The sequence below is a fragment of the Hyla sarda genome, chromosome 8 (assembly GCF_029499605.1).
Source record: "Hyla sarda isolate aHylSar1 chromosome 8, aHylSar1.hap1, whole genome shotgun sequence".
In the NCBI taxonomy this organism is placed as follows: Eukaryota; Metazoa; Chordata; class Amphibia; order Anura; family Hylidae; genus Hyla; species Hyla sarda.
In genome coordinates this window covers 12,204,554-12,276,642 of record NC_079196.1, presented here as the reverse complement: position 1 = coordinate 12,276,642, position 72,089 = coordinate 12,204,554, and the positions used below count along the sequence as shown (strand labels likewise).

At 43.7% G+C, this 72,089-nt stretch overlaps 1 protein-coding gene across 2 annotated transcripts; it reads left to right on the top strand.

The window, feature by feature from the left end:
* Window positions 1–21,221: 21,221 nt before the first annotated feature.
* Window positions 21,222–58,780, top strand: MUC13 (mucin 13, cell surface associated). Of its 2 annotated transcripts, XM_056536939.1 has the most exons (12): window positions 21,222–21,305; window positions 36,248–36,691; window positions 38,615–38,740; window positions 44,827–44,927; window positions 45,466–45,524; window positions 49,277–49,425; window positions 51,344–51,478; window positions 53,512–53,626; window positions 54,404–54,441; window positions 55,280–55,367; window positions 55,457–55,661; window positions 58,132–58,780. In XM_056536939.1, exons 1-12 carry the CDS (start codon window positions 21,251–21,253, stop codon window positions 58,171–58,173), a joined length of 1,557 nt encoding a protein of 518 aa, XP_056392914.1. In that variant the 5' UTR covers window positions 21,222–21,250; the 3' UTR covers window positions 58,174–58,780. The 2 variants fall into 2 exon arrangements, with proteins under 2 accessions (XP_056392914.1, XP_056392915.1); XM_056536940.1 differs by lacking the exons at window positions 55,280–55,367; window positions 58,132–58,780 and having other exon boundaries at window positions 55,457–55,627.
* Window positions 58,781–72,089: the final 13,309 nt, after the last annotated feature.

The following is a 72,089-nucleotide window of genomic DNA, read 5'->3' as shown; positions in this document are numbered from 1 at the left end:
AATTCCATTAGCCCCAATAACTCAATAACTTCAATAAGCCCCATTAACTCAAAAAATCCCATTAGCCCCAATAACTTAAATAATAACGTTAGACCCAATAACGCAAAAAATCCCATTAGCCCCAATAACTTAAATAATAACGTTAGACCCAATAACGCAAAAAATCCCATTAGCCCCAATAACTTAAATAATAACATTAACCCCAATAACTCAGAAAATCCCACTAGTGAGACTATATGTGTAAAACTTAATGGAAATGTAAAGTGTATGTTCACAAATGCCAGAAGCCTAGAAAATAAAATGGGGGAGCTTGGGGCCTTGATACTGGAGGAACATATTGATATAGTTGGGGTCACTGAGACATGGCTGGTGATATAGTTGGGGTCACTGAGACATGGCTGGTGATATAGTTGGGGTCACTGAGACATGGCTGGTGATATAGTTGGGGTCACTGAGACATGGCTGGTGATATAGTTGGGGTCACTGAGACATGGGCTGGTGATATAGTTGGGGTCACTGAGACATGGCTGGTGATATAGTTGGGGTCACTGAGACATGGCTGGTGATATAGTTGGGGGTCACTGAGACATGGCTGGTGATATAGTTGGGGTCACTGAGACATGGCTGGTGATATAGTTGGGGTCACTGAGACATGGCTGGTGATATAGTTGAGGTCACTGAGACATGGCTGGTGATATAGTTGGGGTCACTGAGACATGGCTGGTGATATAGTTGGGGTCACTGAGACATGGCTGGTGATATAGTTGGGGTCACTGAGACATGGCTGGTGATATAGTTGGGGGTCACTGAGACATGGCTGGACTCCTCGCATGACTGGGCTGTTAATCTGCAGGGTTTACATTGTTTCACAAGGATAGAATGAACAGAAAAGGTGGTGGAGTCTGTCTGTATGTAAGAAGTGGTATGAAAGTCAATGTGAACGATGCCATAGTGTGTGATGATTCTGAGGAGGTGGAATCACTGTGGGTAGAATTACAAAAGGAGGGAAATACTGAAAAAATAATATTTGGGGTAATCTACAGACCCCCTAATATCACTGAATAGATAGAAGGTCGGCTGTATAAACAAATAGAGAGGGCCGCCCGGGCAGGTACAGTGGTAATAATGGGAGATTTTAACTATCCAGATATAGATTGGGGTCCGGGGTTGGCTAAAACTACAAAGGGGAGAAAATTCCTAAATTTATTGCAGGATAATTTTATGGGCCAGTTTGTGGAGGACCCAACAAGAAGTGATGCCTTGTTGGATCTGATCATTTCCAACAACGCAGAGCTGGTTGGTAATGTAACTGTGCGGGAAAACCTTGGGAATAGCGACCACAATATAGTTACTTTTGACTTAAAATGTAGAAAACAAAGACAGACGGGGAAAGCAAAAACATATAACTTTAACCCCTTAAGGACCAGGCCATTTTACACCTTAAGGACCAGAGCGTTTTTTGCAATTCTGACCACTGTCACTTTAAACATTAATAACTCTGGAATGCTTTTAGTTATCATTCTGATTCTGAGATTGTTTTTTCGTGACATATTCTACTTTAACTTAGTGGTAAAATTTTATGGTAACTTGTATCCTTTCTTGGTGAAAAATCACAAAATTTGATGAAAAAAATGAAAATTTTGCATTTTTCTAACTTTGAAGCTCTCTGCTTGTAAGGAAAATGGATATTCAAAATAAAACATTTTTGGGTTCACATATACAATAGGTCTACTTTATGTTTGCATCATAAAATGTATTAGTTTTTACTTTTGAAAGACACCAGAGGGCTTCAAAGTTCAGCAGCAATTTGGAAATTTTTCACAAAATTTTCAAACTCGCTATTTTTCATGGACCAGTTCAGGTTTGAAGTGGATTTGAAGGGTCTTCATCTTAGAAATACCCCATAAAAGACCCCATTATAAAAACTACACCCCCAAAGTATTCAAAATGACATTCAATAAGTGTATTAACCCTTTAGGTGTTTCACAGGAATAGCAGAAAAGTGAAGGAGAAAATTCACAATCTTCATTTCTTACACTCGCATGTTCTTGTAGACCCAATTTTTGAATTTTTGCAAGGGGTAAAAAGGAGCAAATTTTTACTTGTATTTGAAACCCAATTTCTCTCGAGTAAGCACATACCTCATATGTCTATGTTAATTGTTCGGCGGGCGCAGTAGAGGGCTCAGAAGGGAAGGAGCGTCAAATGGTTTTTGGGGGGCATGTCACCTTTAGGAAGCCCCTATGGTGCCAGGACAGCAAAAAAAAACCACATGGCATACCATTTTGGAAACTAGACCCCTCGGGGAACATAACAAGGGGTAAAGTGAACCTTAATACCCCACAGGTGATTCACGACTTTTGCATATGTAAAAAAAAAAAAAATGTTTTACCTAAAATGCTTGGTTTCCCAAAAATTTAACATTTTTAAAAAGGATAATAGCAGAAAATACCCCCCAAAATTTGAAGCCCAATTTCTCCCGATTCAGAAAACACCCCATATGGGGGATGAGAAGTGCTCTGCTGGCGCACTACAGGTCTCAGAAGAGAAGGAGTCACATTTGGCTTTTTGAAAGCAAATTTTGCTCTGGGGGCATGCCGCATTTAGGAAGCCCCTATGGTGCCAGAACCGCAAAAAAAAAACACATGGCATACCATTTTGGAAACCAGACCCCTCGGGGAACGTAAAAAGGGGTAAAGTGAACCTTAATACCCTACAGGTTTATCACGACTTTTGCATATGTTAAAAATTTTTTTTTTTACCTAAAATGCTTGGTTTCCCAAAATTTTTACATTTTTAAAAAGGGTAATAGCAGAAAATACCCCCCAAAATTTGAAGCCCAATTTCTCCCGATTCAGAAAACACCCCATATGGTGGTGAGAAGTGCTCTGCTGGCGCACTACAGGTCTCAGAAGAGAAGGAGTCACATTTGGCTTTTTGAAAGCAAATTTTGCTCTGGGGGCATGCCGCATTTAGGAAGCCCCTATGGTGCCAGAACAGCAAAAAAAAAAACACATGGCATACCATTTTGGAAACTAGACCCCTCGTGGAACGTAACAAGGGGTAATGTGAACCTTAATACCCCACAGGTGTTTCACAACTTTTTTACCTAAAATGTTGGTTTCCCAAAAATTTTTGATTTTTAAAAAGGGTAATAGCAGAAAATACCCCCATAATTTGTAACACAATTTCTCCCGAGTACGGGGATACCCCATATGTGACCCTAAACTGTTGCCTTGAAATACGACAGGGCTCCAAAGTGAGAGCGCCATGCGCATTTGAGGCCTGAATTAGGGACTTGCATAGGGGTGGACATAGGGGTATTCTACGCCAGTGATTCCCAAATAGGGTGCCTCCAGCTGTTGTAAAAGTCCCAGCATGCCTGGACAGTCAGTGGCTGTCTGGTAATACTGGGAGTAGTTGTTTTGCAACAGCTGGAGACTCCGTTTTGGAAACAGTGGCGTACCAGACGTTTTTCATTTTTATTGGGGAGGGGAGGGGGGCTGTGTAGGGGTATGTGTATATGTAGTGTTTTTTACTTTTTATTTTATTTTGTGTTAGTGTAGTGTAGTGTTTTTAGGGTACAGTCGCACGGGCGGGGGTTCACAGTAGTTTCTCGCTGGCAGTTTGAGCAGCGGCAGAAAATTTGCCTCAGCTCAAACTTGCAGCCGGATACTTACTGTAATCCTCCGCCCATGTGAGTGTACCCTGTACGTTCACATTGGGGGGGGGGGGGAGGGAGAAACATCCAGCTGTTGCAAAACTACAACTCCCAGCATGTAGGGTCTATAAGTGCATGCTGGGAGTTGTAGTTTTGCAACAGCTGGAGGCTCCGTTTTGGAGGTACGGTGGCGTACCAGACGTTTTTCATTTTTATTGTAGGGGTATGTGTATATGTAGTGTTTTTTTACTTTTTATTTTATTTTGTGTTAGTGTAGTGTAGTGTTTTTAGGGTACAGTCACATGGGCGGGGGTTCACAGTAGTTTCTCGCTGGCAGCTTGAGGCATCGGGCACCGGCTCCCCTCCGGCTAGCGGCGGGGGGCCGGGAAAGGACAGGACGTACTCCTACGTCCTCGGTCCTTAAGGACTCGGAAACGGGGGCGTAGGAGTACGTCCATTGTCCTTAAGGGGTTAAAAAGGCAAATTTCCCTGGGCTGAGATCTGCACTACAGGACATAGACTGGGGGGAGGTGTTGTCAAATACGGATACAGAAGGTAAATGGGACATCTTTAAATCAACTCTAAATAACTATACATCTAAATATATACCAAAGGGGAACAAATATAAACGATTAAAACTAAATCCTACATGGCTGACAAATGATGTTAAAAGAGCAATAAACAACAAAAAAATAGCCTTCAAAAAATACAAATCTGATGGGTCAGCGATAACATTTAAACAGTACAAGGAGCTTAATAAAATCTGTAAAAATGTAATAAAAACAGCGAAAATTCAAAATGAGAGACAGGTGGCCAAAGATCCAAAATCCTAAATATTTTTTTAGATATATAAATGCAAAAAAACCAAGGACAGAGCATGTAGGACCCTTAATAATGATAATGGGGAGGTTGTCACAGGCGATCAAGAGAAGGCGGAGCTACTGAATGGGTTCTTTAGTTCTGTATACACTATGGAAAAAGGAGCTGACATTGGCCAGGTCAGTGCTGGTAACACATCATGTACAGATCAGTGCTGGTAACACATCATGTACAGGTCAGTGCTGGTAACACATCATGTACAGGTCAGTGCTGGTAACACATCATGTACAGGTCAGTGCTGGTAACACATCATGTACAGGTCAGTGCTGGTAACACATCATGTACAGGTCAGTGCTGGTAACACATCATGTACAGGTCAGTGCTGGTAACACATCATGTACAGGTCAGTGCTGGTAACACATCATGTACAGGTCAGTGCTGGTAACACATCATGTACAGGTCAGTGCTGGTAACACATCATGTAATGTACTGAACTGGCTTAATGTAGAGATGGTACAAGGTAAGTTAAGTAAAGTAAATGTAAGCAAATCTCCAGGGCCGGATGGACCGGATGGAGAACTGTGAACTTATGGAACAGTCTATCTCAGGAACTGGTCACAGCAGGAAAAATTAATAGCTTTAAAACAGGATTAGATACATTCCTGGAACAAAATAACATTAATGCTTATGAAGAAATATAAAATCCCATCCCTTCCCCTTATCCCCTTACATCCTTCCCTTCAATTCCCTGGTTGGACTTGATGGACGTCTGTCTTTTTTCAACTATACTAACTATGTAACTATGTAACTCTGACTTTGGGGCCCACTATACAAGGTATACTATACGGTACCGGGACACCACATAATGACTAGACTTACGACTATAAATTAGACATTTGATACATGACTAGACTTAATACTTTATACTAGACCAGTGGTTCTTAACCTTGTTGGAGGTCCTGAACCCCACCAGTTTCATATGCGCATTCACCGAACACCTCTTAATTGGAAAAATAAAATGTGATTTTTATTGTTTTTATTGTGATGTTCCCCCACATTAGGCTGGCAGTGTTCCCCCACATTAGGCAGGCAGAGTTCCCCCACATTAGGCTGGCAGTATTCCCCCACAATAGGCAGACAGAATTTCCCCACATTAGGCAGGCAGCGTTCCCCCACATTAGGCAGGCAGTGTCCCCCCACATTAGGTTGGCAGTGTTCCCCCAGAATAGGCAGGCAGTGTTCCCCCACATTAGTCAGGCAGTGTTCCCCCACATTAAGCTGGCAGTATGTTCCCCCACATTAGGTAGGCAGTGTTCCCCCACATTAGGCTGGCAGTATGTTCCCCCACATTAGGTGCAGTATAGTTCCCCCACATTAGGCTGGCAGTATGTTCCCCCACATTAGGTGCAGTATAGTTCCCCCACATTAGGTGCAATATAGTCCCCCACATTAGGCTGGCAGTATGTTCCCCCACATTAGGTGCAGTATAGTCTTCCACATTAGGCTGGCAGTATGTTCCCCCACATTAGGTGCAGTATAGTCCCCCACATTAGGCTGGCAGTATGTTCCCCCACATTAGGTGCAGTATAGTCTTCCACATTAGGCTGGCAGTATAGTCCCCCACATTAGGTGCAATATAGTCTTCCACATTAGGCTGGCAGTATGTTCCCCCAGATTAGGTGCAATATAGTCCCCCACATTAGGTTGGCAGTATGTTCCCCCACATTAGGTGCAATATAGCCCCCCACATGTGGCTGGCAGTATGTTCCCCCACATTAGGTGCAATATAGTCCCTCCACATTAGGTTGGCAGTATGTTCCCCCACATTAGGTGCAATATAGTCCCCCACATTAGGCTGGCAGTATGTTCCCCCACATTAGGTGCAATATAGTCCCCCACATTAGGCTGGCAGTATGTTCCTCCCACATAAGGTGAAATATAGTCTGCCACATTAGGCTGGCAGTATAGTCCCCCCACATTAGGTGCAATATAGTCCCCCACATTAGGCTGTTAGCATGTTCCCCCACATTAGGTTGGCAGTATAGTCCCCCCACATTAGGTGCCATATAGTCCCCCACATTAGGCTGGCAGTATGTTCCCCCACATTAGGTTGGCAGTATAGTCCCCCACCTTAGGTGCAATATAGTCCCCCACATTACGTTGGCAGTATAGTTCCCCCCACATTAGGTGCAGTATGTTCCCCAACAGATATCCAGCCTTCAGCCATACAGTATGGCTGGAGGCTGTATGCCTGTGTACTGCCCCACTTCAGTGCTCCGACCACCGCTCCTCAGGTCCGGCCATAGCAGGACTGGAGGATAACTGGTCGGAACACCAAAGCTGATGCGCCGCTGGTAAACACTTATTATTAGTTCTGCATAGGCACAAACAAGTCAGGTGGGTCCCCCTCCTGACTTGTTTGTGCCTATGCAGAACTAATAATGAATTTCCTACACCCAGGAGTCTCTCGGCAACATACTATGTTTATCCTTGAACCAATAAATATTGTAACCTGAGGGACCACTGTATATGTCACATGGCAGAGTGGTGAACCCAATGTTCCTCTGTGATAATTATCTTATTGTCAGTGAAGTTGTTCCCGTATGAAAAGTTCAGGAATTAGACCTGTGGACACTTGGATTCCATGAAACAACTTGTAAACTCTACTGGATTCTTTGTGCAAATCCAATGTAATACATAAGATTTAATACAGCTCGGTATATTACAGCTTGGGAGTTAGAAGGAATATTTGGTCACTTTCCCTTTATTTCATGCTTGTACAGCAGCTTTACCGTATTTAGCAAACTTTAAATGCAGTGCATATATATATATATATATATATATATATATATATATATCTGTATATCTGTATATATATATCTGTTCCCTGGTTCTCAGTCCAATATTATTGAAACTACTGCTGGGAATCTTCACTGGTTTGTTCATTTTGGTGCGAGGTGCATAATGTATACTTCACTTTACTCATTATGGAGATTTGAAGAGACTAGTGTAATTCAGAGAGGCCCTTTTCCAGCATTCTCCTCTCTTGCAAAGGCAAAGTTCACCATCTTGGAGACAGGAATCTTGTAGAACAATATCCTCAAAGTGTGGACAGACATAGGAGTAGGAATAATGACTTGATTGTAGACAGAATAATCCTAGGCTAAATATATGTGGTCTAGATGAAGTATGCCTAACAAGAACAAAGCCAAGGCCACATCTAGTTCTAACTAGATAAGGGGTCGGGGGACCTACCTACCTGCCAAATTAATTACCTATCAGCCAAACTATCTAGCTACCAAACAAACAAGTATTCCAAGGAAGATACAGTGGCACTTAAATGATGAAAAAAGTGAATTATTTATTCATCTAGAATGTGCAAAAGGGCGACGTTTCGATGGTCTCACACCATCATTATCAAGCCATGATGGCCTGATAATGATGGTGTGAGACCATCGAAAACGTCGCCCTTTTGCACATTCGAGATGAATAAATAATTCACTTTTTTCATCATTTGAGTGCCACTGTATCTTCCTTGGAATACTTGTGAAGGATCCTGGACCGGGACCCTAGCCAGTAGGCACCTATCCATACCCATCAGGAGTGCTGCTTTCTTCTTTGGCTTACCAAACAAACAAACTAATTACCTAGCAACCAAGCTACCTACTAAACTATTTACTTACAAACCAAACTACCTACCTACAAAACTTCCTACCGTACTTACTTAACATACTTACTTTATTGGAAAACACTTCCTTCCATTCTTCCCCATCTATCTGACCCACTTCTTGCTTCCATTTATCCCTACTTTTTGGAGGAGATTTTTCCAGGGAGGATCTAACCAGTCCTTTATATACATTACCTAGTACCAACTACCAGCGTGCGTCCTTCTTGCTTCTTCTCCGCTCCTCCGCGCTCCGTTGCCATGGGCGCATGCAATGGACGTGAGTGACGTCCCTGCGTGCGCTAGTTTCCGGCGGTCCCCGCGTTTTTACAGTAAACGTGAGGCTGCAGGGTTCTTAACAGAGGCATCCCTGTGTTCCGAAAGCAAAAACACAGGGATGTGCCAAGGCAAAAACACCCGGCGGGCCTTCCCGCTGAACCCCCGAGACTGACTCACCGAACCCCTGGGATTCGATCGAACCCAGGTTAAGAACCACTGTACTAGACATTTGCGGATTGGGTTGCCTGAGGCTCTCTGCCCAATGCCTTGGCTACTGGGGTCCATATGCATTTAAAACACTTCTCCCCAGAACACTATATTTCAGTTTATTCTAGATATTTTTATGCTAGACAACTGATATAGATAACATTTCGACATTTCTGTTACCTCATATTTACTACGTGCATTACGTAGTATCAGGAGTACCTTCTGGCTAGTAAAGCACCCTGTGCACGAACACAAGAACACGTGACATTAGACATATGACATTAAAGTAGACTGTGTAATTTTGAGTGATACAGTACTACTGTATGTGACTTGAGGTGTACATTACTTGTACGTGTACATTGTGTGCACATGACTATGTGTACTTTTAGGTGTACATTATGGGGGAGATTTATCAAAACCTGTGCAGAGGAAGAGTGGTGCAGTTGCCCATAGCAACCAATCAGATTGCTTCTTTCATTTTCCACAGGCCTCTAAAGAGGCCTGTGGAAAATGAAAGATGCAATCTGATTGGTTGCTATGGGCAACTGCACCACTCTTCCTCTGCACAGGTTTTGATAAATCTCCCCCTATGTGTACATTAGTGTACTACACATACTGTTTATTATACATGATGCTGGTAGTCGTATGACGTGTTGCTTTTCCCGAGTGGCTCAGGACAAACCCCTGTAGAGATACAACCAGTCATCAGAAAAGACTGTACATGGTGACTTTTGGTGTACAATTACTTATATACATTTTACTAGACCTTAGCAAACATAATACAGGACCATAACATTTTAGTGTATCTCCGTAACCATTTTTTATAGAACAGAATATATTACTTTGAGTATTTACACAACAGTTAATGTACAGCTCAGTAGTCCATGTACATAAGAGAGTTCGTAGATGTGGTCCCCCTCCTGACTTGTTTGTGCCTATGCAGAACTAATAATGAATTTCCTACACCCAGGAGTCTCTCGGCCGAAGCCGGGCACAATACTTACAAATCTTGGTTGCAAAAAAGAAGAAAACTTTTCTTGATGAGTCTGTCAGGCTCAATCCTTGAACGTTGCAGGAACCAAGAGAAACAAAACAAGTAACAACTACTTGTACTGCAGCGGCTTGTGCCACTGAGGGATTACTTGTTGGTGCCTGCTGATCCGGCCAAACCTCCACAACTGCAGGAGTAGGCCGAGGCACTTTCGTCGGTACCCGCTGGTCAGGCCAAACCTCTGTTACAGCTGGAGTGGGCCTGGGAACGCTGACATAGGTACTTGGGATCCATCGCTGGTGGATCAGGATACTCCTCTTGGATTATTGCTCCCTTGACACTGGGAGGTAGAAGACCAAAGGGATCTGCGTTCCAATCTTCAGAGAGGAAATAGGTGAACGGGATCTGGGTAGGATTCCTGGGTCTGGTGACAGCAGCTGCCCATTCCCCTCACAAGCTTTGCACTGGAGTATATTCCAAAATCTCCCGCTCTTTAGAGAATGCTTTTCTGGGGGGGAGATAGTCCCTCTGTACGGCCCTCCTGTTGACCAGGAGGACAGTGGCATCTCCAGCATTCATATTTAGGGGGGCACATGGGGGGCCAGTGAAAATATATATATATATATATATATATATATATATATACAAACACTGTGCAGAACATGTTTAATTAAAATTTGTTAAAACATTTTATTTAAAATCTTCATACATTCTTGTTGCGCAATGATTTTTTTGCTGTTTCTGCCGTAGATTTTTGGGTAAAATGACTGATGTCATTACAAAGTAGAATTGGTGACGCAAAAAATAAGCCATAATATGGATTTTTTTTGGTGCAAAATTGAAAGGGTTATGATTTTTAAAAGGTGAGGAAAAAACAAAAGTGCAAAAACAGAAAAACGCTCGGTCCTTAAGGCGTTAAAACTTTTGGACACTACCATCAACTTTGATAGCGGCATCTAAAGTGTTAATGTCAAACATCAGCCTGATTGGTGATGTCTGGCATTAGCCGAGGGTTCTAGCTAATGATTTATACAACACAGTGGGAGCCGGCACTGTGCGTACACATACGCCTTGTGTCCTTAGGTCTCATTTACACGGATGGATCCCCAATGGACAATGGACCCTACAGTGCTGCCTCCATCTGCGCCTGCTCATAATGGCAATCCGCTGCTACGAGCAGACACGCTTTGATGTGTATACTCGCACACATCGCGGCTGCTCTCGGCCTAGCTCAGAGAGCAGGAGGAGTGGCCATGATGTGCGCGAGTATACACATCAAAGCGTGAGCAGGCACAGATGGAGGCAGCACTGTAGGGTCCATTGTTGGTGGATCTGCAGCATAAAATACACTGTGGATCCATCCCTGAATGAGCCCTTAGGGTACGTTCAGATGTGCAGGGTCTGCTGTATATTTTCTGCAGCTGATACTGCCACACACTGTACCCCTGAATATAATACTGCCACACACTGTACCCCTGAATATAATACTGCCACACACTGTACCAACTGAATATAATACTACCACACACTGTACACTCTAAATATCCCTCTGAATACAATACCGTGATGTATTGTGGCTAATGAAATTCCTTATACTCTGTGCCCCCCATATATAGTAATAATGCCCCATCCTGTGCCCCCACATATAACTATGACCTGTCCTGTTCCCCCTCATAATAATAATAATAATGCCCTCTGTCCTGTGCCCCTACCATATAATTCCCCCCTGTGCTGTGCCCCTCACTTATAATGCCCCCGTCCTGCTCCCTCAGGGGGCATTTTAAGTAACTTACAATATTATTAAATGTATCCAGTATAATAATCAAATACACCAATTGCCACAGAATGGCAAAGTGCTAAAGAAGTTTTTACAATTTAAAACTACAGCTCCCAGTATGACCTAAGTAGTGGTGAGGGGATGCTGGGAGTTGTTGTTTCACCCATCATTACCGCAAAACTTACAAGTGACTACAGCTCTGATGGGACAGTCAGGACAATAAACAATGATATCAGTGACTACAGGTGACGTCTTCTCTATAGTCTTTCCTTATTTAATTCAGATGGTACATACCGCCGGGTCCAGCTAAATGTTCTCGCTGAAGAACTTGATGCTTAGACGGCTCCTCACTATGTCAACGGATTCTGATCCTCTATATGAAAAAAGTATTATTATAATACTGCCAAACACCATATCCTTTGAATATAATACCACCACACTGTACCCTCCGAATATACTACAACTCACTTTACCCTTTGAATATAATACTGCTACACACTGTACCCTCTGAATATAATACTGCCACACATTGTACCCACTGAATATAATACTGCCACACATTGTACCCACTGAATATAATACTGCCACACATTGTACCCACTGAATACTGCCACACAATGTACCCACTGAATATAATACTGCCACACACTGTACCCACTGAATAATACTGCCACACATTGTACCCACTGAATATAATACTGCCAAACACTGTACCCACTGAATATAATACTGCCACACACTGTACCCACTGAATATAATACTGCCACACATTGTACCCACTGAATATAATACTGCTACACATTGTACCCTCTGAATATAATACTGGCACACACTGTACCCACTGAATATAATACTGCCACACATTGTACCCACTGAATACTGCCACACATTGTACCCACTGAATATAATACTGCCACACACTGTACCCACTGAATATAATACTGTCACACACTGTACCCTCTGAATATAATACTGCCACACACTGTACCCACTGAATATAATACTGCCACACACTGTACCCACTGAATATAATACTGCCTACACACTGTACCCAATGAATATAATACTGCCACACATTGTACCCACTGAATAATACTGCCACACATTGTACCCACTGAATACTGCCACACAATGTAACCACTGGATGTAATACTGCCACACATTGTACCCACTGAATATAATACTGCCACACACTGTACCCACTGAATATAATACTGCCCCTCACACTGTACCCAATGAATATAATACTGCCACACATTGTACCCACTGAATACTGCCACACAATGTACCCACTGAATGTAATACTGTCACACATTGTACCCACTGAATATAATACTGCCACACACTGTACCCACTGAATATAATACTGCCCACACACTGTACCCAATGAATATAATACTGCCACACATTGTACCCACTGAATAATACTGCCACACACTGTACACACTGAATATAATACTGCCACACACTGTATCCCTGAATATAATACTGCCACACACTGTAACCCTGTATATAATACTGCCACACACTGTACCCCTAAATATAATACTGCCACACACTGTAACCCTGAATATAAAACTGCCACACACTGTACCCCTAAATATAATACTGCCACACACTGTAACCCTGAATATAATACTGCTACACACTGTACCCTGAATATAATCCTGCCACACACTGTACCCCTGAATATAATACTGCCACACACTGTGCCAACTGAATATAATACTGCCCACACACTGTCATGTGCCCCTCACTTATAATGCCCCCCTGTCTTGGGCCGCTAACATATAATGTGCTTCGACTTATAATGCCCCGTTATGTTCCCCTCACATATAATGCCCCCTGTCCTGCACCCTCAGGGGGCATTTTAAGTAAGGGGCACATAAAAGGGGGCATTATAAATCAGAGCACATTATTTGTTAGCAGCACAAGACGGGGGGGGGGGGGGCATTATAAGTGAGAGGCACATGACAGGGGGGCATTATAAGTGAGGGGCACATGACAGGGGGGCATTATAAGTGAGGGGCACATGACAGGGGGGCATTATAAGTGAGGGGCACATAACGGGGCCCTGTCAGTCTGCCGGAAGTGGCCATTCCAATGTCCCTCGCAGGAAGCCGCGGCCAACACATGGGATACATGGAGGGGGCATGTCGGCCGGCACTCCGTGCAGGGTTCAGCTCACCCCCTTACAGCAGACTGCAGGGGCCCTGTTCAGGAGATTGTAGGGGGTCCTAGCGCTCGGATCCCCCACAAGGGGGGCATTGGGTGGGTGTCCGAGCCTGTGGTGGAGGGGCAGGAAACTCAGCCCGGCCTGCAGGAAATACAGAGGGGTGAGAGGGGGAGGAGATTATCTCTTCCCAGCCCCTGCACAGTGTAATGCCTGCAGACTGAATGATGCTGAGACCGAAGCATCCTCAGTACTGACAGGCAGCCTGCAGAGGATGGTGTCCCCGAGGTTCACACGCTGCAAATGCTGCAGGTGAGGGGACAGTGGAGCCGGGGCTGACAGCTCCCACTCATCAATACTATAGTATCGGGAGGGGCAGCAATCTCGGGGGGGGGGGGGCAATTGCCCCGTTGCCCCCCCCTGGATCCGCCACTGATCGGGACAGCCCTATTTATATTAAATTGGGGGGGCACAAGGGGTGGGGGCACGGCCTGATTTATGGGGGGCCATGGCCCCCTCTGGCCCCCCCCTAGCGACGCCACTGCAGGAGGATGCCTCCATGATGGCAGTCCATGAGGGTGCCAACCCACCGTACACGGTCAAATTTCACTACGGTGGCGTGTCGGTGCTCCAGGGGTGGCTCACCCTCTCGGGGAAGCTCTAGTCTGCGGCTGTACAAGGCCTTTAGTTGTTTAGTGTCCTTTTGTTGCTTCCTCACTTCAAAGGGCAACTGCTTAGGCCCATATCGTTGTAGCCTTTGGGCCCTCAGTTCCTCCATGATGGCGGCCACCTCTGCATTCCTTTTAGCCCTTTCGGACTGGGCCAGAGGAACTGGGGGAAGGGGCTTCCCGGGCAAGGTAAGTAGGTGCTCCCGCATATATTAAATCAGCTCCAGCTCATCGCCAAACAGCCACTTAGGGAGCGGTGGGGACTGGGGACATATTGGGGGTTGTTGGGCCTTGGGCACTGGTTCAGGGCTGGAGGTAGAGGAAGGAGTAGGGAAAGCAGCCTCAGCCGGGGTACTCACATCGGACTCCTCCGCCGGGATCTCGGCCCAGGAACCCCAACTGCGATGGTGAACAGACAGCTTGACGGGCGACGGCCCTCTCGATGCTTCCAGTGCACCCTCCACCGGCCCACTCTCGGTCATCCTCCAGGCAGGCATCGTCGGCCGCAATGGACAGTCGGTGCAGGCGTTCTGACAGCTCGTGGAACATCTTCACCGCGGCCACAGCAATCAGTCGATCCTCCGGCTCCATCTTGGGAATCTTGATGCACGCTGTGACTCCGCCATCTTACTGTTCTCTGCCAGCGCTTCCTGTAGACTGAAGAGGTTGGGCTCCGCGTCGCCTTTTATATCGGTCTCCAACAAGATGGCCACCTGCCGGAAGGACGTCATCAGTGGGGCCTGGGACCGGAGGCGACTCAGCGGTGCATCCTCTTCATACGCCCCCCTGGCAACAAGGGGCGGACCTTTCAAGTTCCACTTCGGACTGGACATAACGACCTGATCTCCACGCCCGGGGGTGGGACGCTGGCACTGGCAGGACGCGCGCTTCTCGACCATCCGATTAACCCTTGCAGGTACAACAAACATTTTGGTGCGCAACATGGCCTCCGGCCTAACTTTGCACATAGTTGGTTTAACTCTTGCAGACTTTTTCACACTAAACGACACAGTTCTCTTCACCTCCCCCCTACTTTTTTAGCGCCATTACAACAACAGTTTTCAGTGACAAAGTCCTGTACACTTTTCTGGCGCACACTTTTTCACAACTGCATGCAATTCCTCTCTTGGACACAATTCAGACTGGGGGGAAGGACTGGTGGCATATTCCTTATGGCACACACCCATAACTTAATAACGGTGACTTGACTTGGTGGTTAAGTGGTTATGGCACACTCCCGTATCCTGTTCGTGACACCAAGATTGTGGTGACCCATGGTGATGGCGGGACCATGGGGTGTAGTGGTGTAGGTGGAGGGGGCAAGATGGTGTTAACCCAAGGGGAAAGGTGTTATTAACCCCTAATGTTTGTGACGCCAGAGTGGTTTTTGGGTACCGCAACCACACGAACGGTATCTCCGCTATTCCAATGGCTAGGCAGGGAAAGGAGAGTCCACAACCAGTTATGGTTTAACGGAGGCTTTACTGAGGTCAGGTAGGTGTTATTATTTTCACAGTTAGGCCAGAATCCCAGAGAGGTGGCCAGGAACACAGAAGGACCTCGCAGCTTGCTGGGACCAATTATACTTGTAATAGAATTGACTTGAGGCTTGACTAGACTGTAGAAAGTGACAGCAGACATAGACATAGACTTACTGGAAGTGACTGTAGATATGAGGCCTTCCAGGTACTGGACACTAGCACTGAGATCTCTGATCTTGACTGTTCCTCAGCAGGGAGCATAAGAGAGAAATAATTGTAATGGCCGCCCCCTTATATAGAGGGGGGCTGAGCCAAAGCCCATTGGTCAAGCTGCGGGTCATGTGTTAAACTGGTGCCCTCTGGGTAACATCATGTGACATCTCACAGGTCCTTTAAATGACATCTCACAGGTCATTTATACTGTCTATACATTAAGACACTGACTATCCATAAAATAGAATAGATAACATCACAGTAACAGAAGAGGAGACACTGCAGCAGAGCCCCCAGGGTCACTGAGGGACTCAACCTGACAGGGCCTAAGTGTAGTGCAGGACCATGTCCTGTACTGGGATGTTACAGATTTCCATAGGTTTATGGTCTCAAGTACAACATACAATGTTTGTCCTTGAACCAATAAATATTGTAACCTGAGGGACCACTGTATATGTCACATGGCAGAGTGGTGAACCCAATGTTCCTCTGTGATAATTATCTTATTGTCAGTGAAGCTGTTCCCATATGAAAAGTTCAGGAATTAGACCTGTGGACACTTGGATTCCATGAAACAACTTGTAAATTCTACTGGATTCTTTGTGCAAATCCAATGTAATACATAAGATTTAATACAGCTCGGTATATTACAGCTTGGGAGTTAGAAGAAGGAATATTTGGTCACTTTCCCTTTATTTCTTGCTTGTACAGCAGCTTTACCGTATTTAGCAAACTTTAAATGCAGTGCAGATTATATATATAGATCTGTATATATATATATATATATATATATATATATATATATATATATATATATATATATATATATCTGTTCTCAGTCCAATATTATTGAAACTACTGCTGGGAATCTTCACTGGTTTGTTCATTTTGGTGCGAGGTGCATAATGTATACTTCACTTTACTCACTATGGAGATTAGACGAGATTAGTGTCATTCAGAGAGGCCCTTTTCCAGCATTCTCCTCTCTTGCAAAGGCAAAGTTCACCATCTTGGAGACAGGAATCTTGTAGAACAATGTCCTCAAAGTGTGGACAGACATAGGAGTAGGAATAATGACTTGATTGTAGACAGAATAATCCTAAGCTAAATATATGTGGTCTAGATGAAGTATGCCTAACAAGAACAAAGCCAAGGCCACAACTAGTTCTAACTAGATAAGGGGTCGGGGGACCTACCTACCTGCCAAATTAATTACCTATCAGCCAAACTATCTAGCTACCAAACAAACAAACTACTACCTAGCAACCAATCTACCTACTAAACTATCTACCGTACTTACAAACCAAACTACCTACCTACAAAACTTCCTACCTACTTAACATACTTACAACCTACCTACCACACTTACTACGTACTAACTTAACAAACGTATTAGCTACTTCGGGGGTCCTACCTACCTACTTGGGACAAACCTCCTACAAGGGGCAATCTACCTACAGGACAGTCCTATCAATAAGGGAGGAAGGGGGACTACTTACAAGGATGTCCTAAATAGAGGGAAAAGGGCAAACTTCCTACAGCGGGCCGTGATGTCACGAGGGGGCGGAGCCGTGACTTCACGATGCTCCGACCCCTGTATTGCCTGTCATTTCGCACAGAGAGTTTGCTCTGTGCAGTAATGACAGCGGGGTGCTGCAGGCGGCGGGGGTTGTAACATCACTTCCACGCTCCTTGTGACATCACATCACGCCCCCTCAATGCAAGTCTATGGGAGGGGGCGTGGTAGCCACCACGCCCCCTCCCATAGACTTGCATTGAAGGGGTGTGGCGTGACAGTGACTTCACGACCCCCGCTGCCTGCTCCAAGCGTTCGGAACAAAATGTTCCGAAAGCTGGGGCAGCGAAGTACCCCTTTAAAGGGAATTTGTCACCTAGAGTTAATTTTATTTATTTTTTTACTAATTGGAGCCAGATTCAGAAACGTGTTCTGTTTATTTTTTCTGGTTGTCATTTTAGTACATTATTATGGGGTGCTGCCATCTTGCCTGAGCGTTTTTTGGAAGTATTTAGTGAAATGCTTTACAGCAAGCCCCATGACTTCACGACCGCCCGAATGTCAGGTATTGCACAGGGATCGTGGGGGTCCCAGCAGCGGAACCGCCGCGATCAGACATCTTATCCCCTATCCTTTGAATAGGGGATAACTTGTCTAGGGACGGAGTATCCCTTTAACCTTTTAAGGACCCAGGGCGTACCTGTACGTCCTGAGTCCGCTCCCGTTTTATAACGGGGGGCCACGGCGCAGCCGGGACCCATGGCTAATAGCGCGTGGCATTGATCGCCGCGTCTAAAATGAAAGTGAAACCATGTCGGTTGTTTCAAGGAGCTGTTCGGCATCCCGAACAGCTTACAAGACAGCTGGAGGATCCCTACCTGCCTCCTCGCTGTCCGATCGCCGAATGACTGCTCAGTGCCTGAGATCCAGGCATGAGCAGTCAAGCGGCAGAATCATCGATCAGTGGTTTCTTATGAGAAACCACTGATCAATGTAAAAGATCAGTGTGTGCAGTGTTATAGGTCCCTATGGGAGCTATAACACTGTCACGGATCGGCAGGCTGGAGGTGGATCCTCTGTGTCAGAGAGGGTTTGGCGTGGACCGTGTTGGTGGACCGGTTCTAAGTAGCTACTGGTTTTCACCAGAGCCCGCCGCAAAGCGGGATGGTCTTGCAGCGGCGGTAGCAACCAGGTCGTATCCACCGGCAACGGCTCAACCTCTCTGACTGCTGAGATAGGCATGGTACAAGGGATAAGGCAAGAGCAAGGTCGGACGTAGCAGAAGGTCAGGGCAGGCAGCAAGGATCGTAGTCAGGGGCAACGGCAGGAGGTCTGGAACACAGGCTAGGAACACACAAGGGAACGCTTTCACTAGGCACAAGGGCAACAAGATCCGGCAAGGGAGTGCAGGGGAAGTGAGGTATAAGTAGGGAGTGCACAGGTGGAAACTAATTAGGAAGATTGGGCCAGGCACCATCATTGGTGCACTGGCCCTTTAAATCTCAGAGAGCTGGCGCGCGCGCGCCCTAGAGAGCGGAGCCGCGCGCGCCAGAGCATGACAGCCGGGGAGCGGGACAGGTAAGAGACTTGGGACGCGATTCGCAATAAACATATGTGGTATCACCGCGTGCGGAAATGTCTGAAATATAAAAATATATCGTTAATTAAACCGCTCGGTCAATGGCGTGCGCGCAAAAAAATTCCAAAGTCCAAAATAGTGCATTTTTGGTCACTTTTTATATCATCAAAAAATGAATAAATGCGATCAATAAGTCCTATCAATGCAAAAATGATACCGCTAAAAACTTCAGATCACGGCGCAAAAAATTAGCCCTCATACCTTCCCATATGCGGAAAAAAAAAAAAGTTATAGGGGTCAGAAGATGACAATTTTAAACGCATACATTTTCCTGCATGTAGTTATGATTTTTTCCAGAAGTGCGACAAAATCAAACCTATATAAGTAGGGGATCATTTTAATCGTATGGACCTACAGAATAAAGAAAAGGTGTCATTTCTACCAAAAAATGTACTGCATAGAAACGGAAGCCCCCAAAATTTACAAAATAGCTTCTTTTTTTTCACTTTTGTCTCACAATGATTTTATTTTCCGTTTTGCCGTAGATTTTTGGGTGAAATGACTGACGTCATTACAAAGTAGAATTGGTGATGCGAGAAAAAAGCCATCATATGGATTTTTAGGTGAAAAATTGAAAGAGTTATGATTTTTTTAAAGGTAAGGAGGAAAAAATGAAAATGCAAAAACGGAAAAACCCCTGGTCCTTAAGGGGTTAAGTCTTGAACATGTCATGTGATCGGTGCGCGTGCGGTCATATAACCCTGGACAAGACGACTCATTGTTTCCTTGACTGGAGGGGGTTACAACATATTCATGTTCCTCCTCAGGAATGTGCAAATATGGCGATCGGTGACGTTCAGCTGATAACATTATGTAGCTGTAAATTTACAATGAAGTCATTTGGTTTATAATGCGTCATAAAATGAACCACAACCCCCATCATGCTGCTGAGGAGATGCCAGAACGTGAGGTCCCAGCCAGAGGCGCAGCTTGTAGCTTCTGGGCCCCAATGCAAGATCTGCAACAGGGCCCCAAATGGCAATAATAATACTGATCTCTTATGGGGCATATGTGCTTTGGGGCCCCCTTAGGCATCAGGGCCCCGGTGTGACTGCTCCCTCTATAGCTTCGCCCCCTGGTCCCAGCGTTAGCTCCTTTAAAGGGTACCTTTCATCAAAAAAACTTTTCATATATTATAGTTTAATGTATTCAGAATAACTTTACAATTGCATGTTATTAAAAAATATGCTTCTTTCTATTTAATTTTCCACTTTGAAAAAATGACCACTAGGGGTCTCCCTACCAGTCCTTTTTATAGATTTCAGACTCATGCAGGAGTCCTAAATCTCAGACTGCAGCCGGGACACAGGCAAACTCCCTGGCAGTGAGCAGTGCTGAGTTTGTCTGTGTCCCGGCTGCAGTCTGAGATTTAGGACTCCTTCATGAGTCTGAAATCTATTTAAAAAAAAGGACTGGTAGGGAGACCCCTAGTGGTCATTTTTTCAAAGTGGAAAATGAAATAGAAAGAAGCATATTTTTTTTTAATAACATGCAATTGTAAAGTTATTCTGCATACATTAATCTATAATATATCAAAAGTTTTTTTTTGATGAAAGGTCCCCTTTAACATGATATAAATAGTTCACGTTTCCTGCACTTTAATGGCAGCTATAAAGATAGTTATCAGAGTTATGGGGCGGCGCGAGGAACAAAGTCCGCTAGCTTATACCATCATAGTGCCGCAACCGCCAATATTAACCCTGTAATACCATAAATGTATGAGGAAATGTAATGGTAACTTGTGGGTGGGGGGGGGGGGGGGGGGGTGACAGAGCGCAGTGTATAAGGGTCATGTATAAGGCCCAGAAACGCCGTTCATTGTGATTTTTTTTTTTGCGTCCGTTTCCTGACAATTTCTTTACTGTTTCAGTTCCCAATACAACGGGTTAATAACAGAAGTTGGAATAATTATATATAACTATTATTATCACTATTATTATTTCTCTAAAAACAGCGGAAACTCGCAAAATGTGACTGCGTTCAGTGCTTCGGCCGCAGTCAGCCACTTGTCACATCTCTGGTGCCTCACGTATCCATCCCACCATTAATTATCAACCGGAGCATAATTAACGCTTGACGTCAGGTGTGAACTCTGGACCTATAAAGAAGCAGCGGCGCCTCCTCTGGGCAGTCAGTTCTCGGTGGCATCGCAGGTGGCAGACATGAGGGGAGTTATTGGTTTTTGTCTGATTATTCTGGTCATTCCAGGACTAGAAGGTAAGAAAAGTAGAGTTTGACATGTTTTGGGTGGTCTTATGGGGAAGGAGTCACATTGGGGGGGGGGGGGGGGGCACATTCTTTATCACCTGCCTCTTGGGACCTTTCTGGGGAATCAGCACCGGAACATGTAGATTAGTGGTCTCCAAAATGTAGACACCCAGATGTTGCAAAACTACAACTCCCAGCATGCCCGGAGAGCCAAGCTGTCAGGGGATGCTGGTAGCTCTAGTTTTGCAATATCTTTTATTATATAATTGTGTGTGTGTATATATATATATATATATATATATACAGTGGTCCCTCAACATATGATGGTAATCCGTTCCAAACGGACCATCGTTTGTTGAAACCATCGCATGTTGAGGGATCCGTGCAATGTAAAGTATAGGACAGTGGTCTACAACCTGCGGACCTCCAGATGTTGCAAAACTACAACACCCAGCATGCCCGGACAGCCGTTGGCTGTCCGGGCATGCTGGGTGTTGTAGTTTTGCAACATCTGGAGGTCCGCAGGTTGTAGACCACTGTTAGAGGAAGTTATACTCACCTGTCCCCGCCGCTCCGGACCGTCACCGCTCGTCACCACTCCCCTGGATGTCGCCGTCCATCACTGTCGCCGCGTCCCCGAGGTGTCCCCGACGCTCCGGCAAGGCCTCTTCTTCCCCGGCATCCGCGCTCTCCGTCGCCGCCATCACGTCGCTACGCACGCCGCTCCTATTGGATGACGGGACGGCGTGCGCAGCGACGTGATGACGACGATGGAGAGCGCCGACGATGCAGGGGATCCCGAAGAGGACACTCCGGAGCCCCGAGGACAGGTAAGTGATCGTCAGCGGACCACACGGGGCACTGTAAACGGCTATCCGGTGGCAGCTGAAGCAGTCTGCGCTGCAGGATAGACGTTTATGCGATGGCCCCGACATACAAAAGCATCGTATGTTGATGCTGCCTCTGAGAGGTCATCGTATGTTGAAATGATCATATGTCGGGGCCATCGTAGGTCGAGGGGTCACTATATATATATATATATATATATATATATATATATATATACATACACATACATACACTCAAATATTATATAATTATTGTGTAGTAAATGTATTTATTTATTATAAAATTATGATCATTTCTGATGTCTCGGGCTCTAAGTGGAGCGTATTATCATTGCCATTCCTAATATATAGAGCCAGGACACTACAACACTCAGCATGCCCTGACAGCTGCAGATGACGGGAGAAGCTCAGATGATTGTTCTATAAAAATGTGTATAGGAAGAATCATGTGATAGCTTAGCTAAAAATTAATATTATTATTATCATAATTATTAAAATAATAATAATAATAATAATAATCTACACTCCAATCACATTCAAAGCTGCATTCACAATGCTTCAGTCACGCCCCTGACAGCTCACCTGAAATCTCACCATAATCCTCTGTACTATTCTACTATGTGTATTGGGATATATAGAATATGTATCAGGTTACTGTACATTGCCAAGTGGAAACATTACAAAGTGTGCGCAGTACAGACTCTCAACCAGCAGGGAGCAGCAGAGAGATAAGAAACCAGCAGTGTGAATAGAGAATCAGAATTGTGAATGCAGCTCTGTATGTGAATAGAGAATCAGAATTGTGAATGCAGCTCTGTATGTGAATAGAGAATTAGAATTGTGAATGCAGCTCTGTATGTGAATGGAGAATTAGAATTGTGAATGCAGCTCTGTATGTGAATAGAGAATCAGAATTGTGAATGCAGCTCTGTATGTGAATAGAGAATTAGAATTGTGAATGCAGCTCTGTATGTGAATGGAGAATTAGAATTGTGAATGCAGCTCTGTATGTGAATGGAGAATTAGAATTGTGAATGCAGCTCTGTATGTGAATGGAGAATCAGAATTGTGAATGCAGCTCTGTTGTGAATAGAGAATTAGAATTGTGAATGCAGCTCTGTATGTGAATAGAGAATTAGAATTGTGAATGCAGCTCTGTATGTGAATGGAGAATTAGAATTGTGAATTCAGCTCTGTATGTGAATAGAGAATCAGAATTGTGAATGCAGCTCTGTATGTAAATAGAGAATTAGAATTGTGAATGCAGCTCTGTATGTAAATAGAGAATTAGAATTGTGAATGCAGCTCTGTATGTGAATAGATAATTAGAGTTGTGAATGCAGCTCTGTATGTGAATAGAGAATCAGAATTGTGAATGCAGCTCTGTATGTGAATAGAGAAATAGAATTGTGAATGCAGCTCTGTATGTGAATAGAGAATTAGAATTGTGAATGCAGCTCTGTATGTGAATGTAGAATTAGAATTGTGAATGCAGCTCTGTATGTGAATGGAGAATTAGAATTGTGAATGCAGCTCTGTATGTGAATAGAGAATTAGAATTGTGAATGCAGCTCTGTATGTGAATGGAGAATTAGAATTGTGAATGCAGCTCTGTATGTGAATGGAGAAATAGAATTGTGAATGCAGCTCTGTATGTGAATGGAGAATTAGAATTGTGAATGCAGCTCTGTATGTGAATGGAGAATTAGAATTGTAAATGCAGCTCTGTATGTGAATAGAGAATTAGAATTGTGAATGCAGCTCTGTATGTGAATGGAGAATTAGAATTGTGAATGCAGCTCTGTATGTGAATAGAGAATTAGAATTGTGAATGCAGCTCTGTATGTGAATGGAGAATTAGAATTGTGAATGCAGCTCTGTATGTGAATAGAGAATCAGAATTGTGAATGCAGCTCTGTATGTGAATGGAGAATTAGAATTGTGAATGCAGCTCTGTATGTGAATGGAGAATTAGAATTGTGAATGCAGCTCTGTATGTGAATGGAGAATTAGAATTGTGAATGCAGCTCTGTATGTGAATGGAGAATCAGAATTGTGAATGCAGCTCTGTTGTGAATAGAGAATTAGAATTGTGAATGCAGCTCTGTATGTGAATAGAGAATTAGAATTGTGAATGCAGCTCTGTATGTGAATGGAGAATTAGAATTGTGAATTCAGCTCTGTATGTGAATAGAGAATCAGAATTGTGAATGCAGCTCTGTATGTAAATAGAGAATTAGAATTGTGAATGCAGCTCTGTATGTAAATAGAGAATTAGAATTGTGAATGCAGCTCTGTATGTGAATAGATAATTAGAGTTGTGAATGCAGCTCTGTATGTGAATAGAGAATCAGAATTGTGAATGCAGCTCTGTATGTGAATAGAGAAATAGAATTGTGAATGCAGCTCTGTATGTGAATAGAGAATTAGAATTGTGAATGCAGCTCTGTATGTGAATGTAGAATTAGAATTGTGAATGCAGCTCTGTATGTGAATGGAGAATTAGAATTGTGAATGCAGCTCTGTATGTGAATAGAGAATTAGAATTGTGAATGCAGCTCTGTATGTGAATGGAGAATTAGAATTGTGAATGCAGCTCTGTATGTGAATGGAGAAATAGAATTGTGAATGCAGCTCTGTATGTGAATGGAGAATTAGAATTGTGAATGCAGCTCTGTTTGTGAATGGAGAATTAGAATTGTGAATGCAGCTCTGTATGTGAATAGAGAATTAGAATTGTGAATGCAGCTCTGTATGTGAATGGAGAATTAGAATTGTGAATGCAGCTCTGTATGTGAATAGAGAATTAGAATTGTGAATGCAGCTATGTATGTGAATAGAGAATTAGAATTGTGAATGCAGCTCTGTATGTGAATAGAGAATTAGAATTGTGAATGCAGCTCTGTATGTGAATAGAGTATTAGAATTGTGAATGCAGCTCTGTATGTGAATAGAGAATTAGAATTGTGAATGCAGCTCTGTATGTGAATAGAGTATTAGAATTGTGAATGCAGCTCTGTATGTGAATAGAGAATTAGAATTGTGAATGCAGCTCTGTATGTGAATAGAGAATTAGAATTGTGAATGCAGCTCTGTATGTGAATAGAGAATTAGAATTGTAAATGCAGCTGTGTATGTGAATACAGAATTAGAATTGTGAATGCAGCTCTGTATGTGAATAGAGAATTAGAATTGTGAATGCAGCTCTGTATGTGAATAGAGAATTAGAATTGTGAATGCAGCTCTGTATGTGAATAGAGAATTAGAATTGTGCATGCAGCTCTGTATGTGAATAGAGAATTAGAATTGTGAATGCAGCTCTGTATGTGAATAGAGAATTAGAATTGTGAATGCAGCTCTGTATGTGAATAGAGTATTAGAATTGTGAATGCAGCTCTGTATGTGAATAGAGAATTAGAATTGTGAATGCAGCTCTGTATGTGAATAGAGTATTAGAATTGTGAATGCAGCTCTGTATGTGAATAGAGAATTAGAATTGTGAATGCAGCTCTGTATGTGAATAGAGAATTAGAATTGTGAATGCAGCTCTGTATGTGAATAGAGAATTAGAATTGTAAATGCAGCTGTGTATGTGAATACAGAATTAGAATTGTGAATGCAGCTCTGTATGTGAAGAGAGAATTAGAATTGTGAATGCAGCTCTGTATGTGAATAGAGAATTAGAATTGTGCATGCAGCTCTGTATGTGAATAGAGAATTAGAATTGTGAATGCAGCTCTGTATGTGAATAGAGAATTAGAATTGTGCATGCAGCTCTGTATGTGAATAGAGAATTAGAATTGTGAATGCAGCTCTGTATGTGAATAGAGTATAAGATATGAGGTGCCTCAACTAAAGCAAATGATTTACATATTTACTTTGCATTACTTGTGACCTGTTGATAGGTGGGGGAGCGCTTTATGTTTCTTTTACCGTAGACAGAGTAATTGTGTTATTAACAAAAGATGAAACAAAATGGCGGCTGTGTCTGTCTTGGGGATCAATGGTCACATGCTGTGATGTCAATTCACATATTTATTGCGGCCTCCTGCGTGTGTGATAAACAATTTACAGTCAGAATGATAAGACAAACGCCCCGGGTGAGAACATGTGCGTCATCGGCCATTGAGATAATGGGGTAATAAAGTGTTTATGAAAAAGCAACCGCCGAATACTTTACACCTTACTCCTATAGTCCTCTAAATACATTACTAACATAGTCCTGTAAATACTCTGCACCTAACTAACATAGTCCTGTAAATACTCTGCACCTTACTAACATAGTCCTGTAAATACTCTGCACCTAACTAACATAGTCCTGTAAATACTCTGCACCTTACTAACATAGTCCTGTAAATACATTACTAACATAGTCCTGTAAATACATTACTAACATAGTCCTGTAAGTACATTACTAACATAGTCCTGTAAATACTCTGCACCTTACTAACATAGTCCTGTAAGTACATTACTAACATAGTCCTGTAAATACATTACTAACATAGTCCTGTAAGTACATTACTAACATAGTCCTGTAAGTACATTACTAACATAGTGCTGTAAGTACATTACTGACATAGTCCTGTAAGTACATTACTGACATAGTCCTGTAAGTACTCTGCACCTTACTAACATAGTCCTGTAAATACTCTGCACCTTACTAATATAGTCCTGTAAGTACTCTGCACCTTACTAACATAGTCCTGTAAGTACTCTGCACCTTACTAATATAGTCCTGTAAATACTCTGCATCTTACTAATATAGTCCGGTAAGTACTCTGCACCTTACTAACATAGTCCTGTAAATACTCTGCACCTAACTAACATAGTCCTATGAATACTCTGCACCTTACTAACATAGTCCTGTGAATACTCTGCACCTTACTAACATAGTCCTGTAAATACTCTGCACCTTACTAACATAGTCCTGTGAATACATTACTAACATAGTCTTGTAAATACTCTGCACGTTACTAACATAGTCCTCTAAATACATTACTAACATAGTCCTGTAAATACTCTGCACCTTACTAACATAGTCCTTTAAATACTCTGCACCTTACTAACATAGTCCTGTGAATACTCTGCACCTTACTAACATAGTCCTGTAAATACTCTGCACCTTACTAACATAGTCCTCTAAATACATTACTAACATAGTCCTGTAAATACTCTGCACGTTACTAACATAGTCCTCTAAATACATTACTAACATAGTCCTGTAAATACTCTGCACCTTACTAACATAGTCCTGTAAATACTCTGCACCTTACTAACATAGTCCTGTGAATACTCTGCACCTTACTAACATAGTCCTGTAAATACTCTGCACCTTACTAACATAGTCCTGTGAATACTCTGCACCTTACTAACATAGTCCTGTAAATACTCTGCACCTTACTAACATAGTCCTGTAAATACATTACTAACATAGTCCTCTAAATACATTACTAACATAGTCCTGTAAATACTCTGCACCTTACTAACATGGTCCTGGGAATACTCTGCACCTTACTAACATAGTCCTGGGAATACTCTGCACCTTACTAACATAGTCCTGTGAATACTCTGCACCTTACCAACATAGTCCTGTGAATACTCTGCACCTTACTAACATAGTCCTGTGAATACTCTGCACCTTACTAACATAGTCCTGTAAATACTCTGCACCTTACTAACATAGTCCTGTGAATACTATGCACCTTACTAACATAGTCCTATGAATACTCTGCACCTTACTAACATAGTCCTGGGAATACTCTGCACCTTACTAACATAGTCCTGGGAATACTCTGCACCTTACTAACATAGTCCTGGGAATACTCTGCACCTTACTAACATAGTCCTGGGAATACTGTGCACCCTACTCCTATAGTCTTCTACACACTCTGCCCCTTACTAACATAGTCCTGTGAATACTCTGCACCTTACTAACATAGTCCAGTGAATACTCTGCACCTTACTAACATAGTCCAGTGAATACTCTGCACCTTACTAACATAGTCCTGGGAATACTCTGCACCTTACTAACATAGTCCTGGGAATACTCTGCACCTTACTAACATAGTCCTGGGAATACTCTGCACCTTACTAACATAGTCCTGGGAATACTGTGCACCCTACTCCTATAGTCTTCTACACACTCTGCCCCTTACTAACATAGTCCTGTGAATACTCTGCACCTTACTAACATAGTCCAGTGAATACTCTGCACCTTACTAACATAGTCCAGTGAATACTCTGCACCTTACTAACATAGTCCTGGGAATACTGTGCACCCTACTCCTATAGTCTTCTACACACTCTGCCCCTTACTAACATAGTCCTATGAATACTCTGCACCTTACTAACATAGTCCTGTAAATACTCTGCACCTTACTAACATAGTCCTGTAAATACTCTGCACCACACTAACATAGTCCTGGGAATACTCTGCACCTTACTAACATAGTCCTGTGAATACTCTGCACCTTACTAACATAGTCCTGTGAATACTCTGCACCTTACTAACATAGTCCTGTGAATACTCTGCACCTTACTAACATAGTCCAGTGAATACTCTGCACCTTACTAACATAGTCCTGGGAATACTCTGCACCTTACTAACATAGTCCTGTAAATACTCTGCACCTTACTAACATAGTCCAGTGAATACTCTGCACCTTACTAACATAGTCCTGGGAATACTCTGCACCTTACTAACATAGTCCTGTAAATACTCTGCACCTTACTAACATAGTCCTGGGAATACTCTGCACCTTACTCACATAGTCCTGTAAATATTCTGCACCTTACTAACATAGTCCTATGAATACTCTGCACCTTACTAACATAGTTCTGTGAATACTGTGCACCTTACTAACATAGTCCTGGGAATACTCTGCACCTTACTAACATAGTCCTGTGAATACTCTGCACCTTAATAATATAGTCTTGTAAATACTCTGCACCTTACTAACATAGTCCTGTGAATACTCTGTACCTTACTAACATAGTCCTATGAATACTCTGCACCTTACTAACATAGTCCTGTAAATACTCTGCACCTTACTAACATAGTCCTGGGAATACTCTGCACCTTACTAACATAGTCCTGGGAATACTCTGCACCACACTAACATAGTCCTATGAATACTCTGCACCTTACTAACATAGTCCTGGGAATACTCTGCACCTTACTCACATAGTCCTGTAAATATTCTGCACCTTACTAACATAGTCCTATGAATACTCTGCACCTTACTAACATAGTTCTGTGAATACTGTGCACCTTACTAACATAGTCCTGGGAATACTCTGCACCCTACTCCTATAGTCTTCTACACACTCTGCCCCTTACTAACATAGTCCTATGAATACTCTGCACCTTACTAACATAGTCCTGTAAATACTCTGCCCCTTACTAACATAGTCCTATGAATACTCTGCACCTTACTAACATAGTCCTCCAAATACTCTGCACTTTACTAACATAGTCTTATGAATACTCTGCACTTTACTAACATAGTCCTGTGAATACTCTGCACTTTACTAACATAGTCCTGTGAATACTCTGCATCTTACTAACATAGTCCTGTGAATACTCTGCACTTTACTAACATAGTCCTGTGAATACTCTGCACTTTACTAACATAGTCCTGTAAATACTCTGCACCTTACTAACATAGTCCTCCAAATACTCTGCACTTTACTAACATAGTCTTATGAATACTCTGCACCTTACTAATATAGTCCTGTGAATACTCTGCACCTTACTAACATAGTCCTATGAATACTCTGCACCCTACTAACATAGTCCTGTGAATACTCTGCACCTTACTAACATAGTCCTATGAATACTCTGCACCTTACTAACATAGTCCTATGAATACTCTGCACCTTACTAACATTGTCCTGGGAATACTCTGCACCTTACTAACATAGTCCTCCAAATACTCTGCACCTTACTAACATAGTCCTGTAAATACTCTGCACCTTACTAACATAGTCCTGGGAATATTCTGCACCCTACTCCTATAGTCTTCTACATACTCTGCACCTTACTAACATAGTCCTGCAAATACTCTGCACCTTACTAACATAGTCCTGGGAATACTCTGCACCTTACTAACATAGTCCTGGGAATACTCTGCACCTTACTAACATAGTCCTGGGAATACTCTGCACCACACTAACATAGTCCTATGAATACTCTGCACCTTACTAACATAGTCCTGGGAATACTCTGCACCTTACTCACATAGTCCTGTAAATATTCTGCACCTTACTAACATAGTCCTATGAATACTCTGCACCTTACTAACATAGTTCTGTGAATACTGTGCACCTTACTAACATAGTCCTGGGAATACTCTGCACCCTACTCCTATAGTCTTCTACACACTCTGCCCCTTACTAACATAGTCCTATGAATACTCTGCACCTTACTAACATAGTCCTGTAAATACTCTGCCCCTTACTAACATAGTCCTATGAATACTCTGCACCTTACTAACATAGTCCTCCAAATACTCTGCACTTTACTAACATAGTCTTATGAATACTCTGCACTTTACTAACATAGTCCTGTGAATACTCTGCACTTTACTAACATAGTCCTGTGAATACTCTGCATCTTACTAACATAGTCCTGTGAATACTCTGCACTTTACTAACATAGTCCTGTGAATACTCTGCACTTTACTAACATAGTCCTGTAAATACTCTGCACCTTACTAACATAGTCCTCCAAATACTCTGCACTTTACTAACATAGTCTTATGAATACTCTGCACCTTACTAATATAGTCCTGTGAATACTCTGCACCTTACTAACATAGTCCTATGAATACTCTGCACCCTACTAACATAGTCCTGTGAATACTCTGCACCTTACTAACATAGTCCTATGAATACTCTGCACCTTACTAACATAGTCCTATGAATACTCTGCACCTTACTAACATTGTCCTGGGAATACTCTGCACCTTACTAACATAGTCCTCCAAATACTCTGCACCTTACTAACATAGTCCTGTAAATACTCTGCACCTTACTAACATAGTCCTGGGAATATTCTGCACCCTACTCCTATAGTCTTCTACATACTCTGCACCTTACTAACATAGTCCTGCAAATACTCTGCACCTTACTAACATAGTCCTGGGAATACTCTGCACCTTACTAACATAGTCCTCCAAATACTCTGCACCTTACTAACATAGTCCTATGAATACTCTGCCCCTTAATAATATAGTCCTGCAAATACTCTGCACCTTACTAACATAGTCCTGTGAATACTCTGCACCTTACTAACATAGTCCTGTAAATACTCTGCACCTTACTAATGTGGTAGCCCTTGGGGGGGTGTATGGTTGTGGTAGTATGGTATAGGTATACAAGGGGTTAATGTTAACCCTAGAGTTCGTGACGCCAGACTGAGGGCTGGTATGCTCAGGTAATGCTCCGGCCTATCGCCGCCCTTCCCAGTAACGATAGGTGCATAAAATAACTGAAGGTCCACAAGGAGATTTAAACTTGAACTTGAACAACTTTTACTGAAGTTCTTGCAATAACCACGGCACAGTAACAGTCTCATACAAACAGTCCTTACATTGCTTAGTGACTGGCAGTAGTTGCGGACCTTGAGCTAGACATAAAGTCTCTGAATTTAGGAAGAGATTTGCAGATCCGTCCGTTTAGGGTAGTTATTAGGTCCGGTGATGCTGCAGAGTGTTTGGAAAGTGATACACTCTATAGTTATAATTGTTCAGCCATTGCCGCAAGGATCAGGACTAACTCACTGCGATTACTGCTGTACAGGTCTTGCTTGCTTGACAGCCCATGAGGTAAGAGAGAGAAACATGGCCGCCGCTCCCTTATATGGGCAGGGGGCGTGACGAATCTGATTGGTCCAAACGTCTGCCATTCACCATTACATGGTGAGATGGGATTGCTTACGTCACAGGGCCTCCAAAGGTCCTTAAGCTAAATACCATAGAGTTCACCTCGTCACATGACCCGCAGGTCCTGCAACGCTAATGGAAACAAGTAATTATCCATTTATTTACACGTTATTCTATTTATATTAACCTATGAATAAATTAGAAATCTATACACTAGAATAGAGGCGACTAGGGGTAGACTGGCTAACAGGGATCCCCTAAGTCCTAGGAACTCTGGCTATGGGGACCCATAAATAAACAAGTACCTTATAGAATGCGGTACTGGGACACCACACTAACATAGTCCTGTAAATACTCTGCACCTTACTAACATAGTCCTGTAAATACTCTGCACCTTGCTAACATAGTCCTCCAAATACTCTGCACCTTACTAACATAGTCCTCCAAATACTCTGCACCTTACTAACATAGTCCTCCAAATACTCTGCACCTTACTAACATAGTCCTATGAATACTCTGCACCTTACCATTATAGTCCTGCAATTCTCTACACCTTACTAATATAGTCCTCCAAATACTCTGCACCTTACTGACATAGTCCTGTAAATACTCTGCACCTTACTAACATAGTCCTGTAAATACTCTGCACCTTACTAATATAGTCCTGTAAGTACTCTGCACCTTACTAACATAGTCCTGTAAATACTCTGCACCTTACTGACATAGTCCTGTAAATACTCTGCACCTTACTGACATAGTCCTGTAAATACTCTGCACCTTACTAACATAGTCCTGTAAATACTCTGCACCTTACTAACATAGTCCTGTAAATACTCTGCACCTTACTAATATAGTCCTGTAAGTACTCTGCACCTTACTAATATAGTCCTGTAAGTACTCTGCACCTTACTAACATAGTCCTGTAAGTACTCTGAATATATTTTCTGTCTGACCACAGTGCTCTCTGCTGACACCTCTGTCCATTTTAGGAACTGTTTAGAGTAGGCGCAAATCCCCATAGAAAACCTGTCCTGCTCAGGACAGTTCCTAAAATGGACAGAGATGTCAGCAGAGAGCACTGTGATAAGGAAGGAAATTCAAAAAGGAAAGAACGTCTGTGGATCACATAACAGCTGATAAGTACTGGAAGGATTAAGATTTTTTTTAATAGAAGCAATTTATAAATCTGTTTAACTAAAAAAAACTGGCCCACATTTATCATTGTAGGTGTAAGTAAAGCATTTATCATTGTAGGTGTAAGTGAAGCATTTATCATTGTAGGTGTCAGTGAAGCATTTATCATTGTAGGTGTAAGTTAAGCATGTATCATTGTAGGTGTAAGTGAAGCATTTATCATTGTAGGTGTAAGTGAAGCATTTATCATTGTAGGTGTAAGTGAAGCATTTATCATTGTAGGTGTAAGGGAAGCATTTATCATTGTAGGTGTAAGTGAAGCATTTATCATTGTAGGTGTAAGTGAAGCATTTATCATTGTAGGTGTAAGTGAAGCATTTATCATTGTAGGTGTAAGGGAAGCATTTATCATTGTAGGTGTAAGTGAAGCATTTATCATTGTAGGTGTAAGTGAAGCATTTATCATTGTAGGTGTAAGTGAAGCATTTCTCATTGTAGGTGTAAGTGAAGCATTTATCATTGTAGGTGTAAGTGAAGCATTTATCATTGTAGGTGTAAGGGAAGCATTTATCATTGTAGGTGTAAGGGAAGCATTTATCATTGTAGGTGTAAGTGAAGCATTTATCATTGTAGGTGTAAGGGAAGCATTTATCATTGTAGGTGTAAGTGAAGCATTTATCATTGTAGGTGTAAGTGAAGCTTTTTTTAGATCTTTTTTTGTGTGCTGGTAATGTGTAGAAGAACCAAATTTATGAAATGTTCACAGACCATTTGATCAGTTTTGTGCAGGTCACATTTTCTAAAATTTCTCTCTTCACATACACTAAAAAGCTACGCCAGGTCTGGGATGGTGTAGTTTGCCAAAATCAGTGGATTACAACTCAAAATCAGCAGAAATGTGTAAACAAAAAGGCGCAAATAAACCCTGCTTGCGCCTTTTTTGTGCCTTTTGTAGACACAAAAAACAGTGTAAAGACAATGATAAATGTCGGCCTCTATGTTTTCCAGTGGAGTACCCCTTTAAAGTACTCAACACTTCTCCCATTGATTACGGCACCTCAGAACGGTAACCTACACTGACATCCACATGACAGCACCGACACCCTAGTGAGACAATCTACTCTCCTACATGTTTATAGCCATTTGTACGGAGCCAAGATCTTTCTGTAGATCACTGATAAAAATCTTCGAACAGAAATTCTTGAATACCTTTATTTGGCGAAGGAAAAAATGACACAGAAAAAATTTAAGGGATTTTTGGTGATATTTTTAATAATTTCGTTTTTTTCATCATGTAGTTTTCATAGTGGCCGATATGGTTAAAACTAAGCTGCTGAAAAGGCTGCTGGAAAGTGATCTGTACAGCATTACAGTGAAAGGTGACACCAGCGAAGACAACAGGAGCTCAGCCCCCCCTCCCCTGTAGATACAAAAAGAAAATAGGAGCTCAGCCTCCCCCTCCCCTGTAGGCAGAGAAGACAATAGGAACTCAGCCCCCTCCCCTGTATATAGAGAAGACAATAGGAGCTCAGCCTCCTCCTCCCCTGTATATAGAGAAGACAATAGCTAATTCTCCCCCACACCTTTCGATACAGAAGACAATAGGAGCTCAGCCTGCCTCTCCCTATAGAATGATCTCTTCATAGGTAACAGAGTAGCTTACCATCCTGCCCCATACAAAGAATAGGGCCTGGAAACATTCATTGTGGCTATTATGTCTAAGGGGCTTCCTGTAAAGCATAACACTAAATACCGCCAAAATACCGCTCAGGCAAGATGGCAACCCCCCATAATAATGTACTAAAAATAAAATTAATAAAATCACAGCCATAAAAAAATAAACAGAACATGTTTCTGTATCTGGCTCCAATTAATAAAAGAAAAAAAATTACTCTAGGTGACAAATTCCCTTTAAAGGGGTTCCCCGCTGCCCCAGCTTTCGGAAAATTTTGTTCCGAACGCTTGGAGTAGGCTGCGGGGGTTGTGATGCCACTTCCACGCCCCTTGTGACATCAAGGCATGCCGCTCGTGACATCACGTCACACCCCCTCAATGCAAGTCTACGGGAGGGGGCGTGCCGGCTGCCACGCCCCCTCCCATAGACTTGCATTGAGGGGGCTTGGCGTGACATCACGAGGGGTGTGACAGTAACTTCACGACCCCCCGCTGCCCACTCCAAGCATTCTAAATGAATGTCGGGTACTGCGCAGAGATCATGGGGGCCCCAGCAGCGGGACCCCCGTGATCAGACATCTTATCCCCTATCCTTTGGATAGGGGATAAGATCTCTAGAGCCAGAGTACCCCTTTAAAATACATGTAGTAAAACACTATTTTGGAGGAAAAAAAACTGCCACAAAAAAAATGCATAGAACACTGCAAAATATAACTTTTTTTTAAAGTTTTGAATTTATTTATACTACAAAAAAAAATAAACGTATGTGAAGGTGTTTGTATTCTAGTATATATTGAAATCTAGATATTTATTGCTGTTGTCCTGCTGTCAGGTTTTTATTAAAGGGGTTATCCAGGAAAAAAAACTTTTTTATATATATATCAACTGGCTGCAGAAAGTTAAACAGATTTGTAAATGACTTCTACTAAAAAAAATCTTAATCCTTTCAGGATTTATGAGCTTCTGAAGTTAAGGTTGTTCTTTTCTGTCGAAGTGCTCTCTGATGATATGTGTCTGGGGAACTGCCCAGTTTAGAAGAGGTTTGTTATGGGGATTTGCTTCTATACTGGGCGGTTCCCGAGACAGATGTCATCAGAGAGCACTTAGACAGAAAAGAACAACCTTAACTTAAGAAGCTCATAAGTACTGAAAGGATTAAGATTTTTTAATTAATTTACAAATCTGTTTAACTTTCTGGAGCCAGTTGATATATATATATATATATATATATATATATATATATATATATATAAAGTTTTTTCCTGGATAACCCCTTTAAGTATTCTGCTTGTCCTGACGGCTGGGTCATCATTCTCATCCTCCTCTTCATCCTCATCCTCCTCTTCATCCTCCTCTCCACCATTGTTGCTATTATTATTCACCTGGAGGTTTTGTGTTTTTTCCTTGGCAGTGTCAGGCTCTACCGTGCAGCCAGCGACCACCACAAATGTGAACAGCACAACCAGTGCAAACTCCACCACTGTAAATCCTATAGTGACGACTGGAAATACTACGGAGAATGTGAATAGCACCGGCAATGCAAATGTCACCACTCAAAGTCCCATAGTGACTGTGAATACTACAGAAAACGTGAATAGCACCGCCAATGCAAACGTCACCACTGCGAATCCTATAGTGACTGGGAGTACTACAGAAAACGTGAATAGCACCGCCAGTGCAAACTCCACCACTGCGAGTCTCATAGTGACTGGAAATACTACAGAGAATGTGAATAGCACAGAAAGTGCAAACGTCACCACTGCAAATCCTATAGTGACTGGAAATACTACGGAAAACGTGAATAGCACAGAGAATACCATAGGCCCAGTAAGCACCCCCATGATGACCACCACCAGTAAGTGTGAGAAACCACATGTGGATATCATTTATCGTTTACCTTATACAATCAGCGGCGGATGCTATTTTTGAATTTCGTAATAGAACACCTGTAATTTTTTCTAAATTGCATTGCCGTCTATGAAACGGCGCATTTCCGAGTCGGGAGAATGTCTGAACGGAAATTTTCTGTGCAGACATTCTCTCATGTGAACGTAGCCTAAGGCTCTATTTATGTCTGTATCCATTCTGCAGATTTTACCATATTTGCATCCATGCTGCAGATCCTGCCATCCTGTCCTTCCCATTGGAGTGACAAAACCACTATGGGCCATGCCAGACTTCACTAGGGGGCCTGGCAGGACACGATGGAAAGTGTTTGTTTTTTTTGCAGCAGGTTGAGGAACAGTGGTCTAGACAATCCTATTTTAGTTTTATGGGTTATCCGGATAATAAACATATCCACAGGATAGGGATAAGTGTCTGATCGCGGGGATCCAACCACTGGGATCGCGGGCGTCCGACCACTGGGATTGCGGGGGTCCTACCACTGGGACCTCCAGCGATCTCCAGAACAGGGCCCGTCTCTTGCCTCTTAGCGCTCTGGCCCACACCGTCAGGGATGTACTAGTCTCAGCAGTGATGGCGCGATCAGCCAATTACCGGCCGCAGTGGTGTTTTGCCTTATTCAGCGATTTGCAGAGCAGGCCGTCACTGTCGAAAACAGGAGCGCTCAGAGGTAAGAGATGGGCCACGTTCTGGAGAACACTGGGGGTCCCAGCGGACACATCCCCTATCCTGTAGATAAGGGATAGGTGTTATTAGCTGGATAATCCCTGGATAACCCCTTTAGGGAGCGTTCACACGCTAGTTACTAGCAGCGGGTTTCCCGCTGGGAGTTACGCTACCATTCATTTGAATTGGTCCGCTGACAGTCCGCAAATCTGACACTATTGCGGACTGTCTGTGCACCCATTTAAATCAATAGTAGCTTAAAACGCAGCAGGATTCCCACAGCGGGAAACCCACTGCTAGTAATAGCGTGTGAACGCACCCTCTGTTTACACGTACAGTATTCTGCGCAGATTTGATGCACAGGATTTCAAGTCATTCAGTTTACATTAAAATCTGCAGCAGAAAATCCTGCGCATTAAATCTGCGCAGAATACTGTACGTGTGAATAGACCCTAAAGGGGCACTCCGCTGCTCAGCGTTTGTAACAAACTGTTCCAAACGCTGGAGCCACCACTGGGAGCTTGTGATGCCATAGCCCCGCCCCCTTGTGATGTCACACCCCACCCCCTCAATGCAAGTCTATGGGAGGGGGCGTGACAGCCGTCACACCCCCTCCCATAGACTTGCCTTGAGGGGGCGGGGCATGACATCATGAGGGGGGGAGGCTATGACATCACAAGCTCCCAGCGTCGGCTCCAGCGTTCGGAACAGTGTGTTCCAAACGCTGAGCAGCAGAGTGCCCCTTTAAAGTGCACCTCAGTGCACATAAAGCACATCAGTCTGTAGTTCAGACTTTTTACCTTTCGGAGGATTTTCCGATGCAGTTTCAGCCTCTGGTTGTAAACCGGAACGTTTCCGTCTACTGACAGCAAGCAGAGATCTGGAAAATGAAACAAAAAAGACTATTAGAAAGTTACAGAACACTTCACTATGCAGTGATGACGTTTTCTTTCCATAGGACTGCTTAGGGAGTCCAAATCCTAGAGGTTGTTCCATCACTATTTAGGGAGTAAATTCACACATGTATAATCTGATAATTCGTTATGGAAAATCCGCAAGCGCGTTATTGTTGCTAATGCGTGGTGGATTATGTACGTGTGATTGCAGCCTTATTCTTTTCTTGGAGTTGGCATCTCTGCAGCATAACCATTATACTGTAATATCCATATAATCTCCGGCTGTTACATCACTCTTTTTTTTCCCGCAGAGCCGATAACCTGCTCGTCTGGCGTCTGTGGGATCGGTTCCACCTGCCTCCAGCTCTACCAGACGTACGAGTGTCAGTGTCCTCTAAACTACCGCTATAACGCGACCGATAGGACATGCTTGAGAGGTGAGAGGAATGATGATGCCAGGCGCTTCCCAGCACACCCTCATAGCCAGTTAGTGGCCAACAGGGCATGCTGGGAGTTATAGTTCCACACAAGCTGGAAAGCCACTTATTGGGTCGGTGATGCAGGGTGTTGGCTGAGGCTTTCTTAAAGGGGTACTCCGGTGGAAAAAATTTTTTTTTAGGTCTTTATAAGTCAACTGGTGCCAGAAAGTTAAACAGATTTGTAAATTACTTCTAAAAAAAAAAAAAAAAATATTTACCCTTCCTGTACTTATTAGCAGCTGTACGCTACTGAGGAAATTCTGTTCTTTTTTATTTCTTTTTTGTCTTGTCCACAGTGCTCTCTGGTGACACCTCTTTCCGTGTCAGGTACTGTCCAGAGCAGCATAGGTTTGCTATGGGGATTTTCTCCTGCTCTGGACAGTTCCTGACATGTACAGAGGTGTCAGCAGAGAGCACTGTGGACAAGACAAAAAATAAATTAAAAAAGAAAAGAATTTCCTCGGTAGTATACAGCTGCTAAAAAGTACTGGAAGGGTAAAGATATTTTTTAATAAAAGTAATTTACAAATCTGTTTAACTTTCTGGCACTAGTTCTTTAAAAAAAAAAGAAGAAGTTTTCCACCGGAGTACCCCTTTAAATCGTATAAAACACCAAGGGCCCTGTTGTACAGGACAGTTATGTAAATAGGCCGATATTGCTCTGTGTACTAGGCTCATACTGCGTCTTGACTCTCTGTCACAGGTAACAGGATGCCAACATATACTGTGGTGAGAGCAGTGGGTGTCATTCATTTCAATGGCCCAAATGGAGTCACCTAGTAACTCCATTCAGGCTGGATATACTATTTTAGCTAAAGGTATTAAAGGTATAGTCTGCTGCGTGGTTTCTATCAGAGTCAAAGCTCGTCTGAAATCCACTCCTGGTCTCATCAGATAGTTCTCCTGCCATCTCCATTCTTTATAGAGGTTTTTCAGGAATAGAATACCAGAGCTAATGTCTTCCAAAAATAGCACCACCTACGTCCTCAGGTTGTGTGTGGTATTGCAGCTCAGTTCCACTGAAGTGAATGGAGACAAGTTGTAATACCGCACACAACCTAAAGACAGGGGTGGTGCTGTTTTTGGAAACAATTTGCTCTGGTTTTCTGTTCCTGGACAACCCCTTTAAACTTCAGCATTGCAATATTAGGGCACAGCTATGATCGATGACCCTTTTGGAGTCTGAAGTAGTCTAAATTCCACCTCCTGTCTCATTAGAGCAGCGCCAACCCCTCCTGCTTCACACTGAACTCTGCAAACCCCTCCTGCTTTATACTGCTGCTCTGCCAACCCTCCTGCTTTACACTGAAGCTCTGCCAACCCCTCTGCTTTATACTGCTGCTCTGCCAACCCATCTGCTTTACACTGAAGCTCTGCCAACCCCTCCTGCTTTACACTGAAGCTCTGCCAACCCCTCCTGCTTTACACTGAAGCTCCGCCAACCCCTCTGCTTTATACTGCTGCTCTGCCAACCCCTCCTGCTTTACACTGAAGCTCTGCCAACCCCTCCTGCTTTATACTGCTGCTCTGCAAACCCCTCCTGCTTTATACTGCTGCTCTGCAAACCCCTCCTGCTTTATACTGCTGCTCTGCCAACCCCTCCTGCTTTACACTGAAGCTCTGCCAACCGCTCCTGCTTTACACTGAAGCTCTGCCAACCCCTCTGCTTTATACTGCTGCTCTGCCAACCGCTCCTGCTTTACACTGAAGCTCTGCCAACCCCTCTGCTTTATACTGCTGCTCTGCCAACCGCTCCTGCTTTACACTGAAGCTCCGCCAACCCCTCTGCTTTATACTGCTGCTCTGCCAACCGCTCCTGCTTTACACTGAAGCTCTGCCAACCCCTCCTGCTTTACACTGAAGCTCTGCCAACCCCTCCTGCTTTACACTGAAGCTCTGCCAACCCTTCTGCTTTATACTGCTGCTCTGCCAATCCCCTCTGCTTTACACTGAAGTTCTGCAAACCCCTCTGCTTTATACTGCTGCTCTGCCAACCCTCCTGCTTTACACTGAAGCTTTGCCAACCCCTCCTGCTTTACACTGAAGCTCTGCCAACCCATCCTGCTTTACACTGAAGCTCTGCAAACCCCTCCTGCTTTATACTGCTGCTCTGCCAACCCCTCCTGCTTTACACTGAAGCTCTGCCAACCCCTCCTGCTTTACACTGAAGCTCTGCCAATCCCCTCTGCTTTACACTAAATGTCTGCCAACCCCTCCTGCTTTATACTGCTGCTCTGCCAATCCCCTCTGCTTTACACTGAATGTCTGCCAACCCCTTCTGCTTTATACTGCTGCTCTGCCAATCCCCTCTGCTTTACACTAAAGCTCTGCCAACCCCTCCTGCTTTATACTGCTGCTCTGCCAACCCTCCTGCTTTATACTGCTGCTCTGCCAACCGCTCCTGCTTTATACTGCTGCTCTGCCAACCGCTCCTGCTTTACACTGAAGCTCTGCCAACCCCTCTGCTTTATACTGCTGCTCTGCCAACCGCTCCTGCTTTACACTGAAGCTCTGCCAACCCCTCTGCTTTATACTGCTGCTCTGCCAACCGCTCCTGCTTTACACTGAAGCTCCGCCAACCCCTCTGCTTTATACTGCTGCTCTGCCAACCGCTCCTGCTTTACACTGAAGCTCTGCCAACCCCTCCTGCTTTACACTGAAGCTCTGCCAACCCTTCTGCTTTATACTGCTGCTCTGCCAATCCCCTCTGCTTTACACTGAAGCTCTGCCAACCCCTCTGCTTTATACTGCTGCTCTGCCAACCGCTCCTGCTTTACACTGAAGCTCTGCCAACCCCTCTGCTTTATACTGCTGCTCTGCCAACCGCTCCTGCTTTACACTGAAGCTCTGCCAACCCATCCTGCTTTACACTGAAGCTCTGCCAACCCCTCCTGCTTTACACTGAAGCTCTGCCAACCCTTCTGCTTTATACTGCTGCTCTGCCAACCCTCCTGCTTTACACTGAAGCTCTGCCAACCCCTCCTGCTTTGTACTGCTGCTCTGCCAACCCTCCTGCTTTACACTGAAGCTCTGCCAACCCCTCCTGCTTTATACTGCTGCTCTGCCAACCCCTCCTGCTTTATACTGCTGCTCTGCCAACCGCTCCTGCTTTACACTGAAAGAAACGAAAAAAAGGGGATTGATAAGCGGCGCCCCGTGTATTATCCCAGGATATACGTGGGAGGTGTAGAGAATTGGGATGTCCCCACGGGGCTTATAGATGGCCGTTCACCTCAATGTGGAATTAACAGGCATGTAACCCCTCTTTAGAGGGGTACCAACAATGGTGCGTCGCTGCTCAGCCAGTGGGTAGCAGGAGTCGACCCAGGTTGTTCTGTTGAAGCGGTAGGAGGAGTAGAAAAAAAACCTTGAATACCGGTGCTGCGACTTAGAGCATGTAGACAATGACGTCCAGGTAGAGGTAAAGATCCTGGGCAGGACCGTTTTTATTAAACAAAAGAAAAACAAATAAAAAAACAATGGATTACGCGTTTCGGGAGGAGCCCTCCCTTCCTCAGATCAGAGGAAGGGAGGGCTCCTCCCGAAACGCGTAATCCATTGTTTTTTATTTGTTTTTCTTTTGTTTAATAAAAACGGTCCTGCCCAGGATCTTTACCTCTACCTGGACGTCATTGTCTACATGCTCTAAGTCGCAGCGCCGGTATTCAAGGTTTTTTTTTCCACTCCTCCTACTGCTTTACACTGAAGCTCTGCCAACCCTCCTGCTTTATACTGCTGCTCTGCCAACCCTCCTGCTTTACACTGAAGCTCTGCCAACCCCTCCTGCTTTACACTGAAGCTCTGCCAACCCATCCTGCTTTACACTGAAGCTCTGCAAACCCCTCCTGCTTTATACTGCTGCTCTGCCAACCCCTCCTGCTTTACACTGAAGCTCTGCCAACCCCTCCTGCTTTACACTGAAGCTCTGCCAATCCCCTCTGCTTTACACTAAATGTCTGCCAACCCCTCCTGCTTTATACTGCTGCTCTGCCAATCCCCTCTGCTTTACACTGAATGTCTGCCAACCCCTTCTGCTTTATACTGCTGCTCTGCCAATCCCCTCTGCTTTACACTAAAGCTCTGCCAACCCCTCCTGCTTTATACTGCTGCTCTGCCAACCCTCCTGCTTTATACTGCTGCTCTGCCAACCGCTCCTGCTTTATACTGCTGCTCTGCCAACCGCTCCTGCTTTACACTGAAGCTCTGCCAACCCCTCTGCTTTATACTGCTGCTCTGCCAACCGCTCCTGCTTTACACTGAAGCTCTGCCAACCCCTCTGCTTTATACTGCTGCTCTGCCAACCGCTCCTGCTTTACACTGAAGCTCCGCCAACCCCTCTGCTTTATACTGCTGCTCTGCCAACCGCTCCTGCTTTACACTGAAGCTCTGCCAACCCCTCCTGCTTTACACTGAAGCTCTGCCAACCCTTCTGCTTTATACTGCTGCTCTGCCAATCCCCTCTGCTTTACACTGAAGCTCTGCCAACCCCTCTGCTTTATACTGCTGCTCTGCCAACCGCTCCTGCTTTACACTGAAGCTCTGCCAACCCCTCTGCTTTATACTGCTGCTCTGCCAACCGCTCCTGCTTTACACTGAAGCTCTGCCAACCCATCCTGCTTTACACTGAAGCTCTGCCAACCCCTCCTGCTTTACACTGAAGCTCTGCCAACCCTTCTGCTTTATACTGCTGCTCTGCCAACCCTCCTGCTTTACACTGAAGCTCTGCCAACCCCTCCTGCTTTGTACTGCTGCTCTGCCAACCCTCCTGCTTTACACTGAAGCTCTGCCAACCCCTCCTGCTTTATACTGCTGCTCTGCCAACCCCTCCTGCTTTATACTGCTGCTCTGCCAACCGCTCCTGCTTTACACTGAAAGAAACGAAAAAAAGGGGATTGATAAGCGGCGCCCCGTGTATTATCCCAGGATATACGTGGGAGGTGTAGAGAATTGGGATGTCCCCACGGGGCTTATAGATGGCCGTTCACCTCAATGTGGAATTAACAGGCATGTAACCCCTCTTTAGAGGGGTACCAACAATGGTGCGTCGCTGCTCAGCCAGTGGGTAGCAGGAGTCGACCCAGGTTGTTCTGTTGAAGCGGTAGGAGGAGTAGAAAAAAAACCTTGAATACCGGTGCTGCGACTTAGAGCATGTAGACAATGACGTCCAGGTAGAGGTAAAGATCCTGGGCAGGACCGTTTTTATTAAACAAAAGAAAAACAAATAAAAAAACAATGGATTACGCGTTTCGGGAGGAGCCCTCCCTTCCTCAGATCAGAGGAAGGGAGGGCTCCTCCCGAAACGCGTAATCCATTGTTTTTTTATTTGTTTTTCTTTTGTTTAATAAAAACGGTCCTGCCCAGGATCTTTACCTCTACCTGGACGTCATTGTCTACATGCTCTAAGTCGCAGCGCCGGTATTCAAGGTTTTTTTTTCCACTCCTCCTACTGCTTTACACTGAAGCTCTGCCAACCCTCCTGCTTTATACTGAAGCTCTGCCAACCCCTCCTGCTTTATACTGAAGCTCTGCTTTGTCAGATTTGCTGCTGTATATAAAAGCACAAGCTCAGCATTAGGTCAGCAAATGGAGAAATTGTTACATTACAGCAAGGTCAAAAGATTATAAACTACATGTAACACTACCCACCAGGGAGAAATAGGATTATCTGGATACTGTTGCACCTAAGGGAAAGAGCCTTAATAACAGGGAGGAGCCAGCAATAAGGGGAGGAGCCTCAATAACAGGGAGGACCTCCAATAAGGGGAGGAGCCTCAATCACAGGGAGGATCCTCAATAAAGGGAGGAGTCTGGATATGCACTACAGATTCAGTATACAAACCATATACCTTGTATCTGCACTATATGAGCACTTTCCTGGAGTACCCCTTGGTCTCCAGTTATATGTAACAGCTGGAGAGCCACAAGTTGTAGACCACTGTGTTAGAGACTTTGTGTAGCCCCACCTGCTGGACAGTGCAGGGAGTTGTCTGTATCCTGAGAACATATGTATTTGTCTATAAATAATCAATGTTCTTCTCCATTAGGTGAAAGTTTCTATGGTGATTTTTTAATACAAGGAGTAAGTTTCAATGAGAAACCAGAATCGATGGAATACACAGAACTATACAACAGGGTGATTACTATGGTGAGAGCTCTAATACTAATTACACTGTCATACTCTGCTGCCCCCTGCAGGCATGTCATTATATTACTATTATTACTATTATATCAGTGATGTCATACAGGGGGCGGGGCTGTGATCACATGTCATTATATTACTATTATATCAGTGATGTCATACAGGGGGTGGGGCTGTAATCACATGTCATTATATTACTATTATATCAGTGATGTCATACAGGGGGCGGGGCTTTGATCACATGTCATTATATTACTATTATTACTATTATATCAGTGATGTCATACAGGGGGCGGGGCTGTGATCACATGTCATTATATTACTATTATATCAGTGATGTCATACAGGGGGCGGGGCTGTGATCACATGTCATTATATTACTATTATATCAGTGATGTCATACAGGGGGCGGGGCTGTGATCACATTATATTACATTAATAATGTCATACAGTCAGGCTGTGACAACCTATGGGAGCTGGTTGTCAGTAGTAATAGATGGAGGTTGGAGTTTTATATTAAACGTTCTATTTTATTTTTCCACAGTCTGAAGCGTCGTTGTCAGATCTAGAAGGGTATCTGGGCACAGTCATAGTGAAGATAAGGTAGGTGCAGCATAGCACATGATGAGAGTGCCGTGAGGATGATGAGAGTGCCGTGAGGATGATGAGAGTGCAGTGAGGATGATGAGAGTGCCGTGAGGATGATGAGAGTGCAGTGAGGATGATGAGAGTGCCGTGAGGATGATGAGAGTGCCGTGAGGATGATGAGAGTGCAGTGAGGATGATGGGAGTGCAGTGAGGATGATGAGAGTGCCGTGAGGATGATGAGAGTGCAGTGAGGATGATGAGAGTGCCGTGAGGATGATGAGAGTGCCGTGAGGATGATGAGAGTGCCGTGAGGATGATGAGAGTGCAGTGAGGATGATGAGAGTGCCGTGAGGATGATGAGAGTGCAGTGAGGATGATGAGAGTGCAGTGAGGATGATGAGAGTGCAGTGAGGATGATGAGAGTGCCGTGAGGATGATGAGAGTGCCGTGAGGATGATGAGAGTGCCGTGAGGATGATGAGAGTGCAGTGAGGATGATGAGAGTGCAGTGAGGATGATGAGAGTGCAGTGAGGATGATGAGAGTGCAGTGAGGATGATGAGAGTGCAGTGAGGATGATGAGAGTGCAGTGAGGATGATGAGAGTGCCGTGAGGATGATGAGAATGCTGTGAGAATGATGAGAGTGCAGTGAGGATGATGAGAGTGCAGTGAGGATGATGAGAGTGCAGTGAGGATGATGAGAGTGCCGTGAGGATGATGAGAGTGCAGTGAGGATGATGAGAGTGCAGTGAGGATGATGAGAATGCTGTGAGGATGATGAGAGTGCAGTGAGGATGATGAGAGTGCAGTGAGGATGATGAGAGTGCAGTGAGGATGATGAGAGTGCCGTGAGGATGATGAGAGTGCAGTGAGGATGATGAGAGTGCAGTGAGGATGATGAGAGTGCAGTGAGGATGATGAGAGTGCAGATAGGATACTAGAAGAATGGTCACAACTCTGGACACTAAAATTTAATGTGGATAAGTGCAAGATAATGCACCAGGGGAGTAAAAACCCTCGGGCAGAATATAGAATATTTGACACAGTCCTGACCTCAGTATCTGAGGAAAGGGATTTAGGAGAAATTATTTCAGAAGACTTAAAAGGTAGGAAGACAATGTAATAAAGCAGCAGGAAATGCTAGCAGAATGCTTGGATGTATAGGGAGAGGTATAAGCAGTAGAAAGAGATAAGTGCTCATGGATGTATAGGGAGAGGTATTAGCAGTAGAGAGAGAAGTGCTCATGGATGTATAGGGAAAGGTATTAGCAGTAGAGAGAGAAGTGCTCATGGATGTATAGGGAGAGGTATAAGCAGTAGAAAGAGAAGTGCTCATGGGTGTATAGGGAGAGGTATAAGCAGTAAAAAGAGAGAAGTGCTCAAGGGTGTATAGGGAGAGGTATAAGCAGTAGAAAGAGAGAAGTGCTCATGGGTGTATAGGAAGAGGTATAAGCAGTAGAGAGAGAAGTGCTTATGGATGTATAGGGAGAGGTATAAGCAGTAGAAAGAGAGAAGTGCTCATGGGTGTATAGGGAGAGGTATAAGCAGTAGAAAGAGAGAAGTGCTCATGGGTGTATAGGGAGAGGTATAAGCAGTAGAAAGAGAGAAGTGCTCATGGATGTATAGGGAGAGGTATAAGCAGTAGAGAGAGAGAAGTGTTAATGCTGCGGTACAGAACACTGATGAGACCTCACTTGGAGTATTGTGCACAGTACTGGAGGCCGTATCTCCAGAAGGATATAGATACTCTAGAGAGAGTTCAGAGAAGATACTAAACTAGTACATGGATTGCAGGATAAAACTTACCAGGAAAGGTTAAAGGACCTTAACATGTATAGAAGAAAGAAGAGACAGAGGGATATGATAGAGACTTTATATACATAAAGGGAATCAACACGGTAAAGGAGGAGAAGATATATAAGAGAAGGAAGATTACCACAAGAGGATATAGTTATATATTAGAGGGGAAAGGTTTCTGCAGTAATATCAGGAAGTATTACTTTACTGAGAGAGTAGTGGATGCATGGAATAGCCTTCCTGCAGAAGTGGTCGCTGCAAATAAAGTGAAGGAGTTTAAACATGTATGGGATAAGCATAAGGCTATCCTTCATATAAGATAGAGATAGGTATAAGGCTATCCTTCATATAAGATAGGGATAGGTATAAGGCTATCCTTCATATAAGATAGGGATAGGTACAAGGCTATCCTTCATATAAGATAGGGATAGGTATAAGGCTATCCTTCATATAAGATAGGGATAGGTATAAGGCTATCCTTCATATAAGATAGGGATAGGTACAAGGCTATCCTTCATATAAGATAGGGATAGGTATAAGGCTATCCTTCATATAAGATAGAGATAGGTATAAGGCTATCCTTCATATAAGATAGGGATAGGTATAAGGCTATCCTTCATATAAGATAGGGATAGGTACAAGGCTATCCTTCATATAAGATAGGGATAGGTATAAGGCTATCCTTCATATAAGATAGGGATAGGTATAAAGCTATCCTTCATATAAGATAGGGATAGGTACAAGGCTATCCTTCATATAAGATAGGGATAGGTATAAGGATATCCTTCATATAAGATAGAGATAGGTATAAGGCTATCCTTCATATAAGATAGGGATAGGTATAAGGCTATCCTTCATATAAGATAGGGATAGGAATAAGGATATCCTTCATATAAGATAGTGATAGGCATAAGGCTATCCTTCATATAAGATAGAGATAGGCATAAGGATATCCTTCATATAAGATAGGGATAGGCATAAGGCTATCGTTCACATAAGATAGGGATAGGTATAAGGTATTCCTTCATATAAGATAGGGATAAGCATAAGACTATCCTTCATATAAGATAGGGATAAGCATAAGGCTATCCTTCATGTAAGATAGAGATAAGTATAAGGATATCCTTCATATAAGATAGGGATAGGTATAAGGATATCCTTCCTATAAGATAGGGATAGGTATAAGGCTATCCTTCATATAAGATAGAGATAGGTATAAGATTATCCTTCATATAAGATAGAGATAGGTATAACGCTATCCTTCATATAAGATAGGGATAGGTATAAGGTTATCCTTCATATAAGATAGGGATAGGTATAAGGCTATCCTTCATATAAGATAGGGATAGGTATAAGGCTATCCTTCATATAAGATAGGGATAGGTATAAGGCTATCCTTCATATAAGATAGGGATAGGTATAAGGATATCCTTCCTATAAGATAGGGATAGGTATAAGGCTATCCTTCATATAAGATAGGGCCAGGGACTATTGATAGGATTAGATTATTGGGCAGACTAGATGGGCCAAATGGTTCTTATCTGCCGACACATTCTATGTTTCTGTACTGCAGTGAGGATGATGAAGAGTATAGAGAGGATAATGATGGCATAAGTAGTTCAGATAATAAATGCTCACCTGTCAGCCCATGGCATGTTTTAGGTTAAATAATCCTTAGATACCTGATAATAACCCCCCGGATCTTTATAAACTCCCTCTCCCCCAAATATCCTAATACTGCCCTCTCTGCAACCTGCCCCGAAACCCACCCTGTTCCCCTTTTTCTAGACACCTGCTTATAGTCCAAGCTGCCTAACTGCTCTTTTTTTTTTTTAACATAATTTGCTGCCCTAGCATTGTGCCCAGTGCCCTATTGGCACATGCCCTACCATGCCTCCCCGAGTTGCACCCCTGCCTGCCCTCACCTGACACATCAACACTTTTATCTATATTTTTCTGTGCTGTTTTTAGTGCTGTTTCTTCCAAATCTAAAACAAGAAGCAGACGAAGCAATGTGGATGTTACCGCCAAAGTCAGTCAAATATTCTCACAGGGAACAAAAAGGACGGCAGAAGAGGTAATCGCCGCGATAGAGAGTAAATATCCAGGAGCGTATAACAGTAAGTATCCTGTATACCAGTGGTCTACAACCTGCGGACCTCCAGATGCTGCAAAACTACAACTCCCAGCATGCCCGGACAGCCAATCTATTGTATATTTTCAGATTATTATTAGTTATAGTTGTATCTATTCTGTGTTTATTATCTCTTACATTATCTCTATACTATTTATTTGTATCTATTCTGTGTTTATTATTTCTTACATTATCTCCATACAATTTCTTTGTATCTATTCTGTGTTTATTATTTCTTACATTATCTCTATACAATTTCTTTGTATCTATTCTATGTTTATTATTTCTTACATTATCTCTATACAATTTCTTTGTATCTTTTCTGTGTTTATTATTTCTTACATTATCTCTATACTATTTCTTTGTATCTATTTCGTGTTTATTATTTCTTACATTATCTCTATACAATTTCTTTGTATCTATTATTTTCTTTGCGTATCTCAATGACCAGATACCAAATTACCCATTTATCCGCACCACTTTATCAATTGTCTCTAAACTCTGCACCTCCAGATGTTGAAAAACTACAACTCCCAGCATGCCCTCCTCAATTTTATCTTTTTTGTCTTATCACAAACCACACCCATTTCTGCCCATGCCCCACCTATTTTTTAACAAGCCACTCCCATTTCTGTTCATGTTTTGCCTCTTTCCCAACAAGCCACTCCCATTTCTGTTCATGTTATGCCTCTTTCCCAACAAGTCACACCCATTTCTGTCCATGTAATGCTTCTTTCCCAACAAGCCACACCCATTTCTGTCCATGTAATGCTTCTTTCCCAACAAGCCACACCCATTTCTGTCCATGTAATGCTTCTTTCCCAACAAGCCACGCCCATTTCTGTCCATGTAATGCTTCTTTCCCAACAAGCCATACCCATTTATGTCCATGTAATGCTTCTTTCCCAAAAAGCCACACCCATTTCTGACCATGCTCCACCTCTTTTCTAACAAGCCACTCCCATTTTTCAGAGTTTCAGCTCTTTTAGATCAGTGTTTCCAAACCAGTATGCTTTATCAATTGTCTCTAAACTCTGCACCTCCAGATGTTGAAAAACTACAACTCCCAGCATGCCCTCCTCAATTTTATCTTTTTTTTCTTATCACAAACCGTACCCATTTCTGCCCATGCCCCACCTCTTTTTTTTAACAAGCCACTCCCATTTCTGTTAATGTTATGCCTCTTTCCCAACAAGTCACACCCATTTCTGTCCATGTAATGCTTCTTTCCCAACAAGCCACACCCATTTCTGTCCATGTAATGCTTCTTTCCCAACAAGCCACACCCATTTCTGTCCATGTAATGCTTCTTTCCCAACAAGCCACACCCATTTCTGTCCATGTAATGCTTCTTTCCCAACAAGCCACACCCATTTCTGTCCATGTAATGCTTCTTTCCCAAAAAGCCATGCCCATTTCTGTCCATGTAATGCTTCTTTCCCAACAAGCCATACCCATTTATGTCCATGCCACGTCTCCTTCCCAAAAAGCCACACCCATTTCTGACCATGCTCCACCTCTTTTCTAACAAGCCACTCCCATTTTTCAGAGTTTCAGCTCTTTTAGATCAGTGTTTCCAAACCAGTATGCCTCCAGCTGTTGCAGAACTACAAATCTCAGCATGCCCAGACAGCTGTTGGCTCTATACTGAGTCTCTATGTCAAGGGTGTCCAACCTGTGGCCCTCCAGCTATTGCAAAACTACAACTCCCAGCATGCCCGGACAGCCGTTGGCTGTCCGGGCATGCTGGGAGTTGTAGTTTTGCAACATCTGGAGGTCCGCAGGTTGAAGACCAATGCGGTATACAACCCCCCCCCCCCCTCCACACACACAGAATCCATACAGAACAACGGTTTACATCCACTGATCTTGTCGTGTCGTAACCATCATATTCTTTTCTGCAGATCAAAGCATCTGTACATTCATCTGTGACTTAACAACAACAACATGCGAACCGACACCAGACGGCCAAGGGGCCACATGTACCTGTTTGGAAGGGTATTACTCCTCCTCAACTGCGACAGTGACAACCTGCAGAGGTGAGACCAGGACCGTCACCGGCCATCATTCACTCCATGCTGCTAAGTGACCACCAATATGGCCGTCGTTACAGCTTCTACTGTAGTTTTCAACCAGTTTGCCAAGGCTTCTGAATGGAAAATAAGCCCAATTGTTTCCTGTTCCTCTCCTGTGCCATTATGCCATTCAGCACTGAGAAAAGCTGAGTGGCCACTCCCGTGTGAACTGTAATGCTGGTTGTTACTCAGCTTTCCATCCCGAACATTCGGGCCCCTGCTGATGGTGGCCGTTTCTGATGACAATATATCAGGGGATTAGTCTTAAAGGGGTACTCCGGTGGAAAACTTTTTTGTTTTAATCAACTGGAAACCAGAAAGTTAAACAGATTTGTAAATTACTTCTATTAAAATTTTTTAAAGGGGTTATCCAGGAAAAAACGTTATATACATTATATATATATATATATATATATATATATATATATATATATATATTAACTGGCTCCAGAAAGTTAAACAGATTTGTAAATTACTTCTATTAAAAATATATATATTAATCCTTTCAGTACTAATGAGCTGCTGAAGTTGAGTTGTTCTTTCCTGTCTAAGTGCTCTCTGATGACACGTGTCTCGGGAACTGTCCAGAGTAGAAGCAAATCCCCATAGCAAACCTCTTCTACTCTGTGCAGTTCCCGAGACAAGCAGAGATGTCAGCAGAGAGCACTGATGCCAGACAGAAAAGAAGAACTCAACTTCAGCAGCTGATAATTATTAGAAGGATTAAGATTTTTTTTATAGAAGTAATTTACAAATCTGTTTAACTTTCTGGAGCCAGTTGATATATAAAAAGAAAATGTTCCATGGAATACCCCTTTAATCCTTTGAATACTTATTAGCTGCTGAATACTACAGAGGAAATTCTTTTCTTTTTGGAACACAGAGCTCTCTGCTGACATCACGAGCACAGTGCTCTCTGCTGACATCTCATGTTAGGAACTGTCCAACGTTTGCTATGGGGATTTTCTCCTACTCTGGACAGTTCTTAAAATGGACAGAGAGGCCAGCAGAGAGCACTGTGGTCATGATGTCAGCAGAGAGCTCTGTGTCCAAAAAGAAAAGAATGTCCTCTGTAGTATTCAGCAGCTAATAAGTATTCAAAGGATTAAGATTTTTTAATAGAAGTAATTTACAAATCTGTTTAACTTTCTGGCACCAGTTGATAAAAAATAATAATAAAGTTTTTCACCGGAGTACCCCTTTAATTAAAAGAAAGAAAAAAAAAGACTGTGTCAAAAAGTTATACAGATTTGTAAATGACTTCTATTAAAAAATCTTAATCCTTCCAGTACTTATCAGCTGCTGTATGATCCACAGGAAGTTGTTTGGAACTGTCCAGAGCAGATGTTTGCTATGGGGATTTGCTCCTACTCTGGACAGTTCCTGACATGGACAGAGGTGTCAGCAGAGAGCACTGTGGTCAGACAGAAAAGAAATTCAAAAAGAAGAACTTCCTGTGGAGCATACAGCAGCTGATAAGTACTGGAAGGATTAAAGGGGTATTCCAGGCAAAACCTTTTTTTACATATATCAACTGGCTCCGGAAAGTTAAACAGATTTGTAAATGACTTCTATTAAAAAATCTTAATCCTTCCAATAGTTATTAGCTTCTGAAGTTTTCTGTCTAACTGCTCAATGATGATGTTACGTCCCAGGAACTGTGCATGATGGGAGAATATCCCCATAGGAACTGCACAGCTCCCGGGACGTGAGTCATCAGAGAGCAGTTAGACAGAAAACAACAACTCAACTTCAGAAGCTAACAACTATTGGAAGGATTAAGATTTTTTAATAGAAGTAATTTACAAATCTGTTTAACTTTCCGGAGCCAGTTGATATATAAAAAAAAGTTTTGGCCTGGAATACCCCTTTAAGATTTTTTTAAATAGTAGTAATTTACAAATCTGTTTAACTTTCTGGCAATAGCTGATTGAAAAAAAGTTGTTTTCCCCCGGAGTACCCCTTTAAGGGTAATTAATTGCCCTTCTGTGTTTCAGATTGTTCACCCCAATGTTACCTGGAAGAGAAAAAATACTGCAATCAGGGCTCTGAGCCCATGCCGAGCTGTGACTGCCGCCCGGGATACAAGACAAACGGGGACACATGTCAGGAGTGAGTCCTGTAGATACATAGACAAGCAACATGAATATGTATTGCAGACACCTAGAGTGAGCCCTAACACAACACACAGTTAACTGCAATGCCACAATGTAACACAGAGACAGAAGTTAAAGGGGTATTCCAGGAAAAAAAACTTTATTTTTCTTATATCAACTGGCTCCAGAAAGTTAAACAGATTTGTAAATGACTTCTATTAAAAAAAAATCTTAATCCTTTCAATAATTATCAGCTGCTGAAGTTGAGTTGTTCTTTTCTGTCTGACAACAGTGCTCTCTGCTGACATCTTTGCTTGTCTCGGGAACTGCACAGAGTAAAAGAGGTTTGCTATGGGGATTTGCTTCTAAACTGGGCGGTTCCCGAGACACGTGTCATCAGAGAGCACTTAGATAGAAAAGAACAACTAAACTTCAGCAGCTCATAAGTACTGAAAGGATTAATATTTTTTTTATAAAAGTCATTTACAAATCTGTTTAACTTTCTGGAGCAAGTTGATATATATATATATATATATATATATATATATATATATATATATATATCTAAAAACGTTTTTTCCTGGATAACCCCTTTAACACAATGTAATAGGGTAACACGATGCCACAAGTGCAATAACGTAACATAATGCACCAAGGTATCATAATGGAACCATGTGACATGATGCACAGTGTATACTAATGCAACAACTTAACACAATGCAACAATCTAGCGCAGCCGCTCATTGATGGTGGTTGTGTTCACCCTCTCACCTTTCTTCTGGTTTTCTTGCAGATGTGATTTTGGATACTCTGGAGCAGACTGTAAAGACAGTGAGTATCTGCAGAGACTAAGTTCTGGTGACCCAGTATGTATGGCGGGACCATAGGGTGTAGCGGTGTAGGTGGTAGGGCCAGATGGTATTAAAGGGGTACTCCGGTGAAAACCTTTTTTCTTTTAAATCAACTGGTGGCAGAAAGTTAAACCTATTTGTAAATTACTTCTATTAAAAAATCTTAATCCTTCCTGTACTTATTAGCTGCTGAATACTACAGAGGAAATTCTTTTCTTTTTGGAATGCTCTCTGATGACATCACGACCACAGTTCTCTCTGCTGACGTTATTATAATAATAATAACGCTTTATTTATTGTTGTCCAGGGCGTGTTATAGTACGGGAAAGGGCAATGTTATGGGGACACTATGGCTATCACTGGTATGGGGGAATAGTGACTGTCATTGTTATGGGGGACTTCAGCTGTCACTATTATGTTTGTTGTGTGTGTGGTGAATAGATATTTCGCGAATATATTGACGATTATTCGTCCTATGTTCGCAAAATTCGCATATTCACTATTTTCATTCACTTTTTTTTTCCAATGCAAAAATTTTCATGTAAAATTCGCATAAAAAATTTGCATGTGAAGAAAACCTGAAAATTAGCATGCAAAAATTTGCATTAAAAATTCACATGTAAAAAAAGGAAACAAAAAAAAACATAATTACGAATATATAGCACTATATTCTAAATATTCGCGAAATCGTGATGTGCCGATGTCCGTGATAAAAATTTGCATTATGAATATTTGTGCTCAACACTAGTAGTAAATACCTCCGTGTACTTCTCCCTTATCATGACTGCACTCATACCCACCTGTTCTCTCCCCCTCAGATTATCTGCTCATCCTGGTAATAGTTGGCGCAGTGCTGGGGGCGGCCGTCGTTGCCTTGCTGGGTGCAGTGATCGGAGTTTCCGTCAGGTATGACCTCACTGACCAACCAGACGCTGTAGTCCTGTCTATGGCTGTATTGCTGGATTTCTGACTGGATACTTTTTTTTTTCTGGCAGCGCTAAGAAAGCAAAGAAATATGAAGACAGAACAGCGCTGATTAAGAAAAACGAAACAACTTTCGGAAATGACAGCCCCGCCCCTGTACGAATTTTCCCCAAAGTTCAAGCAAAGACTGACCTGGGCGAGGTGAACACGGCCGTCAATGTATATGATGACAACGAGGAGTTTTCCCGCAACTTTCCCAAACGGGACTATGATGAGGTGTGTATCGCGTGGCACGGTGGGTAGTGCTGTTCATATTGGGATGGAGAAAGGAGATCAGAAAGTCCTTCTTAAAGGGGTACTCCAGTGAAAACCTTTTTTTTTTTTTCTTTATGTACTGGTGCCAGAAAGTTAAGCAGATTTGTAAATTACTTCTATAATAAAAAAAAAACTTTACCCTTCCAGTACTTTTTAGCAGCTGTATGCTACAGAGGACATTCTATACTTTTTGATTTTCTTTTTTGTCTTGTCCACAGTGCTCTCTGCTGACACCTGCTGCCCGTATCAGGAACTGTCCAGAATGGGAGAAAAATCCCCATTGCAAACCTATGCTGCTCTGGACAGTTCCTGACATGGAGAGCACTATGGACAAGACAAAAAAAAAAAGAAATTCAAAAAGGAAAGAACTTCTGTGGAGCATACAGCTGCTAAAAAGTACTGGAAGGATGAAGATTTTTTTAATAGAAGTCATTTACAAATCTGTTTAACTCTCTGGCACCAGTTGATTTAAACATTTTTTTTTCTCCCACCGGAGTACCCCTTTAATCTATTCACACGTGTACTGTACTGTACATATTTTATGCTGCAGACGTAAAGCTCCTTTCAACTATTTGGTTCTTATTAATCCGTATTTATCCGTTATTATACGTCCGTTTTTTTATTTTACAATATATAAAAACGGATGTTTATAACGGATGAATGAACTATAGTGTGAAAGGAGCCTTACATTGAAATCTGCAGCATCAAATATGCACAGGATACTGTATGTTTAAAGGGGTACTCCGCTGCTCGGAGCTGTTCCGAACGCTGGAGCCAGGAGCTAGTGATGTCATAGCCCCGCCCCTATATGACGTCACACCCCGCCCCCTCAATGCAAGTCTATGGGAGGGGGCGTGACAGCTGTCACGCCCCCTCCCATAGACTTGCATTGAGGGGGTGGGGCGTGACGTCATGAGGGGCGGGGCTATGAAGTCACAAGCTCCCGTCGCCGGCTCCAGCGTTCGGAACAGTTTGTTCAGAACTCTGAGCAGCGGAGTACCCCTTTAAATACATTCACTTGGGTGGATTACCAATAAAGTTCTGCAGTGGAAAATCCACGGCAGGAAGCTTTCAAAAGCTCTGCATTAGAGATGAGCGAACTTACAGTAAATTCGATTCGTCACGAACTTCTCGGCTCGGCAGTTGATGACTTTTCCTGCATAAATTAGTTCAGCTTTCAGGTGCTCCGGTGGGCTGGAAAAGGTGGATACAGTCCTAGGAGACTCTTTCCTAGGAATGTATCCACCTTTTCCAGCCCACCGGAGCACCTGAAGGCTGAACTAATTTATGCAAGAAAAGACATCAACTGCCGAGCCGAGAAGTTCGTGACGAATCGAATTTACTGTAAGTTCGCTGATCTCTACTCTGCATGTCTGAACGCACCTTTAGGCCTCATTTACACAGCAGAATGTTCACCCGGAAAAATTACTGCCGGACATTTTGTGCGTGGCAGACGACAACTGTTTGGGTCGGTGCTAGGAATGCGCCGTCTCCATACACGGCAATGCATTTCCGAGAGGTTTCCTCTGAAAGAATAAATATGGAAACATGGAGTCTGGAACTTGAATTTGCGCAGCTGAATTTTCTGCCGTGGAAATTCTGCCATGTGCACGGCGCAGCAGAATCCTATAGAAAATGATGGGGAGGCTTCTGCACCGGAATTTCCGCATGTCATTTTTGCGCAGGATTTTGCTAAGAATGTTTGCCGTGTGAACAGGCCCTAAGGTAAGGGAGTTGTGATTTTGCAACATCTGGAGGCATGCTGGCAGTTGTAGTTTTCCAACATCTGGAGGTCCACAGTTTGGAGACCATTATTTTAAACCATTTAAAGGGGTACTCCGGTGGAAAACTTTTTTTTTTTTATCAACTGGTGCCAGAAAGTTAAACAGATTTGTAAATTACTTCTATAAAAAAATCTTAATCCTTCCAGTACTTATTAGCTGCTGAATATTACAGAGGAAATTATTTTCTTTTTGGAATACAGAGCTCTCTGCTGACATCACGAGCACAGTGCTCTCTGCTGACATCTCTGTTTATTTTCAGAACTGTCCAGAGCAGGAGAAAATCCCCATAGCAAACATATGCTGCTCTGGACAGTTCCTAAAATGGACAGAGGTGTCAGCAGAGAGCACTGTGGTCATGATATCAGCAGACAGCTCTGTGTTCCAAAAAGAAAATAATTCCCTCTGTAGTATTCAGCAGCTAATAAGTATTGAAAGGATTAAGATTTTTTAATAGAAGTAATTTACAAATCTGTTTAACTTTCTGGCACCAGTTGATAAAAAAAAAAAAAGTTTTCCACCAGAGTACCCCTTTAAATCCTGGTAAAGACTCTATAACAGAAGAGTAGGTACAGAGATATGGGCCGGGGTTATCTATAGACTTGTAGGAGAAGCTCAATAAACTTTTTTTATTTTTATTTCCCTTGCAGAATCCATGGTACGAAATGGCCAGAAAAGAGCAGAATTATTAGTAATCGGCCCCTGGATGGCGCTACTATCCTGTGTTATTATCTATTATAAGGGCCCTGAGCTTATTGGCAGGTACAATGAGTATATATGACAACAAGAGAGGAATCGGCAATAACCCCAGACCGGCACTGGAGCCGTCACTGCGCTCGTAGGACGCCTGGACTTCCTGCTCGGCATTTACTTGAAGATCTTTATTTTCTGTAATTTATTTAATGATTATTATGGTGAACACACAGAACTGGGAATTATAAGGAACAATGATACATCTGAGGATGAGATCAGTGCCCTGCACCCACCTCTGCAAGTAAAGATATATACAGTGATCCCTCAACTTACAATGGCCTCAACTTACAATAGTGTCAACATACAATGTTTTTTTCTGGACCATTGTAACTTGAAACCAGACTCAACATACAATGTACGGACAGTCCAGATCTGTGAAATGTGTCAATGGCTGGAAGAACTGACCAATCAGAATGGACATTTACACCTGTACTACTGAAGTGTATGCACTGACTTTTGTCTGGTAGCGCCCCCTACAGTACAGGGAGGTATTACATGTTCTGTACTACTCTTTACCTGTATTACTGAAGTGTATGCACTGACTGGTGTCTGGTAGCGCCCCCTACAGTACAGGGAGGTATTACATGTTCTGTACTCTTTACCTGTACTACTGAAGTGCATGCACTGACTGGTGTCTGGTAGCGCCCCCTACAGTACAGGGAGGTATTACATGTTCTGTACTCTTTACCTGTATTACTGGTGTGTATGCACTGACTGGTGTCTGGTAGCGCCCCCTACAGCACAGGAGGTATTACATGTTCTGTACTCTTTACTTGTATTACTGAAGTGTATGCACTGACTGGTGTCTGGTAGCGCCCCCTACAGTACAGGGAGGTATTACATGTTCTATAATACTCTTTACCTGTATTACTGAAGTGTATGCACTGACTGGTGTCTGGTAGCGCCCCCTACAGTACAGGGAGGTATTACATGTTCTGTACTCTTTACCTGTATTACTGAAGTGTATGCACTGACTGGTGTCTGGTAGAACCCCCTACAGTACAGGGAGGTATTACATGTTCTGTACTCTTTACCTGTATTACTGAAGTGTATGCACTGACTGGTGTCTGGTAGAACCCCCTACAGTACAGGGAGGTATTACATGTTCTGTACTCTTTACCTGTGCCACGGTTAGCTGCTCTTTTGGACACAGGTAAGGGCGGCTACATTTTGTGTGTACTGTACAGGACCCTGAAGAAGCTCCTGTCCTCTATATAGACCAGTCTTTCCCAACCAGAGCGCCTCCAGCTGTTGCAAAACTACAACTCCCAGCATGCCTGGACAGCCTTTGGCTGTCCAGGCATGCTGCGAGTTGTAGTTTTGCAACAGCTGGAGGCACCCTGGATGGGAAACACTGACATTGACAGTGATTTACAGCTCCCATAAGCTTTCTTACTTTTATATGTAAGGATTTGCGTTATCTATATTAGTTAACTACTTATTTCTATTTAATCCTCACTTTTTTGTATTTTTGGATAACATTTTGGGGGCTTCAGAACCAATAGAGTTTCCATAGAGTTTCCATAGAGTTCTAGTCTCAACATACAATGGTTTCAACATACAATGGACATCCTGGAACCAATTAATATTGTAACTTGAGGAACCACTGTATATATGTGTGTATATATATATATATATATATATATATACATATATATATATATATATATATATATATATATATATATATATATCTCTCAACTGGCTGAGAAGACTAAAGGCTGACAACAGGGCCAGTGTTTATATAAACTAAACAGATTCTGTCAACTTTTTAAACTTATGTTTGTTACTATTAAAAATGTAATTGTAACTTGGAGTCAGTGTCTTCTTATGTCTACAGGAGCAAAGACCAGACCTATAAGGGTGTGGATCTCAATATCATTATATCACTATTATATCAATGATGTCATACAGGGGGCGGGGCTGTGATCACATGTCATTATATTACTATTATATCAGTGATGTCATACAGGGGGCGGGGCTGTGATCACATGTCATAATATTACTATTATATTATATCAGTGATGTCATACAGGAGGCGGGGCTGTGATCACATGTCATTATATTACTATTATATTATATCAGTGATGTCATACAGGGGGCGGGGCTGTGAGCACATGTCATTATATTACTATTATATTATATCAGTGATGTCATACAGGGGGCGGGGCTGTGATCACATGTCATTATATTACTATTATATCAGTGATGTCATACAGGAGGTGGGGCTGTAATCACATGTCATTATATTACTATTATATTAGATCAGTGATGTCATACAGGGGGTGGGGCTGTGATCCCATGTCATTATATTACTATTATGTTATATCAATGATGTCATACAGGGGGCGGGGTGGGATCACATGTCATTATATTACTATTATGTTATATCAGTGATGTCATACAGGAGGCGGGGCTGTGATCACATGTCATTATATTACTATTATGTTATATCAGTGATGTCATACAGGAGGCGGGGCTGTAATCACATGTCATTATATTACTATTATATTAGATCAGTGATGTCATACAGGGGGCGGGGCTGTGATCACATGTCATTATATTACTATTATGTTAGTGATGTCATACAGGGGGCGGGGCTGTGATCAAATGTCATTATATTACTATTATATTAGATCAATGATGTCATACAGGGGGCGGGGCTGTGATCACATGTCATTATATCACTATTATATTAGTGATGTCATACAGGGGGCAGGGCTGCGATCACATGTCATTATATTACTATTATATCAGTGATGTCATACAGGGGGCGGGGCTGTGATCACATGCCATTTTATTACTATTATATTATATCAGTGATGTCATACAGGGGGCGGGGCTGTGATCAATGTCATTATATTATATCAGTGATGTCATACAGGGAGCAAAGCTCTGACAGTCTTATTTTTATATTTTCAGGAGGGATAACAGAGGGACATCACAAAGTTCCTAGTAAAGATGCTTTAAAATATCATGGGTAATGCAAGGATTTACTATAACAAACATGTCAGCAGAGGGGACAGCTCCTCTTTACATTTGGGTACTCACAGGTGACGTCTTTTCTTGAGTCATTGGGGGAGATTTAAAGGGGTACTCCGGCCCCAAGCCATAGGGGATAAGATGTCTGATCGCGGGGGTCTCGCCGCCCACAATTTAGCATGCAGCACCCACCTGTAAGCACTGCAGGAAACGCTGGAGGCTTTCAGCGTTATGCCTCCTGACCACGGGGGCGGAGTCGTGACCCCCCCCCCCAAAAAAAAAATACCCCTCTTTTCCCATTTAAAAAAAAAAAGAGTAAAAAATAAAAATAAATAAACATACATCTCTGTGTGTGGAAATGTCTAATCTATTATAATATTATGTTAAGGATCCATTATGGTGAATGGCGTAAACATAACAATTTTTCGGTCACATCACATTCCAGAAAAAAAAAAAAATAATAAAAAGTAATCAAAAAGTTACATTTACGCAAGAGTGGTACCAATGCAAACTACAGATCACGTAAAAAAAATAAAAAAAAATAAAGAGGGCAATTTTAAACATATTAATTTTGTTTAAAAAGTTTGAGTTTTTTTTTTAAGTAGTACAATAATAGAAAAGAATAAAATAGAACATTTTTCAGTTTTACCATAAAGTACAAAGTTGCGTAAATACGGATTTCTTATCACTTTTCCGCCGTAAATAATAACTTTTTGGTTGTGGCGTAGATTTTATGGTAAAATTAAAAGGTGAACAATTGGTCGCGCAAAAGACAAGCCCTCATATGGGTCTGTAGATGGAAAAATAACAGTTATGGCTCTTATAAGGCGAGGAGGAAAAAACAAAAACACATACATGAAAATGTCCTGTGTCCTCAAGGCCAAAATGAGCTGTGTCCTTAAAGGGGTACTCCGGTGGAAAACCTGGTGCCAGAAAGTTAAACAGATTTGTAAATTACTTTTATTACAAATCTTAATCCTTTCAGTAGTTATTAGCTGCTGTATGCTCCATTGCTCTCTGATGACACATCTGTCCATGTCAGGAACTGTCCAGAGCAGGAGAGGTTTGCTATGGGGATTTGCTCCTGTTCCGGACAGTTCCTGACATGGACAGAGGTGTCAGCAGAGAGCACTGTGGTCAGACTGGAAAGAACTACACAACTTCCTCTGTAGTATACAGCAGCTGATAAGTACTGGAAAGGGGCGCATAGACGTAACTTGTCTAGACGTTACTTGTCTGGGGTAAGAGGAAAGATGTTAATGTAACATCACAAAAATCAAGAACAACATATTTCATATGCAATATATTTATTAATTAAAGTACAACACTGTAATCGTGTAGCAACTGGTGTGGGCCAGTATTGTTTTACTAAACACAAAATTAGATAGTATACTTAGGGTCGAGCATGAGTAAGGCGTGACTAGTATGTCCCTATCTATTAGCCCTGTCCCTATCCCTATCTTGGCGACGCCGCAATATTGTTTCAATATCCCCTCTACAGCCTAGGGCCAATAGGAGGTTCCAGTGTAGGCCCAGGTCACTAGGACAGGGGACTTACAGTATCGCCAGGCAGGGCTAATAGATAGGGACATACTAGTCACGCCTTACTCATGCTCGACCCTAAGTATACTATCTAATTTTGTGTTTGTAAAACAATACTGGCCCACACCAGTTGCTACACGATTACAGTGTTGTACTTTAATTAATAAATATATTGCATATGAAATATGTTGTCACGATGCCGGCTGGCAGGTAGTGGATCCTCTGTGCCAGAGAGGGATTGGCGTGGACCGTGCTAGTGGATCGGTTCTAAGTCACTACTGGTTTTCACCAGAGCCCGCCGCAAAGCGGGATGGTCTTGCTGCGGCGGTAGTGACCAGGTCGTATCCACTAGCAACGGCTCAACCTCTCTGACTGCTGAAGATAGGCGCGGTACAAGGGAGTAGACAGAAGCAAGGTCGGACGTAGCAGAAGGTCGGGGCAGGCAGCAAGGATCGTAGTCGGGGGCAACGGCAGGAGGTCTGGAACACAGGCTAGGAACACACAAGGAAACGCTTTCACTGGCACAATGGCAACAAGATCCGGGAGTGAAGGGGAAGTGAGGTATAAATAGGGAGTGCACAGGTGAACACACTAATTGGAACCACTGCGCCAATCAGCGGCGCAGTGGCCCTTTAAATCGCAGAGACCCGGCGCGCGCGCGCCCTAGGGAGCGGGGCCGCGCGCGCCGGGACAGGACAGACGGAGAGCGAGTCAGGTACGGGAGCCGGGATGCGCATCGCGAGCGGGCGCTACCCGCATCGCGAATCGCATCCCGGCTGGAGACGGTATCGCAGCGCACCGGGTCAGTGGAGCTGCCCGGAGCGCTGCGGTAGCGAGAGAGAAGCGAGCGCTCCGGGGAGGAGCGGGGACCCGGAGCGCTCGGCGTAACAGTACCCCCCCCCTTGGGTCTCCCCCTCTTCTTAGAGCCTGAGAACCTGAGGAGCAGACTTTTGTCTAGGATGTTGTCCTCAGGTTCCCAGGATCTCTCTTCAGGTCCACAGCCCTCCCAATCCACCAAAAAGAACCTTTTTCCTCTGACCGTCTTGGAGGCCAGTATCTCTTTCACTGAGAAGACGTCAGAAGAACCGGAGACAGGAGTGGGAGAAACTAATTTGGGAGAGAAACGGTTGATGATGAGTGGTTTAAGAAGAGAGACATGAAAGGCATTAGGAATACGGAGAGAAGGAGGAAGAAGAAGTTTGTAAGAGACGGGATTAATTTGGCACAAGACTTTGAAAGGACCAAGATAGCGTGGACCCAGTTTGTAACTGGGGACACGAAAGCGGACATATTTAGCGGAGAGCCATACCTTGTCTCCGGGAGCAAAAATGGGGGGAGCTCTTCTTTTCTTATCGGCAAACTTTTTCATGCGAGATGAAGCCTGTAAAAGAGAATCTTGGGTCTCTTTCCATATGGTGGAAAGATCACGAGTCACTTCATCTACAGCGGGCAAACCAGAGGGCAAGGGAGTAGGGAGGGGGGGAAGAGGGTGACGGCCGTACACCACGAAAAATGGGGATTTGGAGGAAGATTCAGAGACTCTAAAGTTATACGAGAATTCGGCCCATGGTAGAAGATCTGCCCAATCATCCTGGCGGGAGGAAACAAAATGTCGTAAATAATCACCCAAGACCTGGTTAATTCTTTCTACTTGTCCATTGGATTGAGGATGATATGCAGAAGAAAAGTTTAATTTAATCTTGAGTTGTTTACAGAGAGCCCTCCAGAATTTTGACACGAATTGGACGCCTCTATCCGAGACTATCTGTGTGGGCAACCCGTGAAGACGAAAAATGTGTACAAAAAATTGTTTAGCCAACTGAGGCGCTGAAGGAAGACCAGGAAGAGGGATGAAATGTGCCATCTTGGAGAATCGATCAACGACCACCCAAACAACAGTGTTGCCACGGGATGGGGGTAGGTCTGTAATAAAATCCATACCAATCAGAGACCAAGGCTGTTCAGGGACAGGCAGAGGATGAAGAAAACCAGCGGGCTTCTGGCGAGGAGTCTTATCCCGGGCACAGACAGTGCAGGCTCGCACAAAGTCCACGACATCCGTCTCCAGAGTCGGCCACCAATAGAAGCGAGAGATGAGTTGCACAGATTTCTTGATGCCTGCATGACCTGCGAGATGGGAGGAGTGACCCCATTTGAGGATTCCGAGGCGTTGGCGTGGAGAGACGAAGGTCTTTCCTGGAGGAGTTTGCCTGATGGAGGCTGGAGAAGTGGAAATCAGGCAGTCAGGAGGAATGATGTGTTGCGGAGAGAGTTCAACTTCCGAGGCATCCGAGGAACGAGAGAGAGCATCGGCCCTAATGTTCTTATCGGCAGGCCGAAAGTGAATTTCAAAGTTAAATCGGGCAAAGAACAGAGACCACCTGGCCTGGCGAGGATTCAGCCGTTGGGCAGACTGGAGATAGGAGAGGTTCTTGTGATCGGTGTAAATAATAACTGGAAATCTTGATCCCTCCAGCAGATGCCTCCATTCCTCAAGTGCTAATTTAATGGCTAGAAGCTCTCGATCCCCGATGGAGTAGTTCCTCTCCGCCGGAGAGAAGGTCCTAGAAAAAAAACCACAAGTAACAGCATGCCCGGAAGAATTTTTTTGTAGAAGGACCGCTCCAGCTCCTACAGAGGAGGCATCAACCTCCAATAGGAAGGGTTTAGATGGGTCAGGTCTGGAGAGCACGGGAGCCGAAGAAAAGGCAGACTTGAGCCGTTTAAAGGCGTCTTCCGCTTGAGGAGGCCAAGACTTGGGATTGGCATTTTTTTTGGTTAAAGCCACGATAGGGGCCACAACGGTAGAAAAATGTGGAATAAATTGCCTGTAATAATTGGCGAACCCCAAAAAACGTTGGATAGCACGGAGTCCGGAGGGGCGTGGCCAATCTAAGATGGCAGAGAGTTTGTCTGGATCCATTTGTAGTCCCTGGCCAGAGACCAAGTATCCTAGGAAAGGAAGAGATTGGCATTCAAACAGACATTTCTCTATCTTGGCATAAAGTTGATTGTCACGAAGTCTCTGAAGAACCATACGGACATGCTGGCGGTGTTCTTCTAGATTGGCAGAAAAAATCAGGATATCGTCCAGATATACAACAACACAGGAGTATAAGAGATCACGAAAAATTTCATTAACAAAGTCTTGGAAGACGGCAGGGGCGTTGCACAGGCCAAAGGGCATGACCAGATACTCAAAGTGTCCATCTCTAGTGTTAAATGCCGTTTTCCATTCATCCCCCTCTCTGATGCGGATGAGATTATAAGCACCTCTTAAGTCCAGTTTGGTAAAGATGTGGGCACCTTGGAGGCGATCAAAGAGTTCAGAGATGAGGGGTAGGGGGTAGCGGTTCTTTACCGTGATTTTATTAAGACCGCGGTAGTCAATGCAAGGACGTAGAGAGCCATCTTTTTTGGACACAAAGAAAAATCCGGCTCCGGCAGGAGAGGAGGATTTACGGATAAAGCCTTTTTTTAAATTTTCCTGGATGTACTCCGACATAGCAAGAGTCTCTGGGGCGGACAGAGGATAGATTCTGCCCCGGGGTGGAGTAGTGCCCGGGAGGAGGTCAATAGGACAATCATAAGGCCTGTGAGGAGGTAGAGTCTCAGCTTGTTTTTTGCAAAAAACATCCGCAAAGTCCATATAGGCCTTAGGGAGACCGGTTACAGGGGGAACCACAGAGTCACGGCAAGGGGTACTGGGAACCGGTTTTAGGCAGTCCTTGAAACAAGAGGGCCCCCAACTCTTGATCTCCCCAGAGGACCAATCCAGGGTTGGGGAATGGAGTTGAAGCCAGGGTAGTCCAAGGAGGATTTCGGAAGTGCAATTGGGGAGGACCAAAAATTCAATCTTCTCGTGATGAGGTCCGATGCACATTAGAAGGGGCTCCGTGCGGAAACGTATGGTACAGTCCAATCTTTCATTGTTTACACAATTGATGTAGAGGGGTCTGGCGAGACTGGTCACTGGGATGTTGAACCTGTTGACGAGAGAGGCCAAAATAAAATTTCCTGCAGATCCGGAATCCAAGAAGGCCATAGTAGAGAAGGAGAAGGCAGAGGCAGATATCCGCACAGGCACAGTAAGACGTGGAGAAGCAGAGTAGACATCAAGGACTGTCTCACCCTTGTGCGGAGTCAGCGTACGTCTTTCCAGGCGGGGAGGACGGATAGGACAATCCTTCAGGAAGTGTTCGGTACTGGCACAGTACAGGCAGAGATTCTCCATGCGGCGTCGTGTCCTCTCTTGAGGTGTCAGGCGAGACCGGTCGACCTGCATAGCCTCCACGGCGGGAGGCACAGGAACGGATTGCAGGGGACCAGAGGAGAGAGGAGCCGGGGAGAAAAAACGCCTTGTGCGAACAAAGTCCATATCCTGGCGGAGCTCCTGACGCCTTTCGGAAAAACGCATGTCAATGCGAGTGGCAAGATGGATGAGTTCATGTAGGTTAGCAGGGATTTCTCGTGCGGCCAGAACATCTTTAATGTTGCTGGATAGGCCTTTTTTAAAGGTCGCGCAGAGGGCCTCATTATTCCAGGATAATTCTGAAGCAAGAGTACGGAATTGTACGGCGTACTCGCCAACGGAAGAATTACCCTGGACCAGGTTCAACAGGGCAGTCTCAGCAGAAGAGGCTCGGGCAGGTTCCTCAAAGACACTTCGAATTTCCGAGAAGAAGGAGTGTATAGAGGCAGTGACGGGGTCATTGCGGTCCCAGAGCGGTGTGGCCCATGACAGAGCTTTTCCAGACAGAAGGCTGACTACGAAAGCCACCTTAGACCTTTCAGTAGGGAACTGGTCCGACATCATCTCCAAGTGCAGGGAACATTGGGAAAGAAAGCCACGGCAGAATTTAGAGTCCCCATCAAATTTATCCGGCAAGGATAGTCGTAGACCAGAAGCGGCCACTCGCTGCGGAGGAGGTGCAGGAGCTGGCGGAGGAGATGATTGCTGAAGCTGTGGTAGTAGCTGCTGTAGTATCACGGTCAGTTGAGACAGCTGTTGGCCTTGTTGCGCTATCTGTTGTGACTGCTGGGCGACCACCGTGGTGAGGTCGGCGACAACTGGCAGAGGAACTTCAGCGGGATCCATGGCCGGATCTACTGTCACGATGCCGGCTGGCAGGTAGTGGATCCTCTGTGCCAGAGAGGGATTGGCGTGGACCGTGCTAGTGGATCGGTTCTAAGTCACTACTGGTTTTCACCAGAGCCCGCCGCAAAGCGGGATGGTCTTGCTGCGGCGGTAGTGACCAGGTCGTATCCACTAGCAACGGCTCAACCTCTCTGACTGCTGAAGATAGGCGCGGTACAAGGGAGTAGACAGAAGCAAGGTCGGACGTAGCAGAAGGTCGGGGCAGGCAGCAAGGATCGTAGTCGGGGGCAACGGCAGGAGGTCTGGAACACAGGCTAGGAACACACAAGGAAACGCTTTCACTGGCACAATGGCAACAAGATCCGGCGAGGGAGTGAAGGGGAAGTGAGGTATAAATAGGGAGTGCACAGGTGAACACACTAATTGGAACCACTGCGCCAATCAGCGGCGCAGTGGCCCTTTAAATCGCAGAGACCCGGCGCGCGCGCGCCCTAGGGAGCGGGGCCGCGCGCGCCGGGACAGGACAGACGGAGAGCGAGTCAGGTACGGGAGCCGGGATGCGCATCGCGAGCGGGCGCTACCCGCATCGCGAATCGCATCCCGGCTGGAGACGGTATCGCAGCGCACCGGGTCAGTGGAGCTGCCCGGAGCGCTGCGGTAGCGAGAGAGAAGCGAGCGCTCCGGGGAGGAGCGGGGACCCGGAGCGCTCGGCGTAACATATGTTGTTCTTGATTTAAGTACTGGAAAGGGTAAGATATTTTTAACAGAATAATTTACAAATCTGTTTAACTTACTGGAGCCAGTTAATATGAAAAACATTGTTTTCCACCAGAGTACCCCTTTAACCCCTTCCCGACCTATGACATACCTGTACGTCATGGGTGGCAAGGTGTTCCCGACCCATGACATACAGTTACGTCATGAACATTTTTGCCGCTACTCGCGGCATCCCGCAGCGCCCGGAAAGATGGTGGCTATCACTGATAGCCAGCCATCTTACCATGCGACCACGGGGGGTTTCATCCCCCCCCCCCCCCCCCAGTGATCGCTGCTATCAGCTGGTCAAATCTGACTAGCTGATAGCAGCGTTTCGCTATCAGAATACTTAGCAGCGCGGTGTGTGTCCCGATCACGGGGATCAGGACACACACCGCTCTGCTAAGTGTCCCTGACCCGTCCCCCGGCGTCACTTACCCGTCTGAGCGGTGTCCCGGCGGTCCCGGCGTCCTCCAGGCGGTCCCGGCGGCGCTGCGTCCCGGCGGTGAGTTTCCGGCAGCAGTGCGGCATCTTCATTGGCAGCAGTGAGATCGCCGTAAAGCGATCTCACTGCTGCCTCTGGGAGTTTCAAAACTGCAACTCCCAGCATGCCCAGACAGCCTTTGTCTTTCTGGGCATGCTGGGAGTTGTAGTTTTGCAACATCTGGAGGTCAACAGTTTGGAGATCACTGTATAATGGTCTCCAATCTGTGCTCTTCCAGATGTTGCAAAACTACAACTCCCAGCATGCTCAGTCTGTCCAGGCATGCTGGGAGTTGTAGTTCTCTAACATCTGGAAGAGCACAGATTGGAGACCATTATACATTGATCTCCAAACTGTGGACCTCCAGATGTTGCAAAACTACAACTCCCAGCATGCCCAGACTGCCCAAGAATGCTGGAAGTTGTAGTTCGGCAACATCTGATCCTTCAGATATTGCCGAACTACAACTTCCAGCATGCCTGGGCAGTCTGGGCATGCTGGGAGTTGTAGTTTTGCAACAACTGGAGGCACACTAGTTGGGAAACATTGTCCGTTTCCTACCTCAGTGCCTCCAGCTGTTGCAATTGTTGCAAAACTATAACTCCCAGCATGCACTGACAGACCATGCATGCTGGGAGTTGTAGTTTTGCAACAGCTGGAGGCACACTGGTTTGGAAACACTAAGTTTGTTTGCAAAACACTTGAAAGTTTATTACTTAACTTAGTGTTTCCAAACCAGTGTGCCTCCAGCTGTTGCAAAACTACAACTCCCAGCATGCACGGACAGCCAAAGGGCATGCTCGGAGTTTGCAACAGCTGGATGTTTGCCCCCTCCCCCCAATGTGAATGTACAGGGTACACTCACATGGGCGGAGGTTTACAGTGAGTGCTGCAAGTTTGAGATGGCGCAAATTTTGCGCTGCAGCTCAAACTCCCAGCGGCAAACTTGCTGTGAACCTCTGCCCATGTGACTGTACCCTAAAAACACTACACTACACTGACACTAACCTAAAATAAAAAGTAAAAAACACTACATATACACATACCCCTACACAGCCCCCCCTCCCCCCAAAAAATGAAAAACGTCTGGTACGCTACTGTTTCCAAAATGGAGCCTCCAGCTGTTGCAAAATAATAACTCCCAGTATTGCCGGACAGCCATTGACTGTCCAGGCATGCTGGGAGTTTTGCAACAGCTGGAGGCACCCTGTTTGGGAATCATTGGCGTAGAATACCCCTATGTCCACCCTATGCAAATCCCTAATTCAGGCCTCAAATGCGCATGGCGCTCTCACACTTTGGAGCCCTATCGTATTTCAGGGCAACAGAATAGGGTCACATATGGGGTATCGCCGTACTTGGAAGAAATTGCCTTACAAATTTTGGGGGGCTTTTTCTTCTTTAACCCCTTATGAAAAGGTGAAGTTGGGGTCTACACCAGCATGTTAGTGTAAAAAAATAAATTGTTTACACTGACATGCTGATGTTGCCCTATACTTTTCATTTTCACAAGAGGTAAAAGGGAAAAAAGACCCTCTAAATTTGTAATGCAATTTCTCCCGAGTACGGAGATACCCCATATGTGAGCGCAAAGTGCTCTGGGGGCGCACAACAAAGCCCAGAAGGGAGAGTGCACCATGTACATTTGAGGCGATTTGCACAGGGGTGGCTGATTGTTACAGCAGTTCTGACAAACGCAAAACAATAAATATCCATATGTGACCCCATTTTGGAAACTACACCCCTCACGGAATGTAATAAGGGGTACAGTGAGCATTTACACCCCACTGGTGTATGACAGATTTTTGGAACAGTGGTCTGTGAAAATGAAAAATAAAATTTTTAATTTGCACAGTCCACCGTTTCAAATATCTGTCAAACGCCAGTGGGGTGTAAATGCTCACTGCACCCCTTATTAAATTCCATCAGGGGTATAGTTTCCAAAATGGGGTCACATGTGGGGGGGTCCACTGTTCTGGCACCATAGGGGCTTCCTAAATGGGACATGCCCCCCAAAAACCCTTTCAGAAAAACTCACTCTCCAAAATCCCATTGTCGCTCCTTCCCTTCTGAGCCCTCTACTGCGCCCGCCGAACACTTTACATACGCATATGAGGTATTTCCTTACTCGAGAGAAAGTGGGTTACAAATTTTAGGGTGATTTCTCTCCTTTTACCCCTTGTAAAAATTAAAAAATTGGGTCTACAAGAAAATGCAAGTGTAAAAAATGAAGATTTAGAATTTTCTCCTTCACTTTGCTGCTATTCCTGTGAAACACCTAAAGGGTTAAAACACTTACTGAATGTCATTTTGAATACTTTGGGGGGTGCAGTTTTTATAATGGGGTCATTTATGGGGTATTTCTAATATGAAGACCCTTAAAATCCACTTCCAACCTGAACTGGGCCCTGAAAAATTACGATTTTGAAAATCTTGAGAAAAATTGGAAAATTGCTGCGGAACTTTGAAGCCCTCTGATGTCTTCCAAAAGTAAAAACTTGTCAATTTTTTTATGCAGACACAAAGTAGACATATTGTATATGTGAATCAATATGTAACTTATTTGGAATATCCATTTTCCTTTCAAGCAGAGACTTTCAAAGTTAGAAAAATGCTAAATTTTCAAAATTTTTAGATTTTTTACCAAGAAAGGATACAAATATCAGTGAAATTTTACCAATAAAATAAAGTAGAATATGTCACGAAAAAAACATCTTGGAATCAGAATGATAAGTAAAAGCATCAGAGTTATTAATGTTTAAAGTGACAGTGGTCAGATTTTCAAAAAATGCCCAGGTCATGAAGGTGAAAATGGGCTGGGTCATGAAGGGGTTAAGGGGCTAATCTCCCCCATTGTCTTTTCATTTCTTCTTCTATATCTGGCCCAGACCGCCATGATGAATTCTGCCGACCACCACAGAGTTTGCTGCCCAGATATCTTTGGCCTCTTTCTTCTCATAGACCTTATAAAGGAAATTTGGCAGCTCAATTGC

Coding starts and splice junctions, on each gene's coding strand:
- MUC13 (XM_056536939.1), top strand. CDS start 21,251: ATGAGGGGAGTTATTGGTTTTTGTCTGATTATTCTGGTCATTCCAGGA. Junction 38,741..44,826: donor CGATAGGACATGCTTGAGAG/GTGAGAGGAATG, acceptor CTTCTCCATTAG/GTGAAAGTTTCTATGGTGAT. Junction 51,479..53,511: donor GACAGTGACAACCTGCAGAG/GTGAGACCAGGA, acceptor TCTGTGTTTCAG/ATTGTTCACCCCAATGTTAC.